The sequence below is a fragment of the Capricornis sumatraensis genome, chromosome 16 (genome assembly GCF_032405125.1).
Source record: "Capricornis sumatraensis isolate serow.1 chromosome 16, serow.2, whole genome shotgun sequence".
NCBI classification, from domain to species: Eukaryota; Metazoa; Chordata; class Mammalia; order Artiodactyla; family Bovidae; genus Capricornis; species Capricornis sumatraensis.
The window spans coordinates 7,835,193-7,905,188 of record NC_091084.1 but is presented as its reverse complement, the minus strand read 5'-3'; the positions used below and the strand labels follow the sequence as shown (position 1 = coordinate 7,905,188).

General features: G+C 39.3%; 2 protein-coding genes across 2 annotated transcripts; both read right to left on the bottom strand.

Moving 5' to 3' along the window:
• Window positions 1–20,317: 20,317 nt before the first annotated feature.
• On the bottom strand, window positions 20,318–26,313 carry LOC138092342 (stromelysin-1-like). Its single transcript, XM_068988119.1, has 10 exons — window positions 26,209–26,313; window positions 25,200–25,444; window positions 24,954–25,102; window positions 24,684–24,809; window positions 24,099–24,263; window positions 23,769–23,913; window positions 22,748–22,881; window positions 22,167–22,326; window positions 21,342–21,445; window positions 20,318–20,425 (listed from the first exon to the last, which is right to left on the bottom strand). The coding sequence occupies exons 1-10, from the start codon at window positions 26,311–26,313 to the stop codon at window positions 20,325–20,327; spliced, it is 1,434 nt and encodes a 477-aa protein (XP_068844220.1). The 3' UTR covers window positions 20,318–20,324.
• Window positions 26,314–37,273: 10,960 nt separating this feature from the next.
• Window positions 37,274–46,108, bottom strand: MMP12 (matrix metallopeptidase 12). Its single transcript, XM_068988395.1, has 10 exons — window positions 46,004–46,108; window positions 45,304–45,551; window positions 44,586–44,734; window positions 44,152–44,277; window positions 41,153–41,314; window positions 40,521–40,644; window positions 39,567–39,700; window positions 39,042–39,201; window positions 38,253–38,356; window positions 37,274–37,374 (listed from the first exon to the last, which is right to left on the bottom strand). The coding sequence occupies exons 1-10, from the start codon at window positions 46,106–46,108 to the stop codon at window positions 37,274–37,276; spliced, it is 1,413 nt and encodes a 470-aa protein (XP_068844496.1).
• Between the last annotated feature and the right edge of the window lie 23,888 nt (window positions 46,109–69,996).

The window sequence follows — 69,996 nt, the reverse complement described above, 5'->3', positions numbered from 1 at the left end:
GATTATCAAATGACCTAGTAAATGAATAAAAGAATGAATAAATACTGTGTGTGTGTTCAGTTGCTCAGCTGTGTCTGACTCTTTATCACCTCATGGATTGTAGCCGCGCCAGGCTTCTCTGTCCCTGGGATTTTCCAGGCAAGAATACTCGAGTGGGTTGCTATTTCCTTCTCCAGAGGATCTTTCTGACCCAGGATCTGACCCAGGTCTCTTGAATCTCCATAATTGTTACGTGGATTCTTTACCACTGTGCCACTGGGGAAGCCCAAATAAATACTAAATGACACAAATAAAAGGGCTTGTTCTGTGTTAGGTGGTTTGTGGCTCAGTTGTCTGCTAAAAGTCTCATATCCATGGTTAGATTTTTATTTATTTCACTCTCCTAAGATTAAAATTATTTAAGGCATCATAGGCAAACCTGGACATATCCATTGAGTGGAGATTTTGAATAAACCACTGCACATTAAGTTTTGGTGACTTGAATGTCATGCTATAATAATTTATTCACTGATTATTTTGAGCATTTTAGTTTGTTTGCCAGTAATAGTTCTCCATCTAAATATTTTGTTAGGAACTCTGGAAAATGCCTATCATGAGCATATCCTTGAGAGTGGCCTACAGATTTTTGCAGCTGTAGTTCTCCCCTAAGGAAGTTCAAATCAAGGGCCCTGCAGGGAATAAGTGCTGCTTGTACCATGGCTCAGCCCAGATGTGTTGGCACCATTCTCACCCAGCCCTCTGGTCTGTGATATGTGGGACATGTGAGGGAGGTCAGGACACCCCTAGGAGATTTTGATGAAGAGGCAATGCCCAGACTGTGACTTGCTTGCTTGTTTGGGAGTCTCTGAGGAATGTATTCTGCTGCCTTCAGAACTTTTTTCCTTTTTTTTTTGAAGTACAGTGTTCACTAAACCCACTAGCTTTTATCCAGCTCTTTTTCATTTCTCTCAACTACTCAGGCCCCCACTATAATTCATTTCAATGATAGCTGGTTTTCAGAGTCAGTCAACACTTATAAGCATTGAGCAAGAGAAACAGCATTTAATGTTCAGTGAGCCCTCAGTAGCTTTAACATACACGGCTATTTTATCTTTACAATAATCCTGTGGAATAATTAGGACAGATATTATTATTTCTACCACATAGATTAAGAAACTGTGGCAACTTTCATGACTAAGTCTCTAGCTCAGGTTGTCCCATTAGCAAGTGGTAGAGACAGAATCTTTGTGTCTTTTTTTTTTTTTTTTTTAAGTATAGCTAATTTACAATGTGTTAGTTTCTGGCATACAACAAAGTGATTCAGTCATACATATATATATGTGAATTCTTTTGTAGATGTTTTAATGATGGCTATTCGGACCAGTGTGAGGTGATACCTCATTGTAGTTTTAATTTGCATTTCTCTAAAAATCAGCACATTGAACATCTTTTCATGTGTCTATTGGCCATTTATATGTCTTCTTTGGGAAATGTCTATTTAGAGCTGCATATTTTTTATTGAGTTGTTTGGTTTTTTTGTTATTGAGTTGTATGAGCTGTTTGTATAATTTGGAAATGAAGTCCTTGTCAACTGCGTCATTTTCAAATATTTCTCCCAGTCCATCAGTTGTCTTTTCGTTTTGTTTTATGCTTCCTTTTGCTGTGCAAAAGCTTGCAAGTCTCACTTGTTTACTTTTGCTATTATCAATTTTTCTACTGTCTTGGGAGACTCACATAAAACATTGCTATGATTTTTGTCAGCGAATGTTTCACCTATGTTCTCTTCTAGGAATTTTATCATGTCTTGTCTTAAAGATTAGCATTATTTTGAGTTTATTTTTGTGTATAATGTGAAGGAGCGTTTTAGCTTCATTGATTTACATGTGGCTGTCCAACTTTCCTAACACCACTTGCCGAAGAGACTGTCTTTTCTCCATTTTTGGTTCCTTTGTTCAAGATGAATTGACCATAGGTATGTGGGTTTATTCCTAGGCTCTCTATTCTGTTCCATTGATCCATATGTCTGTTTTTGTGTCAGTACCATGCTTTTTTGATTACTATAGCTTTGTAAAAATTGTCAGAAGTCTGGGAGGTATGTTTCCAGCTTTGCTCTTTTTCCTCAGGATTTCCTTGGCAGTTCTGGAGAAGGAATCTTGATATTAGGTCTTTGGTTACAAAACTTAGGTACAAATACTAGATTGTTATGGTAAAATAACTGGAACATAGCATGCAAATGGTGTATAATTAATTTTATGAATAAAAGCCTTCAGTGACTGACATAATCTACCAAAGCAAATACAAACCAACTGTAGTACTGAAGACCTCCCATGTTTAAAAATGACTTCCAAGCTTCACTTCCCACTCTTCCAAACAAATTACATTATTTCCCAAATGTACCTTGCACTTTGTTCCCCTACCTTGTCATACTTTTTATTCCCCTCTATTTCTACTTAATATTCTATCTATTCTTCAAAGTCCAGTCTAAATGTTATTTTATTCAAAGTTTTCTCTTTCCTTCCTCTGTGAGATAGGTCTACTCTGAAGTTCCATAAAACATTACACTTGCTTAAATCACTTTTCACGTTTGCCTCACCTTGACTTCACTCTGGTGAAGGGCTGGTGTTTTACCTGTGTTTATGTCCCTGATCGTTTTCCAGGAATACTGGATTTGTACAAATTTGCTTGATATAGAAAATCTTAAGATTTTCTTAAAATTCTTAAGATTAGAAAATGTTGCATGTTAACACTTTTTAAAGTGTTTCTTCTTTCAGAAGGAATTCTTTCAATTGGCGATCCTAAAAGGAATCAGAGTCACTAAGAATTAAATTACTTAAATCCAAGGAATCATAGTGAACTCCCCAAAATTATCAATATAATTATCATGTCACTGTTGTATATGTGGACAAATACACATTAGTTAACTATTTCCCTGGACTTTGTATAAAAAATTGAATGCATATGGAAAACATACTCCATTTACTTAATAGGTATGATATACAAGGCAAGATTTTAGTTTTTTGAATTATGAGTTTTAACCTGGATTTTTCATTCTCCTCTTTTGCTTTCTTCAAGAGGCTCTTCAGTTCCTCTTTGCTTTCTGCAGTAAGGGTGGTGTCATCTGCATATCTGAAGTTATTGCTATTTCTCCCAGCAATCCTGATTCCAGTTTGTGCTTCATCCAGCCTGGAATTTTGCATGATATACTCCGTTTATAAGTTATATAAGCAGGGTGATACTATACAGCCTTGACATACTCCTTTCCCAGCTGGAACCAGTCTGTTGTTCCATGTCTGATTCTGTTACTTCTAGACTTGCAAACAGATTTCTCAGAAGGTAGGTAAGGTGGTCTGGTATTCCCATCTCTTTAAGAATTTCCCACAGTTTGTTGTGATTCACACAGTCAAAGGCTTTGGCATAGTCAGTAAAGCAAAAGTAGATGTTTTTCTGGAACTCTCTTGCTTTTTTGATGATCCAATGGATATTGGCAATTTGATCTCTGGTTCCTCTGCCTTTCCTAAATCTAGCTTGAACATCTGGAAGTCTTTGGTTCATGTACTGTTGAGGCCTCACTTGGAGAATTTTGAGCATTACTTTGCTAGCATGTGAGATGAGTGCAATTTTGTGGTAGTCTGAGCATTCTTTGGCATTGCCTTTCTTTGGGATTGGAATGAAAACTGACCTTTTCCAGTCCTCTGGCCACTGCTGAATTTTCCAAATTTGCTGGCATATTGAGTGCAGCAATTTAGCAGCATCATCTTTTAGGATTCGAAATAGTTCAACTGGAATTCCATCACCTCCAGTAGCTTTGTTCTTAGTGATGTCCGCTTAACTAAGGCCCTCTTGACTTTGCACTCCAGGACGTCTGGAGTAATGTCTAGGTGAGTAATCTCACCATCATGGTTATCTGGGTCATTAAGATCTTTTTTGTATAGCTCTTCTGTGTATTCTTGCCACCTTTTCTTAATATCTTCTGCTTCTGTTAGGTCCATACCATTTCTGTCTTTTATTGAGCCCATTTTTGCATGAAATATTCCCTTGGTATCTCTAATTTTCCTGAAGAGGTCTCTAGTCTCTCCCATTCTGTTGTTTTCCTCTATTTCTTTGTATTAATCACTGAGGAAGACTTTCTTATCTCTCCTTGCTGTTCTTTGGAACTCTGCATTCAAATGGGTATATCTTTCTTTTTCTCCTTTTCCTTCAGCTCCTCTTCTTTTCTCAGCTATTTGTAACACCCCCTCAGGCAACCATTTTGCCTTGTTGCATTTCTTTTTCTTGGGTTGGTCTTGACCACTGTCTCCTCTACAATGTCATAAACCTCCATCCATAGTTCTTCAGGAACTCTGTCTATCAGATCTAATCCCTTGAATCTGTTGTACCTCCACTGTATAATCATAGGGATTTGATTTAGGTCATATCCGAATGGTCTAGTGGTTTCCCCTACTTTCCAATATAAGTATGAATTTGGCAATAAGGAGCTCATGATCTGAGCCACAGTCAGCTCCCGGTCTTGTTTTTGCTAACTCTGTAGAGCTTCTCCATCTTCAGCTACAAAGAATATAATCAATCTGATTTTGGTATTGACCCTTTGGTGATGTCCGTGTGTAGAGTCATCTCTTGTGTTGTTGGTAGAGGGTGTTTGCTATGAACAGTATGTTCTCTTGGCAAAACTCTGTTAGCCTTTGCCCTGCTTCGTTTTGTACTTCAAGGCCAAATTTTCCTGTTACCCCAGGTATCTCTTGATTTCTTATTTTTGCATTTCAGTCCCCTGTGATGAAAAGGACATCTTTTGGGGAGGTGTTAGTTCTAGAAGATCTTGGAGGTCCTCATAGAAAAAAAGCTAAAATCATGGCACCCAGTCCCATCACTTCATGGCAAGTAGATGGGGAAACAATGGAAACGGTGACAGAGTCTATTTTGGGGGCTCCAAAATCACTGCAGATGATGACTGCAGCCATGAAATTAGAAGACTCTTACTCCTTGGAATAAAAGCTATGACCAACCTAGACAGCATATTAAACAGCAGAGACATTAACTTTGCCAACAAAGGTCCATCTAGTCAAAGCTATTGTTTTTCTAGTAGATATGTATGGATGTGAGAGTTGGACCATAAAGAAAGCTGAGCACCAAAGAATTGATGCTTTTGAATTGTGGTGTTGGAGAATACGCTTGAGAGTCCCTTGAACTGCAAGGAGATCAAACCAGTTATTCCTAAAGGTAATCAGTCCTGAATATTCCTTGGAAGGACTGATGCTAAAGCTGAAACTCCAATACTCTGGGCATGTGATGCAAAGAACTGACTCATTGAAAAAGACCCTGATGCTGGGAAAGATTGAAGGGAGGAAGAGAAGGGGACAAGAGAGGATGCGATGGTTGGATGGCATCACCGGCTCAATGTACATGACTTTTGAAGCTCCAGAGTTGGTGATGGACAGGAAAGATTGGTGTGCTGCAGTTCATGGGGTCACAAAAAAGTCAGATACGACTGGGATGACTGAACTGACCTGACACAAGGCATTGGGCTACATGCTTGGAATTGCAAAAAACAGTCAGACATCAATTTTGCTCTGGGGGTTAATTCTCTCATGAATTAGATGCAATGTGATATTGTATACATTACTATTTTTCTCAAGAAGCTGTTAAAATCTTAGGTGTAATTTACAATATACCAATGAACATTTATGTAGGCACATGTCTTCAAAATTTTTTATGGAAGATAGAAAAAATAAGAATCAAAATACAAGTGTGTACTTTCCAGTCCATTTATCCAGAAATCTATTAATGGCTGAAACAAATTATATCAAAGTCTCCTTTTGCTTCTCATATAAGTGTGCCTCTTTTAGCTTCAGTACTTTTTAGTACTGGCAACAGATGTGGTCGTGTTGGCATTAGGAACTTCCATTGGCCTTGTTGGAAAGGAAGTGGAGAGGGAAATAAGGGAGCTGTGTGGTTGGATAGTCGGCTGGAGTATCTTTCAATAAGCCCTTCGTGGAGGGTCTTCTGCTGGGCCCTGGGAGCTGATGGAAATGAAGGGCTCTCAAACCATTTATACACCAATATTCATATATGTATTAGTTATTATTCTTTTTCTTTCTTTCTCTCTTTCTTTCTTCCTGCTTTTTTTTCTTTCTCTCTTCCTTCATCTACTAAATAAATCATATACAATTAGAATATTTTCTGGCACAGAAAGTGCTAAGGAAGAGTTAGCTTTATTGTCTTTATTATTATTTGTCTCTACCAATTAAATTCAACATAAAGTATTTGTGTTCCTTTTTCTGACTTACTTGTATAATAGGCTCCAGTTTCATCCACTTTTTTGGAACTGATTCAAATGCATCCCTTTCTCTAGCTGAGTAATATTCCATTGTGTATATGTTCCATAACTTCCTTATCCATTCATCTCTTGATGGATATCTAGGTTGCTTCCATGTCCTAGCTATTGTAAATAGTGCTGCAATGAACATTGGGGTACATGTGTAAAGTACAGAGATAGGCACAGCCATAGCCTGTCAATTCCAATCAGATTCTGTGGGAGGCCTGGGCCTGGCACAACCCACTAGAGTGGGTTACCATTTCCTCTTCCAGAGGATCTTCCTGATCCAGGGATTGAACCCTCATCTGTTACATCACCTGCATTGGCAGGCGGGATCTTTACCACTAGCACCACCTGGGAAGCTTCTATAGTCCAATACATACATAAACAAATATACTTAACACAGTCCCTACAAAAGAATATGAACATATATTTCTATAGACAGTATATGTCATGAGATAGTATATTCAGATGTAAAATTGCATTTTCTATTCTATAGTTTCCCCTGATCTTGCCAAGGATTCTGTGTTCCCTGACCTTAGATGTGCCTTCAGGACTACAATCAAACACTACTTGATTGAAGGCAGTACCTCTTTCTAAACTTGGGAAAACCGAAGATCATTTGAGAAGGCTATGTCAGTTGTCTTCAACTAAGAGGGAGAGGGAAAAGGTTTGAGGGAAGCATAAGAGAAAGGAGCAATTTCTTTAAACTGGAAAATGGGACATTTGGGCAGTTCCCATCAGGAATAAAGATCCACACTCCATTTCCCACTCCTTGGAAGCTGCTGGGGTGGCCAGGAGGTGGACCTCCTGAGTCTGGATCCTTTAGAGCTGGAGACTTCCATGGTGTAGGGGAGCAAAAATTGAAACTCAGTCATTATCTTCTCCAAGGCACCAGGAGGTGGCAGAGTGGAGATTTAAGCCCAGAGCTGTCTAGAAGCCAATGCATATTCTGTTAGAAATATTTGAGATTTATGCACTAGACAGTGGTTTTCTAATTGTAGTGAGTGAGGATAGTTACCTTACATATGGGGAGGAAATTTTCTTTCAAGTGTCTTGCAAAGGGTGTGGCAGGAAAAGCTCAGAATTTTGAACCAAATGACATAGGTTTGAATCATAGCTGAGCAATCTTTGATGTTGTCAACTGCAAAAAGGAAATAATAATGCCTAGCCCATTTGTTTACCATATAATTGAACTGATATGTACCTTTTAAATTGAAGGATTACATATTAAAATTTTCACTTCCTGCCCTTGAAGACTGTCCCTGTGATTGGGTATTACGTAATAATACAAGATAAATACTAGGGGCTCATAGACATGAAACTCATTTTCTGGATTCAGAAATAAATCCAGATTCATTTTCTGGACAAGTATTTTCTTGAAATAAAAAGGTAAACTTGTCCCTAGATTATTAACCAAAATTACATATGTCCCTAAAAATTTGATGCACTTTTACTGCTTGATACTCTAGAAAGCTTGATTGCAAACATAGAGTTACTAGATGTACCCAGAAACAATATAGAACCAAAACAGCGTTCAGACTTTTGTGTAAGGAAGATTTGGATTAAAAACTCCATTAGAGTTTTGCAACAATTTAGACCACTAAGCTTAGGGATGTTAACCTCTATGGTATTTCATTTTCTCACATATAAAATGAAAATAGTGATATTAAGATATGCCACAGCAATGTGTAGGATAGTGAAGTCCTCAAAGGCACGATGTACCATGCTGTCATAATAGCTGCTCAATAAGTATTAATTCCTCTTAGACTAGAAAGACACTCCAAATCACTTACCTTAACCCTGTTACATTGAGATGATGAAATCATGCCCCCAAATTTCATTTGCTTTAATTCATTGGAAGCAAAGCTATCAGAACTATTAGAACTATGAGTCCTGACAATGTATCTATAGATAAATATTGATAGTAAATAATTACCTATAACATAAATTAAATACAAGTATTGAAGGAAGTCTTATTATGCAATGAGGGAATTTAACTTTTGGTTAAATGCACCATGTAAGCCAGCACAGTGAGTTACCTCTTTTATTATTTTTGGAAACTTGCTCAGGAAGCAGCCGTGTTATAAGGGATCACATCATCATCATCATCACCTTCAGTGCCATAAGCTAATTGTGATTCGAAGAGTAAATGTCAAGGTGGAAAATTTCTTAGTGGTTTAAGTCATGGCCAGGAAGTCAGGTATCATAAATACTCATCTTTAGTTTTGTCTTAGGAAAGTGAAACAGCTTCCTCTTAATCGTGCTGAGGAGCTCTTGCTGATAGAGGTGGTTATACTAAGAATCAGCTGTTACTCTGTGACCTGACCTTACCAGGACCAAACCCCGGAGTGAAATTTTCCCCAAAACCATCCTTTTTTTGCTAATGACCATCGGATTAAGGGCCTCCTTGGTGGCTCAGACAGTAAAGAATCTGCCTGCAATACGGGTGAGCCAGGTTTGATCCCTGGGTTGGGAAGATCCCCTGGAGAAGGGCATGGCAACCCACCCCAGTATTCTTGTCTGGAGAAGTCCATGGGCTGAGGAGCCTAGCAGGCTACAGTCCATGGGGTCACAAAGAGTTGGACACAACTAAGCAACTAACACTTTCAAGGATTAAATGACTTAAGTGAATCTTCAAGTACCTCTCTTTCAGTAAAACCTGGGAAGGCCAGGTTTGTTTGTTCTTTTAATTTCTCTATATTCTTTGCTTCTTTGCATCAGGTGGCCAAAATATTGGAGCTTTAGTTTCAGTCCTTTCATGAATATTCAGGACTGATTTCCTTTAGAATTGACTGGTTTGATCTTCTTGCAGTCCAAGGAACTCTCAAGAGTCTTCTCCAGCACCACAGTTGGAATACTTTGGCCACCTGATAGGAAGAGACAACTCACTGGAAGAGACCTTGATACTGGAAAGGATTGAGGGTAAAAGGAAAAGAGGGAAGCGAGGATGGCATGGTTGAATAGCATCACTGACTCAATGGACATGAATTTAAGCAAACTCCAGGAAACAGTGGAGGAAAGAGGGGCCAAGCATGCTACAGTCCATGGGGTTGCAAAGAGTCAGACACGACTTAGCAACTAAACAGTAACAACATTCTTTGCTTTTTTCTGAAGAACTTTTAATCAAATTCAGATATGCTTAAGAAATTTTCTTTGTGTGCAAGAAGTAATGCTCATTAGCTGAGTAAATTAGTAGTTTAATTTATTGTTTATAGCCTATTTCTTTTTTTTTAATTTTTATTTTTACTTTATTTTACTTTACAATACTGTATTGGTTTTGCCATACATTGACATGAATCCACCACGCTGACTATTTCTGAAATAGATTTATTGCTGAATTATTCACTAACTGAGTTAATTCATATACTTTGGAGAGCACTTCCTCGGTTGTGACATTTATTAAATAACATGTAGTGGATTTTTTTTTTAATTTAATGTTCTTAATTATATAATTGGGCTTCCCTGGTGGCTCAGCTGTTGAGTACTTAATACTCATCTCTCTATAATTTAGTTCAGAAAAAAAAATTCTTCTCTTTAGTCCCCAGCTATGACATGTCCCCTCATATCATCACCCTTCCACATGGTTTTGATCCAGATCCCTTCCTAGTCACACTTGACCTGACAGGCTCCTGCTGGCTCTTCACATCCAGAAGTAAGAATTGCTTTTCAAGAGCAAGTCAGCTGAGAGAATGTTATGTGTGTTTTCCTCGGGAACCATACCTGTGGTGGATACATGTTGATGTATGGCAAAACCAATACAATATTGTAAAGTAATTAACCTCCAATTAAAATAAATAAATTTATATTTAAAAAAAGAAATTGATGGACATCTAGGTTGCTTCCATGTCATGGCTATTATAAACAGTGCTGCGATGAACATTGGGGTACACGTGTCTCTTTCAATTCTGGTTTCCTCGGTGTGTATGCCCAGCAGTGGGATTGCTGGGTCATAAGGCAGTTCTATTTCCAGTTTTTAAAGAATCTTCACACTGTTCTCCATAGTGGAGAACTAGTTTGCATTCCCACCAACAGTGTAAGAGGGTTCCCTTTTCTCCACATCCTCTCCAGCATTTATTGCTTGTAGAATTTTGGATGGCAGCCATTCTGACTGGTGTGAAATGGTACCTCATTGTGGTCTTGATTTGCATTTCTCCGATAATGAGAGATGTTGAGCATCTTTTCATTTGTTTGTTAGCCATCCGTATGTCTTCTTTGCAGAAATGTCTATTTAGTTCTTTGGCCCATTTTTTGATTGGGTCATTTATTTTTCTGGAATTGAGCTGCATGAGTTGCTTGTATATTTTTGAGATTAGTTGTTTGTCAGTTGCTTCATTTGCTATTATTTTCTCCCATTCTGAAGGCTGTTTTTTCACCTTGCTTATAGTTTCCTTTGTTGTGCAGAAGCTTTTAATTTTAATTAGATCCAATTTGTTTATTTTTACTTTTATTTCCAGTATTCTGGGAGGTGGATCATAGAGGATCCTGCTGTGATTTATGTTGGAGAGTATTTTGCCTATGTTATCCTCTATGAGTTTTATAGTTTCTGGTCTTACATTTAGATCTTTAATCCATTTTGAGTTTATTTTTGTGAATGGTGTTAGAAAGTGTTCTAGTTTCATTGTTTCACAAGTGGTTGACCAGTTTTCCCAGCACCACTTGTTAAAGAGATTGTCTTTAATCCATTGTATATCCTTGCCTCCTTTGTTGAAGATAAGGTGTCCATAGGTGTGTGGATTTATCTCTAGGCTTTCTATTTTGTTCCATTGATCTATATTTCTGTCTTTGTGCCAGTACCATACTGTCTTGACTGTGGCTTTGTAGTAGAGCCTGAAGTCAGGCAGATTGATTCCTCCAGTTCCATTCTTCTTTCTCAAGGTTGCTTTGGCTATTCGAGGTTTTTTGTATTTCCATACAAATTGTGAAATTATTTGTTCTAGCTCTGTGAAAAATACCACTGGTAGCTTGATAGGGATTGCATTGAATCTGTAGATTGCTTTGGGTAGTATACTCATTTTCACTATATTGATTCTTCCAATCCATGAACATGGTATATTTCTCCATCTATTAGTGTCCTCTTTTGATTTCTTTCACTGGTGTTTTATAGTTTTATATATATAGGTCTTTAGTTTCTTTAAGTAGATATGTTTTTATTGTTGTGAAATGTAGGGTTTAAAAACCCTCAATCCTCTGTTTATCATTACTCATGACATTTCTAATGTGATATAAACTACATCTAAGAGACTCATTCTTTGTCCAAATAGTCTGCAAAATGTAATTTGAAAAATGTTTTTCACATAGTGTTCTCCAGAATTAAATATGATTAGATTTTGGATCAAACTCTGTTTTGGAATACCCCAAGCTTCCACCTATTGGGATGGATACTTGTGAACATGGTTGCTGAGTGAAAGAGTGAATTTAGTCAGAACCATTCAATGTAAACTTTGTGTAAAACATTCTTAGTATGTCTTAACCTTGGTTCTTCTTAAAACACACATACACACAATCCCAGTTTGACTCCTAAGGCAAGTCAGATGGGTCTGGAGTACAGACGGAGGTTTCATAGTGCTGGGCATGTTATTCCTTCTTGTATTGTTATTTTTTAGGTCTAAATTCAAATATGTTTATCCCAGTTTTCAAAAAAAAAAAAAAGAAAGAAAGAAAGAAAGAAACTGAATTCAAATGACATGAATTTTAAAGACTCAAAGGAATCATATAGAAGCCAATAGCAAGAAGTGGTTTGAAGGGATGTGTTGGGCAGGGAGTTGCATCCCTCCAGCTCCTCCACCGGATTCCTCAACAGTCTCTATCCCACTTCCCATCACTCAGAACCCTGCCATTACTGTTAGCACTCAGTAGGGCAGAGCAAGGAATGGATACAATTCAGCCAAGTGGATGATTAATTTCCAGACACATTTTCATAATCTGAATATGAATTCAGACTATAAGGGCTTCTGGCAACAGCTATTTACTTTTTTTAAAAATTTTATTTTCAGTAAGGAAGCCTAGACTGTAATATATCCCTCTCCTTGTAGAATTTAGATGACAAGGAGTAACCGACAGCTTCAGACACCTTACTTTTCAACCCAAGCCCCTAAAACTTTGCTGTCAGGGAGGCCCTGGCTTGAGTTTTCAGGAGACAATTCAACACAGATAGCAGATGAACCGGCTGCCCTTTCTTCGCTTTTCGTAAACTGCTGGTTGTGCCTCGACATGGCATTTTCCTCTGCCCTGCTGGGACCCCACAGCAAATCTCACATATGCTTTGAAAGCCTGTGGCTCGCCAATCCACTCCCAACTTATGTCTAAGCCAGGAATCATTTCATTGGAGGATGATTACAGTCGATTTATAATAAGGAAATGGAAGAATCTCATGGAATCCAATCTCAGGACGGCCTTCCTGAGAAATGGGACAGTTACAGGCTCTGTCTCCATCTCCCTCTCTCAGTCTCTCTCCCCCTCGTGTTCTCAGCTTTAGCCTGGAGGTTTGCTGTTCTTTTCTCTTTCTGTAGATCAGTTTTGCTTCAAGGAGGATGCTCCCCCATGAGAAAATTCTGTGCAGGACTTTGACACACCATGGTCCTGATTCGGGTTCCAACCCTAGGTGATCTTATAGATTCTGTCCACAGTATGATCTGACTGTGTATTATAGGTCGTTTCTAACTCTGGGAGAGAGCACCTCATTGGCTCTATCTTATTCCTTCTGTAATCCAATCAGATTTTTGCATGACTGTGGGATTGCCGGTACAAGCATGGTTGTTTAGCCCAACCACACCTACTGGGACCTTAGGAGGATATGTCCAGAGAAAGGAAATGAACTGGGAAGATATCCACAATATGCCAGACAGTGGGTAAAGCAAACATAAGAGCTGAAGTTAAAGACGGGAGGGGACAGAGAGCTTGGCATGGAGAGGAGACCTCAAGTAGTTCAGTGGCTGGAGTGTAGCATTAGGGTGGGCCATAATGGGAGCTGTCATAAAGACGCAAACAGGGCTGAAATTATGAAGTACTTTGATACCATGCTAAGGGGTTGAAGGAGATAAAGAGCCAAGATCCCTCCCCTTCAGATCTTGACACATGTTATGCCTTCTGTCTGGTGGGGATATCCTCCTTCCTTCCCTTCATTCACTAAGTGTTTGCCCTGTGGGTTTCAGCTTAAATGCATCTCCTCTGAAATTCTTCCCTGATGTCTCCAAACTGGGTTAGTTGCTGTGTGTGTCCCCAGCTCTTTGGGCTTGGCCTGAGCAGTGCTTATATTCCAATCTGTTTCCTGGTTGCCCATTCTGTCTCTTCCACTAGAATATGAACAGGAATCTTATCTCAGTGTATCTTCATTCCTGGCACAGGGCCTGGCAATCTCAGACACGCAGTCTGTTTAAGGAATGAATTCATCAGGGCATGAATGGGATAGAGATAAGTCAGACCACAGCAGCACCCATTTCCTGCTTGAAGGGGAAGCTTGGTTTTGCATCTCAGGTAGACTAACTGGCCCTTCCTTGGTCCCTAGACTAGGAAGAATGAAGGCTCTCCTACAGGTTCTCTGGGCTCAGCCCTGGGGCTCTGGATGAAAATTCTCTCCAGATGCCTCCTGGTTTGCTATCCACTTCCTATGTGACCAATCTATATTCCTTTCCTTGTGTGATTCCATATTTCATCACCTTAATCCTTTGCCCTCTCCACTCGCTCCTCCCTGATTTCCTCCCTTGACCTGCTGAAACACCCCTCCTCACTCATCATCTGCTCATCCTTGGATCACCCAGGAGGATTCACACATTCTTGCCACAAACTGTCCATGCCAACAGCATATCCTACCCTCCTCTCTCTGTCAGACAAACTTATATAAAAATAACAATTCACACCTGGACTCTCACAAGTAGCAAAAAAGAGACAATATATAATGGTAGATTATGATAAACTTGCTACCCTGCTTTGTTTCATAAATGACTCTGATGCTTCAAGTCAGTACCATCAAAGAGTGGTGGAATATAAATTTATTGTTCATGTGTTCTTTAACTCAATATTGGGATGCCCCAGGGATTTTTCTTTCTTTCTTTTCTTTTTCTTTTCTTTTTTTTTTTTTTGAGGCCACTTCTCTTCTATATTCTTACTCCACTGTTAAGCTCAACCAATTACAGGACTTTAAAACCATCTATGTGGGACTTCCCTGGTGGTCCAGTGGTTAAGAATCTGCCTGCCAGTGCAAAGATACAAGCTCAGTCACTGGCCTGGGAAGATTCCATGAGCTGCAGGGCATCTAAGCCCCTGTGCTACAACCACTGAAGCCCACACACTTGAGAGTCCACGCACCATCACAAGAGGCGCCTCCACAAGGAGAAGGCCACACACCACAACTGGGGAATAGCCCTCACCCGCCTCAACTAGAGAAAGCCCATGTGCAGCACCAAAGACCCAGCACTGCAAAAACATTAATTGATTTTTTAATTAAAAATTTTAATTTAAAAATAAGTAAAACAGAGAAATTTTAATAAAAAAATGAAACCATCTATGTGCTGATGACTCCCAAATTTACATTTCCAATCCATAGCTTTTCCTTAAACTCCAGACTCATAAATCCAGCATCACTGTATGGATGTAAGATAAACATCGCAAATACACAACAAGCCCTAAACTAAACTTATGGTCTTTCCACCACAGCCTGCTCACGCCTCAAGTGAGGGCCACTCAACAGCTTTGCCCTAAAAGACTCGAGGTCCTCCAAACTCTTCTCTTTTTCCTACACTTTACAGCCTCTCATTTTCACACCCTAAATCCTGTTGATTCTATTTGCAGATACATCTCAAATAACTTCTACCCACTACTACGGTTCCCACCTGGTTGGAATCACCATCCTCACTTGATTAAAATAGTACAATTGCCTCCTAACAGGTCTCTATGCTTCTACCTATTTTCCCGTTTGATCTATTAATAATCTAACAGAGTATCCAGAGACTCTTCTGACCTATTCTCTCTTATGGTTCTTCCATTTCACCCAAAAACCAAAGTTTTAAACTGACCCATCTGACCCCACAGGACTTGCTCCTGCCTCAGCCCGCATCTCTCTGCCTTTCTCTTCTAGGACTCACACCCCCTCCAACTTCACTGCCGTCAGCAGCCCCCTTGCTGTTCCTTGAACACTGAGCATGGGGGACTCGGGCCTGTATCTCGTTCCAACATATGATGTAGTGTATTTATAGTTCTTAATTGTAGTTTCTTGTCCAACTCTCTCATGAATGTAAGTTTTAAGAAGACAAAATCTTCACCTCTTTTGTTCACTGATTTATTCAAATGTATCCAAGCTTTTAACACTGTGCTTAGTATACGGTGAGCATTTAGTAACTATTGCCCAAAGAGGGAATGAATAAGAAAAGGAAGAAATGAATGTCTCCTATCCTGTCTGCCCTTTATGTTTATTTCCATATCAGCGGTATCATCCCCAAATTGTGACCTCCGAAAGTGTTGGAAGCACTTCTCTCCTTTCTTAGCAGAATTTTGACCTAGATTTCTGCCAACTGTAGTCTTGCGGTTGTGACTCTCCTCCCAAGTTTTTACTTGCTCATGAGGATGTAATTTGAATCTGATTAATCACAAAACTGACATGGACTGAAAGCACTGAGAAAAAGACGTTTTCATTTGCTACAGAGTCAAATGGTAACATGTTAGGACTTCACAGAAAATGAAATTCAAAGCAATTATGTTAATAATTAATGTGCAGAAACATTTAAAAATTAAATTGTCATTTTCAGAATGTCAGGGAAATTGATGTTCTGTAACAGATCTATATAAAATATTTTCATGCCTTTGAAAATGTATCTGTGGTCTCATGTGTCACCCGGCTTGTCCCAGGAGTGTGAGAGTCCTCTACAATGCTCTTTTATGAATCACCCATGTCCTTTCCTTTAGTATCAGATTTTGCAGTGATTTTTTAAAACCACTAATCTATAATTAAGATTAATCTATGACTCTCTTAAGGTAGCCAAATGCCTCATCATCTAATTAGTGACATGTGTGTATGGATGAGTGAGATTCCCACTGTCCCTTTTTACTATCCAGCAAAATCCTAATTGACAAGTCATTAAATATTCTTGAATTATGAATGAACTATTTATTTTAAAAAGCCGTATTCCTGTACACTTAGATGCACGTAAAATATTCTGTTACCTGAGTTAACACTCCGTATTTAAATGGAAAAATATATGAAGCAGCACTTGGAGAAATTACTTGAGTTACAAACCTTTGACTTTTGAAAGTCTGTATTACACATCCATGCCTAGGTCACTCCAACCTCCCCTTTTGATTCAGCTAGCTATAAAGAGCCAGTTCCTTTCTTTATCTCTTTTCCAGCTCTTGACTTATTACCTCTGTCAGTCTTTCCTTTGCTTCATCTCTTTTGTTTTTCATCACATGTAGGCAATGGCACCCCACTCCAGTACTCTTGCCTGGAGAACCCCATGGATGGAGGAGTCTGGTAGGCTACAGTCCATGGGGTCACTAAGAGTCGGATACAACTGAGCGACTTCACTTTGACTTTTCACTTTCATGCATTGGAGAAGGAAATGGCAACCCACTCCAGTGTTCTTGCCTGGAGAATCCCAGGGATGGGGGAATCTGGTGGGCTGCTGTCTATGGGGTCGCACAGAGTTGGACATGACTGACGCGACTTAGCAGCAGCAGCAGCATAGTCAGTTCATGTCAATACAAAGAATAGGAAGCAGCAGAGTGGATCATATGTAAGTTTGGTGTCAGACAAGATGGATTACATCTCTAGTTCAGCCATTTATTATCAGCATGACCTTGAGGATATGGCCTGTCGTCTCTAAGCAGCAATCTTTAGATTTGTAAAACTGATGTAATAATCTCTACCTCCCAAATAAGAGTTAAGTGAGGTGATGTATGTAAAGTATTTGTTTCTGCATTAAAACAGGACAAATAATATATGTCAGACTTTCAGTTGGACTAGTTAATGTCTGAGAGCAGCTTTTTTTTTTTTTTGCATGCCAATCAAATAATAGGAATAATAGTAAAATATTTAAAATCACCTACTAATACACTGAATACTGAAAACAGTATATTGATGCCTACAATTTTATTTGATTTATTTACTATTTTTTCCCAATGCTACAATGAATATCCTTGAATACACTTGCATATCTGATGAAAAGCTTAACCTTCAAAGTCTAAGCAGAGATGGAGGGGTAGGGAAACTATTGTTTAGGTTCTCCACCACGTGAGTCATTTGGATACTCATGAAAACCACAAATTACACATTACTGAATTGTCATTTAACGTAATGGTTTTATTTACTTAAAATATATATATATATATTTATTTTATATTTAAATTTTATTTCTTTGATGCATACATTTATTTAATCACTAATTTAATGACCAATAGGAAACTGAATAAATAAATCACATATTTCTCTCACAGAATGTAGTTATGAAAAAGTGAAGCAAATTCTGCATATACTGATGTGGAATGGTTGCCAGGCTATAGTAAGTGAAAACAGCAAATGGCAGAGCAGTGTGAGTTTATATGCTACCATTTTAACTTAGGGTTTCTCTGGTGACTCAAATGGTAAAGAATCTGCCTGCAATACAGGAGACCTAGGTTGGGATGATCCCCTGGAGAAGGGAATTGTTCCCCAATACAGTATTCTTGCCTGGAGAAGCCCATGGGCAGAGGAGCCTGGCAGACTATGGTCCATGGGTTAGCAAAGAGTCGGATACAACTGGGCGGCTAACACACACACACTTTAACTTATAAAGATAATATTATTGCTTGTATATGTATAAAATAGTTCTGAAAGGATTCCTAAAATTCTAGTTTGTTACTTCTGAAAAAAGGAACTAGATAGTGATGATAAATGTGTGAGCAAAATTAATTTTTCATTGCATGTTTTTTACCTTTCAAATTCATGCTGTGGATGCATAATATCTATCAAAAAATAAACCAAATAAATTTAGTTAATTTTTAAAATAAAGACATGTTCAATCCTTGGCAAAATATTGTCATTTATTAAGATTACATCATAAAAATCTTTCATTTGATATCTCTTGCACTATAAGACTAGTCAAATGCTGAAAAATCCCACATATTTATATCTTCTCTTTTTTAAAAAGAAAATTTAGGTATAATTGACATACAGCATTGTATTAGTTTTAGGTGTACAACATAATGATTTGGTATGTGACTACAATGCAAAATGTTCACCACAGTAAGTTTAGTTAACATTTATCACCAAACATAATCACTGTATCTTCTTTTTTGAGTTCTAAGCTGATTTATTTCATGTTATCACTTGTGAATCTCTCAGACATTTCAAAAATTAGCAAAACTGATCAATTCTTCCTATTGCCCTTTCCTCACAAAATTGCCTCTTTCCGGTAAGCTCAACAAAGCTACCCAGGAGTTATTCTGGCCACTTATGTCTGTTAAATAAACTCCATATCTAAGCCATCATAGAGTTCTGTTGCCAATCATATATATATGCCCATCTGATTTGCCCCTGCGACCACTTTAGTCCAAACCATCTTCTAAGCTAGCTTTCATTGTCTTCCTTCAAAACCTTCTCCAATGCCATTCTTCTAAAACTTCTAAAACCACCCAGCTCAAAGGAGTTCCTCCTGTTATTCTGTCAAAGAAGCCTAATTTTTCATTTATAACTCTTACTAAAATTACAGTTGCATATCCGTGTTTGTCACTCTTTGCATATAGTCTTTCTTGCTGGATTATAATATCAGTGAGGCAGGAGCAGTGTCCATTTCCTAAGGCTCCCATGCCCACAGCCTAGCTGCTGCTGCTGCTGCTGCTAAGTCGCTTCAGTCGTGTCCGACTCTGTGCGACCCCATAGACGGCACCCCAACAGGCTCCCCTGTCCCTGGGATTCTCCAGGCAAGAACACTGGAGTGGGTTGCCATTTCCTTCTCCAATGCATGAAAGGAAAAATGAAAGTGAAGTCGCTCAGTCATGTCCAACTCGTAACGACCCCATGGACTGCAGCCCACCAGGCTCCTCCGTCCATGGGATTTGCCAGGCAAAAGTACTGGAGTGAGGTGCCATTGCCTTCTCCGCACAACCTAGCACAATACCTGAAACATGGAATACTACTAATAAATTATTCATTAAGTTAATAAGTTATAGCATGAATGAGCTCTTACTGTGTAGCCAATACTGTGCTACACGTATTACTTAGGAGTGGCAAACCTGTTTTAGGACAAGCATTTGCCCATGGGGGCTTACATAGGCATGGACAGATAAAAAATGAGTAAAGGAGGGCATTTTCATCTGTGAATAGAGGCAATCTGAGCACAGTTATTTACTTGGGCAGGGAAAGGAACTCCATTGATGGAATATATAAGTAAAAGGAGAAGATAAAGAACAGGTTTATTTTCCCACCAGAAAAAAATGAGGTGTGTGAACTAGGTGATTTGTTTTAATTATAGGATTCTGCTTCACAACTTTTTTCAGAGCCTGCCCTGTATGGTGACAACTTCCTTGATCTTTCTCCTTAGGTGTGTCAGGAACACATATGATGCCTGGTTGGTGGAAATAGCATCCCTTTGGTAAGGCACCTGGGGAGGGGAAATAGCAGATTGTTTCCAGTTCTGATTGAGCCCATTTTGAGATCCCAGCCATGGAGACCCTGATCCTGTACCTCCATGTTGACTGATCAGTCCACAACACACCCAAGATTGTGAGGAAAGTGCATTCATTGAAACAAACAACACGATAAAGTAACTGACAGACTCTCTTTATTAAATAATAAGTAAATAGTCTATATACAGTCACTTGCTTGTTGCACAAGTGCTAACCCTGTTCCCATGGGAGGCTAATGCACGTGACCAGAGTACAAATGCACAGCCCATTTGAATGCCCTGTGATACGTAAGGCTAGTGGGCAAGACACACAGCTCACACTCTCAGTCTCCGTCACTGCACACCCAGGAGAACACGAACCATTTCAGTTCATGGAGACTTAGGTGAAGAGTTATCAGCTTAACTTAAAATGCCCATGTTATGCCTTCTAAACATCTCTCCTAACAGTTCAACCAGCTGTTACTCTTCAACACATGTGTCACTTTCTTTGCATTTGGGTCAAATTCAAACTGCGAAGATCCGCTGAAGAAATAGTAAAACCCTGCAAATGCAGATGGGAAATAATGAGATATTTTTCTTCAAGTAAATAAATTTGGCAACACACAGAACTCAGAATAACAAATACTTAAAAGTAGAAAGTGTTTGTAGAGATTTACTATGTGCCAGGAACTATGGTAAGCATTTTGCATGACTTTTATTTTCATTTCTTTCTGTAAAAGTCCTATGAGGCACATATATCTAACTCCATTTTACAGATGAGGAAGTTGAAAATTTAAATGCCTGCCCAAGATCACTTAACAAGGAAAAGATGTGAACAGCACCCCACTCCAGCTCTGTCTGACAGCAGAACCAGGCTCTGGGTTATTAGGTTATTCCGCTTGAAATCAGATAAAATTCTCTGCATCTTCAGAAACTGTGTATCTTTACACTTTTCCTTCTGAATACTCCTCCTCCCCGTTGCTGACAAAGAAGCCTGATTCTCTGGCCTCAGAGAATCTCAGGGACTCTTTCAGAACCAGATGGTCCTTTCTGACTCTGCCATCCTGGTGCTCAGGTTACCTTTCAATAGAGATCATCTATTCCTCCACCCACCTATAACTAAGTGGGGGAGAAAATCCTTTTTTTTTTTTTTTAACTTTAGGCTCATGGAAAGTTAAATATTGGCAGCTGACTGACTACTCAGGAAAGACAGAGAAATTCTCCATGGGAATTAGCGGTGGGATGGAGAAGACAGCTGGCCAGTGTTGAACTTGGCCACACCACTTGAGGGGTTTTTTATACAGCTTATTATATGAAGTACTCTACAATTGATATGAAATTTGTAAGCTGAAATTTAGGGTTGGGAGGAGGAACCTGGTTAAAGAAAACCGTTATCAAATTCTACAGCTTTCCTCTTTCTTCTGGTACTGTAGAATGTTTCAAGTGCCCCACTGGCAACAAAAGGAGTATCCTCTTACCAAATACTTCAAAAACAGCATCCACCTCTGGTTCAACCCCTGGAAAATCTTCCACTATTTGCTTGGGAAAACCTGGCTCCATGGATTGTCTCTTCTCATCAAATCTGCACCAAGTAAGAGAAACAAAGCTCAGCATTGCACAGAGGCCGTGTTATCAAAATCGGCAAAAAATGTGGAATTCTAATCAATTTTCCAAGATTTGCAAATAAATGTCAGGCATGTTTAACGCTACAGAAATGTGTGATTTTAATGGTACTGCAAACTAGGCTCTTAAAATTGTATCTCTACCAGAAAGAGAGGCAACATCTTGATCTAGCAGATGCTGTTTGCTACCATATTTCTTAGGTCTGGAGAGAAAGAATCTTAATCATCCTTCTATCACAAAGATATGAACACAGAGTGAATCCAATCATTCATTTCAAATACAAATTTCAAGTTTTCTATCATATTTGGTTCATATATGTTGTCTCTGGGGCTTCCCAGATGGCTCAGCAGTGAAGAATCCTCCTGCCAACATACGAGACACATATTCAATCCCTGGGTCAGGAAGATCCCTTGGAGGAGGAAATGGCAACCCACTCCAGTATTCCTGCCTGGGAAATCATGGACAGAGGGGCCTGGCGGGTTACAGTCCATGGGGTCGCAAAGGGTTGAGCATGACTGGGGGACTGAGCACAGACACAGGGACTCCCCCACAGCTGTCTAGAGCCCCACCGTTCTTCCTGTGGGGGACAAAGGTCTAAGAGGAAGATAGGCAACTTCCTTAGAGGAAGAAAATAATTTCCCTAACTAGGATCATATAAAGTTATTACAAACAAATATTACCTCCAGTATTTGTCCTCTGCAAAGAAGTACGTTTTCTTCTTTTCCTTGTCAGAAAAGGCTGCATCTATTTTCCTTACTGTTGAAGGAAGGCCCAGGGTATGGATGCCTCTTGGGTAACCTGCTTGCATCTCATTGCCTCTGATGGCCCAGAACTGATTTCCTGTATTTATGAGAAAAAAAACCACAATCACACTGAATCTAAAACAATTGAGTCTTTGGTTTTGGAAATACTTCTTAGCACCTTTGATTTTCATAGTAGAAGAAGAAGCCAGAATTTTAGATTTAGCAGCCCCAAATAGACATTAAACAAAAACTTGTAGGTTGAATGAATGAACACAGATGGAATGAACACAGCTGTAAATTCCAAATGAGGGAATTTACAACTGGGATATTTCTATTCTTGTGTTCATTTCATCATCTACAAAATATAAATAAAATAATGCCAGTCTCCATTACAGCTTTGTTACCTTTAAGCAATAAACCAGACAAAATTTGTTGTAGAAAAATATTAAAGTCTTAATCAATTTTTTGGTGAGAGGCTTTATTTCAACAAATTAAAGAAATTATTACATAATAATTACCTTTAAAAATGAAAACCGTGTCTTTGCTAGTAACTTCATATGCGGCATCTATGCCTGAAGGAAGAGATGGCCAGAATGAAGAGATCAAATGAAATTCAGGTTCGAGTGTCCTGAAAGATTTCCGCCAAAAATGTCTGAAATACATGCAAAAAGAAATGAAAATTGAAAAAAGTCTTCCACCTTTTAGCATATTTTCCTCACTCTCCTTCCTCACCCATTTTCCTCCATTCCCACATCCTCTAGGATCAATGACAGACAGAAATCAGGTATGTTGCCATTAAGGAAAAATCTTTCCTTTTTCCCCCCCAGAAGACTGCACTGGACCTGTTGGCATAGGATTCAGAATAATGTCTCTGTGAAAGGGCAGCTATCCTATAATGCAAATTAATCAACTGACTGTAAGTTTTAAACACCCACAATTCATACAAAATAGTATATATATTACATCATCATTTATATTTTCAAAAAGAAAGGCAGATGTGTATATGTACATGTAAGTATATTTTTATACAGTCACGGAATAATTCTGGAAGGATATTTAAGCATTCATCACTATGGATGGAGATAGGGAGAACTGAGAAACTGAATCAGTGATGTGATGATGACTTCTTTTAACTTTCTTCCCACTTGTGCGGTTTTACCATGTGCATATTTATCCAGCAGTGAGTAAATTAATTGATTAAATGTAATAGTCTCCTGGTATCATTTTTAAAGGAAGTAAAGATAAAATTCAGATTCTAAAGTTTTACTTGTGACTTTTCAAAAGTAACCATGACTCAATAATATTTGGGAGTGATAGTTACAGGATAAAAATAAAATCATCCTAAGTCTTTGAAAATGAACTTGACAGTTTTAGGAAAATATGAAAAGTGGAGCGTCAGAATAATTTCAAGTCTCAGAGCAAAATTGTTTTGTTTTAAATACTTAAAAATCTCTATTAAGTTTCTATTTGTTTTCCTCTCTAAGCATTGTATTGATACATCGAAAGAATAGATAGGAATATAAAGTTTTCTGGACTGACCTGCCTTTAAAGAACAGGATTTCTCCCCTCAGTGTGCTGATTGCATCGAAGGACAAGGCAGGATCACACGCAGCTGGGGTCCCGGGTTCGGGAGGCACAGATTCCGTGGGCACCACGGGGTCATTAGGGGAAACTGGGGGAGACCCTAAAGGGGACAGAGGTGAGGATGCAAACATCAGCAGGAAATGATGCTTCTGTCACTGTATATGCTTCCCACACGTTCTCAAAGTGCCTCGAGTAAAATTATAAATGTTTTATGCAGCATTTGGAAGCTTTCCTGAAGACCATCATTGCAAAGCTCCCACGTCTAATTTTTCCAGCATCACTCACCGTACAGGAACTGAATGCCGTTGATATCATCCTGAGAAAGGCGGAACCGAGCGAGGTCTGTGAGGGGGTCGTAGACTGGGTACATCAAAGCTTCACGTTCGGTTGAGTGTTGGAGACCCAGGGAATGGCCAAATTCATGGGCAGCAACAAGGAATAAATTGATTCCTATTTAAGAAATCATAGATAACAGTTACTTTTTCCTTAAATACATGTACATTATACAGGTCAGCTGTGCATTCTGTTCATTTGGTCAGCTATTATAGTCGCTTATTTCCTGGAAGCACGCAGTGCCTTTCTTGCCCCCTCTCCACCTTTTTTTTTTTTTTTTTTTTGGTTAATTGATCAACTGACTGATTACACTTAATGGAAAGCCAAGTGTTTTTCAAGGCTCATTCTTGAAATCAGTCTTTGAGACAAAGTATCTAGCCATATCCAATTATTCCCATCTCCAGTCTGCCTCTGCTGATTCTTGTCCCACTGGGAAATCTGTTACACTCCATTTCTCCAGTATTCTTAGTTATTTAGACTTCTCCAAGTTAAAATAAAAATCAACACCAAAATCATTCTGAGGGATGTGTCACTGACCTGATGTATCCTTTGTCCATTGTTCATCATCATCAAAGTGAGCATCTCCATAAAACCCTGATCCAGGTGGATAGGCGTGAGCCAAAACTTTTCCAGGTCCATCAAAAGGCAAAAAGTCCCCATGTTCTAAGAGAGGAAAAAAAAAAAATATTGGATGATCAATAATTAAGATCTCTTTGGAATCTTTTCTAATGAAACAACATTACATAAAATTTTGTGTGGGTTTCCCCCCAACCCTTGTTCTGTTTTTGTTTTTGTTTTTGTTTTTACCTCTAACTGCAAATATGATCATTATGTCAGCTTCTCCTTCATAGATCCTGGAGAATGTAAGTGGAGTCACCTCCTCCCAGACCATCAGAGCTTTTTCAATGGCAGAATCAACAACATCTCTGGGTAAATCCTTTGTGTAATTCACAATTCTGTATGAAAAAAAGTAACAATAAAGGTACTATTTTCTCCTGTGATAGTAATTTATAAAATCTCAATAGCATGTCAAAATCTCTTTGGACCCATTACCTGTAGGTAAGGTGAGTTTTCCTCCACTTGGGCATACCAGGAAAGGTGCTGAAGGAACCGACATCAGGAATCCCACATCGGGGCTTGCGTATCACCTCCAGAGTGTCAGAGTCCAACTTTCCTGTCACCTCCAACCCCAGAAACTTCTGCATCTCTTGAATCTTTTTGACTACTGGACTACTGTCCTTTCTTCTAACAAACTGTTTCGTATCCTTTGCAAGGTTGTAGTAGTTTTCTAGATATTGCTAATGGAAAATAAGTATAGTTTTAGGTCATCTTATGATTTTTAGTGGTTTACAGTAAATTTGTGCAGTTGCTCACTTAATCTATTTGAAATAGTCTTCTAGCCTACTGAAATAAAAGTCAATGTCATGTTTAATTCTTCAATTACAGACTCTTCTTCACTTTTGCTTTATCTTTGTAACAGAATAATCTCTGCAGCTTATTTTACTACCAGAGCAATGAAAATCGCCATGAACTGGAAAATCAAGGTAAGTACCTAGGGAACTTAAAGGAGACAAACTAAACAATCGAACTTCCTTGTGTGTATTTGTCTATTTCAGCTACATTTATTCAATTTTCCACTTTATACTGCTCATAAGGAGTTGGCTTCAGAAAAAAACTTAGAAAAATCTCTGTGTCTAAACATGACAGCAGCAATAAAAATATCCAGCTAACATTATATTGGATTAAAATACCTACAGAAGTTTCAAGATAAGACACATTTCATACACTCTCTGCTTGTTATTCACGTATCTTAAACACTGCTGCTACTAAGGTGGTTTTGATCTTAGTACCTAATATCTCTGGCTTTTGTTCCTTCCAGTATAAAAGGAGAAGCCCAGATGAGTGATACTGAGACCCTTTCCATGTGCAACACTGTATAACTCTGCGTTTGCACTTCATACATTGTCAGTTCCAACAATTCAGTGCAAGCTTTATAAACAGAAAGCAGAGCTAGTTTCCCCACCGGGCCATCAGGGATGTGAGGACCACCCCCCTTAATTACCTGAACAAGCTCCATGCTGTCTTCCTTGTCCCTTGCAGCCCTGTCCAGTGGATAGGCTGAGCACACTGCCACACATAGCGACAGCAGAATTGGAAGGTTTCTCATTTCCACTGACTTTTCTCAGCTTGATGTGGTCTTAATGGCTTGCTCTCTGTCTATCTTCTACTATGTCCACGGTCTACAGTCCGATTTTTATAAGGTGACAGTGTTTGTTTAGATCACACGCAGCTTGACTCATGATTGCTTTCTTTCAAATGGCAACAGGACCATTTCCAAAAATTCTGAACCCAAAGTAGGATGATACAACCTACTTTACTAATTTCTCCCAACATTTCCAATTTTGCAAGTCAAAAGAGTGATTAATCTCCAGGAAATGCTTCCTGTCTTGGTAAGAAGAAAACTGGGGCACTTTTTTTTTTAAATTCTGGAAAAAATGACTGGAATTTACTAGACAGTTTACATTTGTGGGATTGAGAGAAGAAGTAAGTTGACCTGGTAAAAAGTCAGAATTCTGTAGAACTTTTAAATGCAGTTTTAAGAAAAATGTATTTAAAATCAAATGTGATAAGAGATAAGTGAATGCGAAGCTGAATATATATAGCCACAGTCTTTACTGTTAAATTCTGTAAAAACAGAAGAAATATACTCTAGAATAAAATTGAAAGGGAAATTCACTTTTTGAGCTTTTGATCTGAAATACCTAAATCTGATGCAAAATTGATTTAAAAGCAGGCGGTTAGTCCAGGTAGGACTCTATCTGATAACTTTCCACTTTTGCCTTCCTATTTATCATGCTTCTCCATGACTAATTAGACAGGATAGCACATGATCCTTGCTACCTCCAACTTATATAGTCATTCTTCTAGCTATTCACTTGTTTCTCAAGTGCCACAGTTTTAAATGTTTCAGAATAAACAAATTAAGATTGCAAATTTGAAGATAACATTTAAAGGAGAAATATAGAAAAAAGTGACCAAAGTAGCTGGGAAGGATGAAAGAAGGAAATAAAGAGTATAATTTACTAGAGGAGATGATTGCTGCACAACTAATTTTATAAGAAGTAAAGAAATTGTATGGGAATTGTGAAGGAAAGAAATTTTCTTGAGAGAAAGCCTAGGATAAAGTCACAAATAAGTGAAGACTGAAATAGTTTGGATATAGAGGAACATCCAGGAACAGGATAAACAACCATACAAACTCAAGAAAATTTAGTGTCTCTATGAAAAAATGGCAAAGGTTTGACTTGTTATTGAAGTAAAAAGTGTATGAACATGAGTAGTGAAAAATGAAAAATAAAGTTGTGGGAAGATAGGTTGGAGCTTCTTTGTGGAATGCCATTAGTGACTAAGATGTTTGTTTTATTTAGTTTATTTCAGATGTTTACTTGATTTTGTTATTGATGGAAATCCATGTTCTACAAAATATTTTCAATTAAATTTTTTATATTTCAATGAAATTTTGTATTTTTACTATATAAAATTTAAAATTCATAAAAATGTAGAGGAAATTAAATTATTTATGGTCAAGCTACTAGGAGAAAAAATACGATTAGCACTTGGCAGTACTTTCTTCTGATTTTTGATAATTGTGTATTCCATTTTATATCATGCTCATTCATGGACAATTTATAAAATTTTATCTATTTTTTCTATGAATTTGAATGTCATCAGCCAAAAGGAAGTACTAGTAAGGCGAAGTATTTCTTCTTCACTGTGTAAAAATAAAACATGTTGCTTCAGGTTTTTTTAAATGTACATTTTCCATAGTTGAAATCAGATCATATGTATTATTTTTCATGTCTAATTTCCATAGAAACATTCAAACATATTGGTTGAAAGGTGAACTAGAGGAAAAAAGGAAGTTGGGAACAGATAATATCTGCAAGTGGGGTGACTATCTTTTTCATTTATAAAAGCCTAATGACTCAGATCACTCAACAAGAGTAATAAATGTGTTGAAATCCATGATTCAAATTCCTTGGCAATGACAATGACTTTTATGTGGCTCCAGGCAACTTGATTTTAGAGAAGGAAGGACAGCATTTTGTAATATGCTTGGTGTAACAATTTGACTGTGTACACACACACACACACAATTTGGGGGGGGGGTACTCCAATAGGACGTGTATTTAATCTGATTATAGGATACAAAATATTGCTTGTGAAGCACTTTTTCTCCTATGATGATTAGAGTAGAAGCAGAAGGGAGATAGGTGTGAAAAGGTGCATGGTCCAAGCATAACCCCATACTGCCAAATCTACCTTTCAGCTAGAAAACTGAAAACAAACTGAGAAACAAGAACTCTGTTAAATGTTTTAAAGCTGGACCTATGCATTCTGAAATTGTCCGTTTGGGGTCAATTGGCAATTGTATGTCTTTATGTAATTTTCCAAGGTGGTTCAGGAGAAATTTAATAATTCTAGCAAGTTTGAGCATCTCTTTTGGTAACTTGTCCTATGGGAGGTATCTTGGATGGGTATGAAAATCTAAGGTCACAATTTCTTGTCTCTCATCCAAAATCAACATGCCTCCAATAGAGATGTGGTTTCAGTGTTTTCTAGTTCATTGGAAAATAAATGTTCTGGTCCCTGATCAGACATTTGAGGAGAAGAAATATCTTTCCAGTTCTTTAAAATGACTGCAAGTTCCTGAAGTTTTATAAGATAAACATAGATAAGCCTCCAAATCTTTTTTTCTAATATAGCTTCTCTGACCCTATAAATAGTGGAAAAGTATGTTTTAAAGCAATTTTGTTTTCAATGTTATAACTTTTCCCCTTTCATTTTATGTGCCATACATAGTACATGCTCATTGCAGCACTATTCACAGTAGCCATGACATGGAAACAATCTAATTGTCCAATGACAGATGAACAGATAAAGATGTGGCATGCACATACAATGGAATATTACTTAGCCTTAAAGAGGAATGAAGTTGAGTCATTTGTAGAGATATGGATGGACCTAGTCTGTCATACAGAGTAATGTAAGTCAGAAAGAGAAAAGTAAATATTACATATTAATGTATATATATGAAGTCTAGAAAGATGGCTTAGATGAACCTATGTCCAGGGCAGGAATAGAGACATAGACATAGAAAATGGACATATGGGAGTGGGGGCCTGGGGAGTGTGGGGCAAACTGGGAGATTAGGATTGACGTATATACACTACCGTAATGTGTGAAATAGACAGCTAGTGGGAACCTGCTGTAAAACACAGGAAGCTCAGCCCAGTACTCTGTGATGTGATAGGGTGGTAGTTGGGAGGTCTCAGAGGGAGGGAATATACATAAATATGTAGTTGATTCACTTCACTGTACAGCAGAAAGTAACGCAACATTGTAAAGCAATTATGAAGTCAAGTGAAGTGATAGTTGCTGAGTCATGTCTAAATCTTTGAGAGCCCCCTGCCAGGCTCCTCCATCCATGGGATTCTCCAGGCCAGAATACTGGAGTGGGTAGCCTTTCCCTTCTCCAGGGGATCTTCCCATCCAGGGATCGAATATGGGTCTCCTGCATTGCAGGCAGATTCTGTACCAACTGAGCTATCAAGGAAGATCTTAGTTTGTTGAGATCCACAAAGCACCTTGGTGGTATTTTGACTGAGGCCAGTTGTCTTCTTAGACTGAAAATTATCCGATGTAATGTTTCTGCCAGATAAATGAGAACCCTGCTTCTAGATTTATCTGGTAGTAGTGACGAGCTGGACTAGCAGGAGAAGAAGGTAAAACTGACTGGCTTATAGGGGCTATTACAATCTAAGTGAGCCACAAGGAGAACCAGAGGACTGCAGATGTAAGTCCCATATAAGGAAAGAGATGGTACAGATAGAAAAGAGACAGGAAGGATAAAAATAATAATAAGAAGAAGGCATCAGTTCCATTCAGTCACTCTGTCGTGTTCGACTCTTTGCGACCCCATGGACTGCAGCACTCTAGGCCTCCCTGTCCATCACCAACTCCCAGAGTTTACTCAAACTCACGTCCATCAAGTCGTTGATGCCATCCAACCATCTCATCCTCTGTCGTCCCTTTCTCCTCCCACCTTCAATCTTTCCCAGCATCAGGGTCTTTTCAAATGAGTCAGTTCTTCGCATCAGGTGGCCAAAGTATTGGAGTTTCAGTTTCAGAATCAGTCCTTCCAATGAACATTCAGGACTGATTTCCTTTAGGATGGACTCGTTGGATCTCCTTGCAGTCCAAAGGACACTCAAGAGTCTTCTCCAACACCACAGTTCAAAAGCATCGATTCTTTGGTGCTCAGCTTTCTTTATAGTCCAGCTCTCACATCCATACATGACTACTGGAAGAACCATAGCTTTGACTAGATGGACCTTTGTTGGCAAAGTAATGTCTCTGCTTTTTAATATACTGTCAAGGTTGGTCATAACTTTTCTTCCAATGAGCAAGTGTCTTTTAATTTCAAGGCTGCAGTCATCATCTGCAGTGATTTTGGAGCCCAAGAAAATAAAATCTCTAACTGTTTCTATTGTTTCCCCATCTATTTGCCATGAAGTGATGGGACCAGATGTCACGATCTTCGTTTTTTGAATGTTGAGTTTTAAGCCAACTTTTTCACTCTCCTTTTTCACTTTCATTAAGAGGCTCTTTAGTTCTTCTTCACTTTCTGCCATAAGGGTGGTGTCATCTGTGTACCTGAGATCACTGATATTTCTCCTGGCAATCTTGATTCCAGCTTGTGCTTCATCCAGCCCAGCATTTTGCATAATGTACTCTGCCTATAAGTTAAATAAGCAGAGTGACAATATACAGCCTTGACATATTCCTTTCTTTCCCAATTTGGAACCAGTCCATTGTTCCATGTCCAGTTCTAACTGTTGTTTCTTGACCTGCATATAGAATTCTCAGGAGGCAGGTAAGGTGGTCCGGTATCCCCATCTCTTGAAGAATGTTCCATTATTGAAGAAGGTATGGCATGCCATTAATCTTGTAAAATGGGAAGAACTGAGACTAACTAGTATATAGTTAAGGGCTTCCCTGGTGGCTCAGATGCTAAAGAATCTGCCTGCAATGCGGGAGACTCAGGTTTGATCCCTGGATTGAGGAGATTCCCCTGGAGAGGAAAATGGCAAGTCACTCCAGTACTCTTGCTTGGAGAATTCCATGGATGGAGGAGTCTGGCAGGCTACAGTCCATGGGGTTGCAAAGAGTCGGACAGAATTGAATGACTATCACTTTCACTTTTCACAGTTAAGATTGATTCATAGTTCCTTTCTTTGTGACTTGACAGGTCTGTGCCTAGTATGGAAAAAAGCAAGGATTTAATGAGACCAAGCAATGTCTATTTATTCAGCGCTTGCTATAGAGGAAAGTCAGCCACTGAAATTCATGTTTTGGCAGACAAACTCAAAGCAGACAGACACATGGAAAACATTATGGTGGGAGAAAGGAAGTTTTCATATGTATCCTGATTGGAAACTGTTGATATGGGGACACTGTAGCTGGGCTAACTAGAAGTGGGCATGCTGTGCTATTGGTTAGGAGGTACATATTTGAATTTTTCTGATTGATCCAAGTTGGAAATAAGACAAAAATGAGAGAGTCTGTCAGTTTCTCAGCAAATGTTGGACATTTTGGATTGTCACAAAAGCTACCTTTTAGCCTCCTAGATTGTCACTGGAGATATAAATCTAGCTTCCTGCACTTACAAGCTGCTTTCCTGGTTTGTTTATTGCACATAAAGGGATTGGTTTCCTGGGCAGACTGCTACAGATAATGGGTCAAAGTTCTGTTTTCATGTATAGTTTAATCATCGTCTGTCTGTCTGTTCAGTCTCTCACTGAAAAAGTTGTCTCTGCTCTGTGCCGTAGGCACCTCTGTAAAAGAAGAAGGTTTGGAGTATTTACACTCAGCTGAATTACTTCTTTAGTTATCCATATATTATTTACTTAAATTCTGGAATTTATAAGTGTTATATTCCAGGGCTTAGGTCAGCTATCTGTAACCAGTAACACTCATTGCCCTGACAAAGCCATGTAATGATCCTGGGCAATGCTTTGCCATGGTTAAGACAACTCATCTTCTTATGAGTCATGATTTGTAAATGTTGACACAGTTTTGGATAGGTCACATTATGTAAGAAGGGCAGAATGAAACTGTATTGTGGTAGTAGCTGAAGTAGAGTTGGCTATGTACCAAAGCATGGCTAACTCACATAAGCCCTACAGAGCTGGTGGTAGGGTACCAGCTTACTCTCCATTAAAATTATACCATTAGAAGAAAGAAATAAAGATTCTGAACTTTCATTATTTTATATGCTTTTAGGTAATTAAAGCCTATTACTTTTCTTGGAGTGTGTAATACAGTCTTCACTTAAAAAAAAAAAAAAAAGATATGGTCTTGTTCCTTTGATTGGAAGATTTTCCTCTGCCCTCTCATTTTGCCTAATTTTTTGTGTTGTATTTGTATTAGGTATGTCAGTTGCATTTCCAGATCTTGGAAAAGCGGCATCATGAGGCTCAACAACATACTCTGCTCTGGATACCAAAGCTACGAGCTATAGAAATGCCCCTTTCTCTTGTGGTTGCGCCAGCTACTGTGGGCACACTGGAAGGCAGGGCTGGCACAGATGGCTGCTAGGTCTTGTCTTGTGCAGTGAGTGTGGGCCTGCTGGAAGGTGGGGTCATGTCTCTTCGGGGCTAGCTGCACAGGCTGGGTCTGCGGGCCCTCTGGGCTAGTGTCAGCTCACTGGTAGGGAGGGGTAGAATAGACATTTTTATTTCTATTTTAAGAATGAAGAAAAAAGGGCAGAGAGAAAGTAAACAAGTTGGTGTCACAGAGCCAGTAAGTGCATATTGCAATTCTGAGAATTGTTTCACCCAAACTTAAGCTCTTTCTGCTTTGCCACTTTGATTCTATTGACTGATAATCTTTCAACTAAGAAGGAGCATGATCTGATACTAGTTGGGTCAATAATTAGGGGCAAGATAAAATAGTTAAGAAATTATTAATAGCATTAAGAATCTTACTCCCAGGTTCTGTTATTTTTTGGAGCAGTCAGATTGACAAGAAAATATCTTGAGGGAGATGTGAATATAAATGAAGTTTGAGGTTTGAGAAATTTTTCCACTTTTTCTCTAAATTCATGACCTGGAACAAAATGTTCCCATTTTATAAATGCATAAAGTATTATTTTCAAAGAAAGGAAAGATTGTGAAATATGTTTTGAGCCACAAAGGTACTGAATTGTGTGTTTATGGTCAGAACTTTAGAGATGGTTTTTTTGATGAACACTTATGAATTCATGGCTAGCAAGATTTTCAATGGTAATTTTCTGGAATTGGAATATTGACCACCTTTGGTGAGGAAGAAGACTTAGGATTTTGGAATCTCAGCAAAATATATTCATTGCTCGCAGACATTTGTCCTAAGTGGGCAGCAGAAGTGGAAGATAATTGACAGGAAAGCCTGGACTTAGAAAGAGGAGAGGGCAGTCAGAAGGTCAGAAATTCATGAAAGGCACCTCCAAATTGAAGACCACCAGACATATGCTTGGAAAAGAGACATATCCAGGTTTCAGTTTTCAAGAATATGAACATTTGAGAAAGAAAAATTTTGGAAAGTGTCAAGTCCAGGCTAAGATGATGTTAAAAACAAATGAAATGCAGAGATTGAATTTAATTTGAAGGCACGACAAACTGTTGTCTCTATTTGTTTTATAGGTTTGATTGAACACAGTTGCAACATTTCTGCTACCTAATGTGTATGTGAATTTGAACAAACGTTTTAACTTTTCTGAACTTCATTTTTTCATCCGTGAGATCAAGGTACTGATACATAGCTTGTAACGTGGGTATAAAAATTCAGTTCAGTTCAGTTGCTCAGTCGTGTCCAACTCTTTCCAACCCCATGGACAATAACATGCCAGGCTTCCCTGTCCTTCACCAGCTCCGGGAGTTTACTCAAACTCATGTCCATCAAGTCAGTGATGCCATCCAACCATCTCATCCTCTGTTGTCCCCTTCTCTTCCTGCCTTCAAATTTTCCCAGCATCAGGGTATTTCCCAATGAGTCAGTTCTTCCCATCAGGTGGCCAAAGAACTGAAGTTTCAGCTTTAGCATCAGTCCTTCCAGTGAACATTCAGGACTGATCTCCCTTAGGATAGACTGGTTGGATCTCCTTGCAGCCCAAGGGACTCTCAAGAGTCTTCTCCAACACCACAGTTCAAAAGAATCAGCTTTCTTTATAGTTCAACTCTCACATTCATACATGACTACTGAAAAAACCATAGCTTTAACCAGGTGGACCTTTGTTGGCAAAGTAATGTCTTTGCTTTTTAATGTGCTGGCTAGGTTGGTTGTAACTTTCCTTCCAAGGAGCAAGCGTCTTTTAACTGCATGGCTGCAGTCACCATCTGCAGTGATTTTGGAACCCCCCCAAATAAAAGTCTTTCACTGTTTCCACTGTTTCCCCATCTGTTTCCCATGAAATAATGGGACCAGATGCCATGATCTTAGTTTTCTGAATGTTAAGTTTTAAGCCAACTTTTCCACTCTCCTTTTTCACTTTCATCAAGAGGTTCTTTAGTTCTCTTTCTTCCATAAGGGTGGTGTTATCTGCATATCTGAGGTTACTGATATTTCTCCTGGCAATCCTGATTCCAACTTGTGCTTCATCCAGCTGGAAATTTTGCATGATGTATTCTGCATAGAATTAAATAATCAGGGTGACAATATACAGCCTTGTCCTTTCTTTCCCAACTTGTAATCAGTCTGTTGTTCCATGTCCAGTTCTACCTGTTGCTTCTTGACCTAAATACAGATTTCTCAGGAGGCAGGTATGGTGGTCTGGTATTCCCATCTCCTTAAGAATTTTCCACAGTTTGTTGTGATCCACACAGTCAAAGGCTTTGGCATACTCAATAAAGCAGAAGTAGATGTTTTTCTGGAACTGTCTTGTTTTTTGATGATCCAGTGGATGTTGGCAATTTGATCTCTGATTCCTCTGCCTTTTCTAAATCCAGCTTGAATATTTGGAAGTTCACGATTCACATTCTGTTGAAGCCTAGCTTGGAGAATTTGGGGCATTACTTTGCTAAGGTGTGAAATGAGTACCGTTTTGCAGTGGTTTGAACATTCTTTGGCCTTTCCTTTCTTTGGGATTGGAATGAAAAAAGATCCTTTCCAGTCCTATGGCCACTGCTGACTTTTCCAAATGGGCTGGCATATTGAGTGCAGCACTTTAACAGCATAATTTTTTTAGGATTTGAAATAGCTCAGCTGGAATTCCATTATCTCCTCTAGCTTTGTTCATAGTGATGCTTCCTAAGGCCCACCTGACTTCACACTCCAAGGTATCTGGCTCTTGATGAGTGATCACACCATCGTGGTTCTCTGGGTCATGATGATCCTTTTTGTATAGTTCTGTGTATTCTTGCCACCTCTTCTTAATATCTTCTGCTTCTGTTAGATCCATACCATTTGTCCTTTATTGAGCCCATCTTTGCTTGAAATGTTCCCTTAGTATCTCTAATTTTCTTGAAGAAATCTCTAGTCTTTCCCATTCTATTGTTTTCCTCTATTTCTTTGCATTGAAAGAAGGCTTTCTTATCTCTCCTTGCTATTCTTTGGAACTCTGCTTTCAAATAGGTATATCTCTCCTTTTCTCCTTTGCCTTTAGCTTCTCTTCTTTTCTCAGCTATTTGTAAGATCCCCTGAGTTGTAATAGGCTTGATCATTTCTTAGATCTTGAGTATATCAATGAGCAATGGTGTGAAAATACATAGAAAACTATGAGCATTCCACAAACCCAAAAGTTGTTAGTGAGAATTTTAATAAATATGCAATCCAGAGAGAGAGAGAGAATGTGTGTTAAGAGAAACCCAACATGACTGTGATGAAAAGTTTACTAAAGTGGGAAGTTCCCATTTCATTCCTTTCTCTCTCCAGGCTTGCAGTCATGCACTGCAGGTGCTCCTTGGTGTTGTTTGTAGTCTGGAGAATGCTGTCTAGATTTGAGACCAAGGATTCAGGTGGCTTTAGGCAAGTGACCAAAACGAATATAACTTTTTCCTGTTTCTGGTTGCCTTTTTTATTCAATAGTGAAAGTGAAAAGAAAGAAAGTGAAAGTGAAATTGCTCAGTCCTGTCCGACTCTTTGCCACCCTGTGGACTGTAGCCAACCAGCTCCTCTGTCCATGGGATTCTTCAGGCAAGAGTACTGGAGTGGGTTGCCATTTCCTTCTCCAGGGGATCCACCCAATCCAGGGATCGAACTCAGGTCTCCCACATTGTAGGCAGATGCTTTACTGTCTGAGCCACTAGGGAAGTCCAACTATTATTTAATAGTAGGTCCAAAATTATTTTCAAAACACATATCCTGTTTTTCAAGAAAAAAATTCTTAAAAACCAAATACTTTCTTTCAAGTTTTTATTTGAGTAGTACATATATTATAAAAGATAACAGAAAAATCAACACAGACAATGGAACAAAATTATATTATCACCATAATTATATGATTTATTTATATATTACTTTCATTAATTGTCATTAAAAAAATTCTAAGTATAGTCTGCTTTTGTGGTTGCCGTTCAGTCACCAAGTTGTATCCAACTCTTTGCAACACCATGGACTGCAGCACACCAGGCTTCCCTGTCATTCACATCTCCCAGAGTTTGCCCAATACGTGTCTATTGAATCACTGAGGCCATCCAACTATCTCATCCTCTGTTGCCCTCTTCTCCTTCTGCCTTTAGCTCCAAATAATTAAAATAACACCCTTGCTGAAATATACAGTGGTTACAGAGACTAATCATTTCTTGACTTAGTTAAGCCAAAGAAATAATTAAAATTGGTCAGTTCAAGGATATTAGGAACCAAGATATTCTTTTGGCCTTTGAAGGCATCTCTGACAATGAGCATTTTCAAAATCAAAGAATCTTATATATATTATATAATCACTTACTTATATAGTCATTTATCTATGGTCCATAGATTTTACCTTATGATAACATATCTCCATATCATGGTACTGGGCACATAGCAAGTATGTAATAAATACTTTTTAAACTGAAGTGAACTGGCAAACACCAGTAATTATATCACTACTAACAACCTAGCACAGTACTGCTTTTCAGACTTTCAATGACACGTTGAGCTAGGACATGATATTTACGTAGTTTAGATCCTTGGAAGAAATAGTAATGTCCTAAAAAAGGGAAAAAAAAGAAATATTTTAATTTTCTAATTGCATTCTTTAATAAAAAAAGATAACCTAGATTAAATAAGGTCAGATTCAAGATTATAAAGTTGGATTTCTTAGTTAGATATCCTGCCCCCAGATATCTACCTATTACTAGTCTTTTCACCATAAATATCTTCATTATCTTTAATGAGAAGGTTGTTTGGTCTTTAAGACTGACTCTTAAAAATGCAAATGTTTTTGAAAATTCACACTCCAGGTGGAGAATTCAGAGTGGAAGAGAGGAGAGTGAACTCAGGTAGGGTACATAGAAGTGTTGATGGGGAAAGTAAATAAAACATAGGGATAGAAATACAACCCAAAATATCTTGACCCAAAGATATCTTGCTTAGCCTGACCTTGCTGGAAGACATTCATAAACACAAATTCAAATAAATTCAAGCTTCTTTCATCCCACCCTGAGACTCAGTCCATGAGAACCCATGAAGGGTGGAAGGGACTGAAAGGAAGTTAAAGAACTCAGGACATAAAAATGTATAAAAGATTTCTGCTTGCCTTGACTGCTATCCACTCACTTACATATACAGTGCAGCTTGACGTGATGGAAATCCCAGAGACTCAGACATATAAAGGTGGCAAGAATTATCTGCTCCCTGTCTGACAGACCACCGTAGTATAAAACTATCATTGATGCCACCTCACTCTTTCTTCTGGCCCACCTATTCTTAGCCAAAAAAATTGCAGATTTTCTCTGTGGCCCTTTGGAGAACTGCAGAGTTCTTTCTCTTCCAGTTTGGAGCCCTTTTCTCTGATCTTGAAGATGCTATAATCCAGTATTTTAATAAAGGATTTCCACTCTTTTCATGGTTTCCCAATCCACTTACTATTGTAATAGAAGACTGCATCAATTTTCGGGCCAATTCCTGGGAAGTATGTAGTAATCAACTTGGGATAACCAGGGTCCATGAATTGTCTCCTCTCGTCATACCTGAGCAAAGAAATAACCAGCAGAAACTACATGAAAATATGGATTTCATGACATTAAGCTTGATATTTCATGGTTATGAATCACAAAACCTGCTTTATTCTCTTCTGAAAGAGTTTAAACTGTACCCATAGGAAAACCAAGGGCCTAAATCCTTCACAGATTAGGACTCAAACCCTAGGCTTCTTGACTTCCAATCAAGCACTCTCCCCACTCTGCCAGAATGCTTCCACCCATGCTAGAGCCTGACTCTCTAACTTCCAGTTAGTGAAGACCTGGAGCAACCTGCTGTCACTCACAGCATGGTTCCCTCATTCTGTCTCCTTGGGGTCCAACAGTTCCAGAAAGGAATCTGAAAATGCATACGCCCTACAAACTAACTGCAAATACTAGGTCTCATACATCTACCTACACCACTCTTTTTCATTTCCACTGTGATTAGTAACATGACATTTTATTTAAAGTGCTCCTTTTAAAACAGGTATTTTCATCTCCTATCATAAACCAACAGTACAGAGAAAAGAATTAGGTTGAAAACAACTGTTTCAGTGCTATATTATCTTGATCCCTCTTCCAGGAAAATCAAGAGCTTTTTAAAATTTAGATAGAAAAGGTGTCTTCTGAAAAATCCCATTCATTGACTGTTTCACAAATCTTAGGGGTCAAATCATCAACCATTAAAGCTCACCTCCAAAACTTGTTACCTACAAAGAAGTAGGTCTTATAGAAAAGTGGGTTAAAAACAGCTGCATCAATTTTTTTCACTGAGAAGGGGAAGCCCAAAGAATGTATGCTCTTGGGATAGTTTAACTGTGGTTTCAAATTGTTCATTAACCAGTACTTGTCATCTGTAAAGACAAAGAGAATGGGTGCATTGGACTCATACAGAAAGAGTAATAGAAATACTGACTCAGCACAAGTAACATCATTCTTATTTCATAGATTCAAAATATATTACTCCTATTCTTAAACATGGTTTACCTTCTATAGTTCTGTATTTTTTTTCCAAAGTATTATCATCTTATATTTTATAAAATTTTGCAATAAGCTCTACATATTACCTAAGTATATTTACCCTATTTGGGGCTATATTTCAGTGCCCCCGTTAATAAATATCTGTAGTGCCTTTTATAAAGTTCTTTAAATGTAGTACTATTTCCTTAAATTGTTCTCTTCCTTAGAAGTAGACTCAATAGCAAAACATTGGAATTACCTTTAAAAAGAAAAACGTGACTTCTGTCTGCAATTTCATAAGCAGCTTGAATGTGGGATGGTAGGTTTGGACCTAAAGAAGAAATTAAACTAATGCTGCTTTTTGGACTCTCAGCAACCTTCCACCAGAAGAACCTGACAAGAAACATTTAACACATTAAAAAATCTCTGTAGACTGAAGAACCATGAAGAGGGAAGGACCTGTGAGAGAACTTCGTGTTTCTTTCCAGTAGCTTCACATTCTATTCTATGGGCATTTGTGTAGGAGAATCACATGCAGAGGATTTTAATAACCTCCGATACTAGTAATGATCTTAACAGGTAGACTGGCATATGGAAATACATGGAGCTTGGAACCAAGGTATCTAGGTTCTAGTCTGAGCTCACAACCCAGGTGCCAGTTCTGTAACCTAAAGGAAGTCAACTCAACCTCAAGCATCTCAGTTCCATAATCTCAATAATGGGGAATATTTGTTCTATCTGTTAAATACTAATTTTCTCCACTGCCCCACCCATCCAATATCTGGTTGAATATATGTTCTAAGACAAAAACCATACGTCATCCTGGAATTCTCTTTTTTATAATCAAAAATTGAGTCTGGTACTCTGTCACAGCTTTAAGTTCAGATTTGCCCATCTTAATTTAAATCTATCAGTATGATTAAAATAGTCTGACATCCTTGCTACCTGTCTTATCTGTCCCCAACCCAGATTCTTGCCACAGATCCATTTTTTTTTACAGCTCAGTTTTCTAGTTAAAACAAATATAATCACACTGCTCTCCTGCTTCAAGATCCTCAAGATCTCTCCATTGCTTTCAGAATCAAGTCCAAGTTCCAACTCACAGATTTTATCTACTTCATTTTTTAAATCACTTTTTCACCATTCTCTCTCTCCCACACAAATATCTAAGGGATCAGCCTTTAATATTTGTTAGATATGAAAATGATCTTACCTGTCTTTAAAGAAAAAAATTTTATCTCCCACTGTAGTAACAGCATCAAAACTCATATTGGGGTCACAAGCAGCTGGGTTTGTACTGCTAGGATTTGATGGAACTTGGTGTTTTTCTGGACGTCCTGAAAGTACATTTCAAGAAGCATTAGAAAAAAAAAATGTCTTTTAGTTTCTAAGATGAAGAAACACTCTTTAAAACATTCAGTGTTCTTGATGAAAAATACTTAAAAAGCAATTTATATTTTCTATAACATATATTTCCTACAACAAATATTTTTCCCCTTCCATGTGGTTGCAACATTGTGGAGAATAAAAACCTGATCACTCTGTTCTCCTGTTCTGGTTAGATTATTTCTCCATGTGCCTTCTTCAAAAGACAATGGTATGCTGGATAGGAAGAACAGATTTCAGACCAGAAGACTCAGGTTTTGCCTCTGGCTCAGGCATTAACACACTAGGTCCCCTGGTACTCATACACAAAATGAAGATAATATCTCTGTTGCCTATACCTCACAGAATTTTCATGGGGTTCAAAGAGAAGATAAATGTTAATGTTTATACAAACGTAGATAGTATGAAATTATTCATGAGTATCTTTATTTGGCAAAATAGTGAAGAAATTCAACTCACCATAGAGAGACTGAATGCCGTGTATGTCATCAGCAGAGAGGTGAAATATCTTGTAGTCAATATTTCTGTAGCTGGGAAACATTATGGCACTCGTATCGCTGGAATGGCCAAGACCCAAGGAATGGCCAATCTCATGAACAGCAACTAGGAACAAGTTTGGGCCTAAGAGAGAACCAGTGAAATCTATTGGCATCTATAGAACAATGACACAACATCTGACACTGTGAAAAGGGAAACTTAGAAATACGTCCTCCTTCATGAGCAAGCTTTTTCTGCCTTGGTGCTGTCGACATTACAAGACAGAGCTCTCTTTGTTGGCAGGGCTGTCCTGTGCATTACAGATCTTTATAAGGCTCTCATTTTACCATTCAATTCAAGTAGCACCACTCCCCTCTAGTTCTGACAACCAAAAAAATGTTTCCACATATTTTTTTTTCTTTTCTTTTTATTGGGATATAAAGTGAAAGTGAAATTGCTCAGTCATGTCCGACTCTTTGCGACCCCATGGACTGTAGCCTGCCAGGCTTCCCCATCCATGGGATTCTCCAGGCCAGAGTACTGGAGAGGGTTGCCATTTCCTCCTCCAGGGGATCTTCCCCACCCAGGGATTGAACCCAGGTCTCCTGCACTGCAGGCAGACTCTTTACTGTCTGAGCCACCAGGGAAATAGTTGCTTTAAAATATTGTGTTAGTTTCCACAGTACAACGAAGTGAACCAGCTATATGCATACATATGTCCCCTCCCTCTGGGACCTCCTTCCCACCCCCTCATCACAGCCATCTCGGTCACGATAGAGCACCAAGCTGAGTTGCCTGTTCCATACAGCAGGTTCCCACTAACTATGTACTTTACACATGGTAGTGTTTGCCTCTGGTTAAGGGCCACTGCACTCTCAGAAAAATGAAATATGTTCCATTGTCAAAACTTCTGGAATATCTCACAGCTGTGTTCATTGCTCCTAAATAATTCTCAACTCACATGGCCTTGTTCTGCTTTTCCCCTAATCAGGCTTCACTGGATATAGGAAAGTCTTTGGTAACCTTCCTTTACGAAACTCAAATCTTAAGTCCATATTTAGGTACGGTTTTGTGAGTCACTGAGAAAAGCGCCACATTATGTCTAATCCTTATACAACCAAAAGGAAATCATTTTGTTCTCTATTTTCAGATGAGGATACAGCATCAGCAAGATTAAATGACAAATTAAGTGCCTGAGCCAAGATTCCTCCAAAGTTCTTGGCTCTAAAAATTTCTTGGATCACCCTTTTCCTAAACATGATTCCCAATGAAATCAAAGAGACTATATTTACACTTTAGACATATTTACACTACCACATTATAGTTATAACTTTTTTTTCTGTATGTCCCAGAGGCTGTACCTTTGTAAGTAAGAGACAAGGGTGTGCCCTTTCTCTCAGATTTCCTAATTCTCAGAAGATTTGAAAATTCCTGATTTTTTTTTAATCTTCGTTATAGTCTAATGCCTTCATTTTGTTCTTTCTTTCTCTATGGCAAAAGGAAGCTCAGAACTGATTTCCCAGAGTCACACACCATTTAGCTACAGAGCCTGATCTTGAAATACTCTCTAGAACCCAAGATGAGCAAAGAGTTCACACCTCTCTGAGGGATCTCAAGGAATACGGATCCTCTAAGCACTCCCTGTAACACATGGGTCCAGTAACTAATGCAGAGATGCTTTCACTTCTACCAAACAATGAAAAAGAAGACACAAAGACTAATTCTCTCCACTCTGCATAAGACTGGGAAGAGTAAACAAAACCTTTTACAATTTGGCCTAAACCTGAATTTATTTTATTCTCAATTCCTGTACTACTTTGTACAAAAGATCACTATTGGTTCTCATCTCAAAATAATGGATTTTTGTTTGTGTTCTGTTTCCTTTTAGATTGTGTATTTCTCAATGGCAAGACTGTGCCCTTTTCATTTCTGAATCTAAGCACCCCCATCACCTAACACCCTAATAGAAACTCAGTAAAGACTGTGGGAATTGTTCATTTAATTTACTTTCTTAAGTTTCTTTAGAATTTTAAAAATTCTCCAGGCTAATCAGCATGTTTCTCCTGTCAGATGAAAAGTTTACAAACCCCAAATACCTTTGGATAAAATTTGCACAAATTTAACATGTCTACTGAGGATCTGAGGCTCAGCCAGAACCTAATCATTTGTCTTTTGACAATTAAAAAAAATTTCTCTTCTCAATCAAAGGTTTCATAAGCCTTAGGCCATGTGTAAGCTAAAACCAATAGCCTTTCTGGTTAGAATCTCCAATAGGAATATTAGGAAGGCTTCCGATGTGACGCCTTGGATTTCCCAGTGGATAGTGACTTCTCCAAATAACAGGGGATGCTCGTTACCCTCCCCCACCACTGTCTGGGATGAACGATGAGTTTTATCCCTTCTGTAAGTACACACAAGGTATTAAATGATCAATGGGGCATTTTGGAATTCTTAACCCAGAACCACAGGAGACTACCTGACCACATAACCTTGTGTTTCTTTATAGAGATCTCTAAATCCTCTATAACATAATTTCATCTTTCTATGCCACCACGAATTTAGGAAATTGTCAGCATATAATGAATCATGCAAGTGATCACCCTGTTCTAGGATTGTTGGGATACACAGCATTAGTATCTGTATTTTTCCGAGTTTATGGATTGCACTGCCAAAAACTGATCCCCTAAATAATGGCTTTTTTCTTTCCATACTATGGTTCTTAAGGTTCCTGAGTGTATACTAATAAACTAGTTTATCTTCATAGATTCTTGGAAATGAACTTTAAAATAATCTAGTTCAATATACTCCATTTATAGAAGTGAAGTGGAAACAGTGTTACAATTTTATTCAGTGTCAAAATTTTAATCAGGAAAAGTTTTCCTGTCCTTATAATCCTTTCTCAGAATGTGGCCTTTGAAAAACAGGATATAACTTAGAATTTGTTAGGATTTTCTAACTCTTTGGGGGTTTGGGGAGCCTACCTTTGTGTCCTTTAGTCCAGGTTTCAGCCTCATCAAAATGTGCATCTCCTCCAAGACCAGCTCCAGGTGCAAAAGCATGGGCTAGGATTCCCCATGGGCCATCAAAAGGATAGGCGTCTCTATGTTCTTGTTTTAAAAAAAAAAGAAAAAGAAAATTAGTCTATCTACACATGTTGTGTGTGTGTGTTAGTGTATGCTCAGTCATGTCTGACTCTTTGTGGCCCCATGGACTGTAGCCTGCCAGGCTCCTCTGTCTATGGAATTTTCCAGGCAAGAATACTGGAGAGGGCTGCCATTTCCTACTCCAGGTGATCTTCCTGACCCAGGGATTGAACTTGCATTTCTCACATCTCCTGCATTGGCAAGAATATTCTTTACTACTGTGCCACCTGGGTCACGCCAAATGAGACAGATGGTGTAAGCAATTTCTCTACCTCGAAGTGCAAATTGTATCATGATGTCAGCCTCGTTTTCATGAATCTGTCTGAATTTCAGGGGGGTCACATCACTCCATACTTGAAAAGCTTTCTGGAAGGCATCATCAACATCCTCAGGCTTCAAGTCCGGGGTGTAATTGTTGATTCTTTACCAGCAGAACAAAAGAGGAAAATACATACAGTGTGTTAATTTTGTTTTATTACAATACTTCATTTCTGCTAGCATCATTCAGGAATGAATCATTACAAAAATCGGTAGTCCAGATGAGAAAAACCCACTTCATCTACAGAAATATTTATCCTTGGCACCTTACTCCTTAAACAGAATCTAACTTGATTTCTACTCATTTATGATTTACAGGCCACCATTATGAAAGATTTACATTTGTAGAGGCTTATGCCTTTTACCCCTGCTCCCAGACTTTTTCATTTATCCATCTAAATAGTCTATAAAGCTTTCTCTTGATTCTGTTTAGATCCAACTTCATTCTTCTTTTACTTATGGCTTTCCTACTCTGTTCTGGACTTGTAAGCCCAACAATTTCAATGAGGGAATGGTTTTGCCTTTTAAAAACACTATTTCAACACAGGAATAGTGTTAATAATTGAGGGATGCTTCCTGTCTACTTCCAGACTTAGAGCTGTATCTAAGTGGCTCAAGTTTCTAGAACACAGACCTAGGGGAAAGTAGAAAAATACTTGGCTATAATGTTACCTGTAGGTGATAAGACGTTTCTTCCAGACCGGCCGCCCTGGAAATAGTTGATAATTTTCAACATCCGGCACTCCACATCGAGGTCTGTGCATCATGTCCAGAGTAGATGTGTCCAGTTGCCCAGTCACTTTTAGCCCAAAGAACTTCTGCATTTCCTGAATTTTATTCTCCATGATGTTCCTGTTGACTTTCATTTTTGTCATTGGAGTTGTTTCCATCTCGAGGCCATAAAAGTTTGCCAAATATCTCTGGGAAAAAAATACATTTATTGATACATCATTTTACGTGGAAAGGTTTCTGTTGGAGCTCTATATTTATAACTCAGCTGCACACTGATGCCTTTTTAAGGCAAGGGTTTTGGCCATTTTGGAGAGTTACTTAGTTTTCCTGAATCTCTCACAATATGGATGTTATGAAACTTTTGTTTGATTTTTCTCTTGTTAATTTGTCTCATATCAATTTAATTTTTATACCAGCCAGGAGAATCTAGAAAAGTAGAGGAAAGTTTTTTCTTCCCAGACACTTTTTTCTTCCTCTTCAGCAGTAAATAAATAAAATTAAGACAACAACAAAACAATGCTAAAGTCCAATAGCTCCCTAAAACAGTTTTCAACCAGTACTTTCAGAATAAAACAGGTCAGTGAAATAAATCTTAAAGACAAAAATCAGGCTAGATAAATTCTATAGTGCCAATTCTTACTTGAGCAAATGCCACGTCATTTTCTTCAGGGCTTGGATAGTTGGTCAGTGGAGCAGTTCCAGAAGCAGTGAGCTGCAGAGCTAGTATCAACAAAAGAAGCTTCATTGTATACTTCTTCTGAGCAGCTTAACCCGATTTACCCTGTTCCTTTCCAGTACCAGTTCCTTAAATGTGTCTCTTTATATAGCCCTTAAGCCATGCTCTGTGAATACGAAATTCTTTGTGTGACTCACAGTTGATATCATCCTTTGATTTACCTCAAAAATAAATATGACCTTATTCTAGGACCAACAATGGGTCAATTAATATCTAACCCATCCATGGGTGGATTGACATCAGAGTCATTCCTCACTCAGACAATTCAGAGTACATTTCTTCAAAATAAATAAGCTCCAACTTCCATCCAGCTTATAAAATAAGCCATTATGTGAGAAATAATAAGCATCTAAAATATTAAAATAACTTAAAAATGCATTTTTAGGGAGTTCTGAACTTTCACTCTAATACTTTCCTCATATTCTTTAGAGGTGAAATAATCTTTTTTAAAAAAACTAAATTTAAGAAGTTAGATAAATAAAATCCTTTTGCTAGAATAGAATACTCTGTAAGCTGAATCTAGCTTCCTAGAGACCTGGTATAGAGATTCCACGTTTAGAAAGGAAAAGTTTATAACATCATGATGGTTTGATGTTTGTTCTCTGTATCGTACAGATTTAGATCCTGCTTCTATAACTTGAGATCTTCAGACTCCTAATCCCAGCTCCATAACTGAGGAGAGAGATGCCAGGGGCAAATTTCCTCACATCCTTCATGTTGCTAGCATGATCAACACTTCAACTTTGGGAGGTAGCAAAAGTTTGCCTCTGGAATCTCTCTATCTCCCCATCAACTCAGCCTCCTCCTTCCATGACTTAATTGTCCCATTAACACAGAATCTGCCTCTCAGTCAATAGGAAATGTTTGAAGACTGAAAGCATTTATGACTCAAGGAATAAATTCCAAAGGTAGAAGTGCAAGTAATAGGGTTGCCTCCTGATTCTATATGATGAGTATGGGGGGAGTGGAGAGTGCACTGAGAAATGGAATATTTCCTGCCTTATCAGTAGACAAGGGTGTCACAGTCATCAGTGATTGCAGCCCTACTTTGTGAGCTAGTGAGCTCTAAGGTCACTCAGGAAGAGGAAGAATAGCTGTGATCTAGCAGCCATCAGACTGCAGCCATTCCCTACAGTGAGCCCCCAGGGGCTCAGGATGTGAAAAACACAGGATCCTGGCTCAGATAGATGAGACACCTATGAGAGGAATGATTTTAATGAACACAGACTCTTGCATCTTTCCACACACAGACAAGCACTGAGTTCCATAGCTTGGTATATCTGATATTTTTTAATTAGCAATGATCTTCTGATGCTCAGACTACCTGTCCTTTGTTGCAAATCTTCTATGTAATCTGGCTCCTTCCCTTACCTCCTTGGACCAGTTCTCTCAGGATCACCTGAGATGCTGTCTCCCAGGCTTGAACTCCTAAAAATTCCCGCCAAATGAAAAGTAACTCCCAACTCTTAGGTTGTGACTACTTTTTAAGTTGACAGCACAAAATTGTGTGCTATGATTCAGTCACCGCTCTGATCCACCTTCAAGGCCTAGGGAGATGCTGGCTGCTCCCTAAGAATTCCCTGAGGCTATGGCTTCAGGTGAATGATTTCCTTCTTAAATGGGAAGCAAAGGGGGTCCTCTACACTGTATCTTGTATCTGCTTTCAAACTCTGACTTTCTCAAGCTCTGTGATCTAACCTCTGGGACGTCCTGTTTTTTGTTTTGGTCATGCCATGTGTCTTGGGGGATCCTAATTTCCCAGTTAGGGATAAAACCCAGCACCCAGCAGTATAAGGGAAGATTTCTAACCACTATGCCACCAGGGAATTCCCTCAGGCATTTCATTTGAAAGTGAGGATGACCCGGAGAGATGGTATGGGGAGGGAGGAGGGAGGGGGGTTCAAGATTGGGAACTCATGTACACCCATGGTGGATACATGTTGATGTATGGCAAAACCAATACAGTATTGTAAAGTAAATTAAAAAAAAAGAAAGTGAGGATGATAACTTGTGCTTCCTTATGCTTTTGTGATGATTAAATGAGATGATGTTTAATAAATACAATGCATATTACAGGCACTCATTAATATTCATTGTTTTCCCCTTGGCCTCAAAGGACATCATTCATTGTAAGTTTGCAGCCAGACATGGCTCTAGGATTCATGAAGAGGAAGATAACACAGAAGAATTGTAAGGTAATCTTTTCTGATACTGAATTTAACTAGAGGATTATAAGAGGAACCTGATTGTTTGGCTATAAATCAAGAACAATGGGATTTTTAGAAAATATGGGAGCATTTATTTCTCCACCAGCAGAACATTGCCCAGCATGGGCAGGGACAGTGTGTCCATGATTGTCTTCCTGGTGCCCAAACTGACCTGGAAGTTAGTAGGTGCTCAATAAACATGTGTGAGGGAATCGAGCTGGAGAAGAGTGTCTGAAGATTTGAGTAGTAAATTTCCTTCATGGGAGCAATCATTACATAAAGGATATGCTCCTAAACTTCTCTGAAAGCACACACTGGTCTCAACGACAGCAAGAAGTAATCCAGTTCTTGGAAGACTTTTGAGAAGTCAAGAAATGTAGGAGGTAAGATGTATGGTTAAAATTACCCAAGATACAAAGGAACTGAAAGAATGTCCTCACTAAAAGGTTGCTAAAAACAGAAACTCGCACCCCAATTTAATGGTCTCTGGATCTTTGCTCATCAAATGTCACAGACGGGTAATCTGTACCCCTTGGGCAGCCAGAGAATGTTGCTGCCAGTGTCATTAACTGAGAGTCTGAGGTCAAGTTGATCTGCTTTAGAAACTTGGCTTCATCATTTTATGACCTTGTGCAACCACTTCCGTCTCTTTAAGATTTAACTTCTTCTTCTGTAAAATTGGAACAACAATATTATCTATCTCAAGAGTTGTTGTAAGAATTACTTCAAATTATAGGGGAAATTTTTTAGCTTAATGCCAGATACAGAAGACTCAGTAATTTGATGCCTTCCTTGTTTTACTGTACTCTTATGTTAAGACATGTGAAAGAGACTGGTAATGAAAGGGAGATCAGCTACATACCCTGACTAATCTTCTGCGGTGTTTAGAAGGAGCTACAGTAAGATTGAGCTTCCCTGGTGGAACAGTGGTAAAGAATCTGTCTGCCAAAGCAGGAGATGCAAGAGACTCAAATTTGACACCTGAGTCTGGAAGATCCCCTGGAGGAGGAAACGGCAATCCACTCCAGTATTCTTGCTGGAAAATTCCACAGACAAACAGACCGTGGAGTACAGAGAGCTGGACACAGCACATACACACATAAGATTATGATCGAGGCACAGGCTGAAAACAGAGAGAACCAACAGAGACATGGCTTCCAGAGGACACACTGAATGAGAGACAATCAAGGAGTCTTTAGCAACGCTTCATGTGAAAAAGCACATATCCATGAAAACGTAGAAAGTGGCCAAGGTCAGAGGTCCTCACAAGGGATGACCTGCACTAAGAGCTGCACAAAACTTCCAAAAGTATCCAGAGCTTTATTACACTGTTTCCTTCTTGACATACTCCAGGACATTTCAAGGTACATTCCTGATTCAAACGCCTTCAGCTAGTTGTCATCCCTGATGATACAGAGGCAAATAAAAGCATGGTCATCAGCAAGGGACCAAGGCAGAGAAATGCTCCCAAAATATACAAGAAATATCAACAAATATACAAGAAATCTCCTTATGGGTAACTTGCTACTGCCAACACTGTAACAATGAAATAATAACACCTCAATTTAAATATATATATTTGACTGTGCCGTGGCTCAGTTGCAGCACTCAGGACCTTTGATCTTCACTGGGACATGTAGGACCTAGTTCCCTGACCAGAGATCAAACTTGGGCCCCCTGAATTGGGAACACAGAGTTTTGGCCACTGGACCACCAGGGCAGTCCCCTATATACCCTCAGTTTTTTCAGTTAAAGTCAGGTTGTCCCTTTTGCCATTGGAGGGGCCAGAAGCCCGCAGACAGTCCTGGGCATGTTGCAGGTGAACCTTGATCCCGGGGCAGTGGAATCTCTGCTTTGCTCTCTGGAGACTCCTTTCTGCACACTTCTTCCTGCCTGGGCCTGGCATTGTCCTGTTGCTAAGCTGCCTTTGCTGCCAAGGCTTCCAGGAATTGGCCCAGAGCATCTCTCAAAAGCATAATGCTTAGAGTCACCCTACTCAGTTGTGTGGACTTAGACAGGTTCACTTTTCCTTGCTTCATTTTCTTTATACGTAAAATGGGAATAGTATTGATGTTTTATAAAGAATAAATGACATAATCTGTTAAACACCCACTTTTCCATGAAAAGACCTCCATAAATCCTCATTCCTTGCCTTCTTCTTTTACCACTGTCTCTTTGTTCATCGTGCCATGTTTGGGTTAGACCAGCTAAATTTTTCCACTTTTTAGAAAAGTGAATCTAAATAATAGTGTTCAATTACAAGTGCATCTACATCCAGCAAGGAAGCATAAACAAGGCAGTGAAGAGCTCCTATTGATGGTGTAGATGGCTCACAGAGTCTTCTCTCAATTTCCAGAATCAATTGGAACTCAACCTCACATGGAACTGTGACTTGACTGTTCATAAGGCAGAGAGTGTCAGAGTAACGGGTTAGAAAACCCACTGCCTTTCAAACTAGTTCTCAGCCCCAGATTGTGTCAGTGGGTTCCTGAGCCCACGACATTCCTCCCCAGGGGGAAAGGACAGAACACTGGTGAAGAACATGGTATGTTTAGGGGGTGACGCCGATTGCCCTGGATACACCCAGAGAAGTAGAGGCAAGAAATAGGGCAGGTAAAGAGGACAGTGGTTTCTTTCCCTGTCCCTTTCCTTCCTTCAGCAAATAGCTATAATCTAAGACAAAAGTGCAGCAGGAAGCAGAGGTCCTATGTGTTCATCCCGAGGTAGATACGTGATGATGGACACGTATGTATGTATGATACATAGTTTATTTTCTGTGCCTTCCAACATAAAATCACCTCAGTTCAGTTCAGTCTCTCAGTCGTGTCTGACTCTGCAACTCCATGAACCACAGCACATGAACCTCCTTTTCCATTACCAACTCCTGGAGTTTACTCAAACTCATGTCCATTGAGTCAGTGATACCATCCAACCATTTCATCCTCTGTCATCCTCTTCTCCTCCCACCTTCAATCTTTCCCAGCATCAGGGGCATTTCCAATGAGTCAGCTCTTCACATCATGTGGCCAAAGTATTGGAGTTTCAGCTTCACCATCAGTCCTTCCAATGAATATTCAGCACTGATTTCCTTTAGGATGGACTTTGCAGTCCACAGTTATCCAAGTCTATGCCCCAACCAGTAACGCTGAAGAAGCTGAAGTTGAATGGTTTTATGAAGACCTACAAGACCTTTTAGAACTAACACAAAAAAGATGTCCTTTTCATTATAGAGGACTGGAATGCAAAAGTAGGAATTCAAGAAACACCTGGAGTAACAGGCAAATTTGGCCTAGGAATGCAGAATGAAGCAGGGCAAAGACTAATAGAGTTTTGCCAAGAAAATGCACTGGTCATAGCACACACCCTCTTCCAACAACACAAGAGAAGACTCTACACATGGACATCACCAGATGGGCAACACCAAAATCAGATTGATTATATTCTTTGCAGCCAAAGATGGAAAAGCTCTATACATTCAACAAAAACAAGACCAGGAGCTGACTGTGGCTCAGATCATGAAATCCTTATTACCAAATTCAGACTTAAATTGAAGAAAGTAGGGAAAACCGCTAGACCATTCAGGTATGACCTAAATTAAATCCCTTATGATTATACAGTGGAAGTGAGAAATAGATTTAAGAGACTAGATCTGATAGATAGAGTGCCTGATGAACTATGGACTGAGGTTCGTGACATTGTACAGGAGACAGGGATCAAGATCATCCCCATGGAAAAGAAATGCAAAAAAGCAAAATGGCTGTCTGGAAGGCCTTACAAATAGCTGTGAAAAGAAGAGAGGCAAAAAGCAAAGGAGAAAAGGAAAGATATATGCATCTGAATGCAGAGTTCTAAAGAATAGCAAGAAGAGATCAGAAAGCCTTCTTCAGCAATCAATGCAAAGAAATAGAGGAAAACAACAGAATGGGAAAGACTAGAGATATCTTCAAAAAAATTAGAGATACCAAGGGAAAATTTCATGCAAAGATGGGCTTGATAAAGGATAGAAATGGTATGGACCTAATAGAAGCAGAAGATATTAAGAAGAGGTGGCAAGAATACACAGAAGAACTGTACAAAAAAGATCTTCACAACCCAGATAATCATGATGATGTGGTCACTAATCTAGAGCTAGACATCATGGAAAGTGAAGTCAAGTGGGCCTTGAAAGCATCACTAAGAACATCAGTGGAGGTGATGGAATTTCAGTGGAGCTGCTTCAAATCCTGGAAGATGATGCTGTGAAAGTGCTGCACTCAATATGCCAGCAAATTTGGAAAACTCAGCAGTGGCCACAGGACTGGAAAAGGTCAGTTTTCATTCCAATCCCAAAGAAAGGCAATGCAAAAAAATGCTCAAACTACCACACAATTGCACTCATCTCACATGCTAGTCAAGTAATGCTCAAAATTCTCCAAGCCAGGCTTCAGCAATACATGAACTATGAACTCCCTGATGTTCAAGCTGGTTTTAGAAAAGGCAGAGGAACCAGAGATAAAATTGCCAACATCCTCTGGATCATGGAAAAAGCAAGTGAGTTCCAGAAAAATATCTATTTCTGCTTTATTGCCTATGCCAAAGCCTTTGACTGAGTGGATCACAAGAAACTGTGGAAAATTCTGAAAGAGATGGGAGTACCAGACCACCTAACCTGCCTCTTGAGAAATCTGTATGCAGGTCAGGAAGCAACAGTTAGAACTGGGCATGGAACAACAGATTGGTTCCAAATACGAAAAGGAGTACGTCATGGCTGTATATTGTCACCCTGCTTATTTAACTTCTATGCAGAGTACATCATGAGAAATGCTGGACTGGAAGAAACACAAGCTGGAATCAAGATTGCTGGGAGAAATATCAATAACCTCAGATATGCAGATGACACCACCCTTATGGCAGAAAGTGAAGAGGAGCTAAAAAGCCTCTTGATGAAAGTGAAAGAGAAGAGTGAAATAGTTGGCTTAAATCTAAACATTCAGAAAACAAAGATCATGGCATCCAGTCCCATGACTTCATGGGAAATAGATGGGGAAACAGTGGAAACAGTGTCAGACTTTATTTTTGGGGGCTCCAAAATCACTGCAGATGGTGATTGCAGCCATGAAATTAAAAGACGCTTACTCCTTGGAAGAAAAGTTATGACCAACCTAGATAGTATATTCAAAAGCAGAGACATTACTTTGCCAATAAGGTCCGTCTAGGCAAGGCTATGGTTTTTCCTGCGGTCAGGTATGGATGTGAGAGTTGGACTGTGAAGAAAGCTGAGTGCCGAAGAATTGATGCTTTTGAACTGTGGTGTTGGAGAAGACTCTTGAGAGTCCCTTGGACTGCAAGGAGATCCAACCAGTCCCTTCTGAAGGAGATCAACCCTGGGTGTTCTTTGGAAGGAATGATGCTAAAGCTGAAACTCCAGTACTTTGACCACCTCATGCAAAGAGTTGACTCATTGGAAAAGACTATGATGCTGGGAGGGATTAGGGGCAGGAAGAGAAGGGGACGACCAAGGATGAGATGGCTGGATGGCATCATGGACTCAATGGACGTGAGTCTGAGTGAACTCTGGGGGTTTGTGATGGACAGGGAGGCCTGGCGTGCTGCAATTCATGGGGTCGCAAAGAGTTGAACACAACTGAGCAACTGAACTGAACTAAACTGACCATATGCATATGTATATTTTATACATTAAAAAACAAGATGTTTTTTGTCCCCAGTGACCAATTTCCACCCACTCGGGATTGATATCACCCCTCTGAGAATATATGTCCTCTGGTGGTGTATATTCTACTTAGCTGGGTCAACAAATGACCCATGACACCAGTTCTGCCTGGTATGACTTGGCATCTCACCAGATGGTTGACAAGAAATACCATCTCCTGGCAGATACCCATAAAGCCAAGAGATCTGGATTTCAGAGGCACTCTTTAGGAAACAGAACTCATTAGACTATAAAGGTAAGCCTGCTGAACTTGGTGTCAGTGAAAAGTAGTGACATTCTCACAAACGATTGACCCAATGCATTTATGGGTTAGATCAACTCACAGAGAAAACAGACCAATGGCTAGAAAGATGAGAAAAAATCAGAGAGGATATACACAGCTCTTTTCAAGAGTGAGGCAACAGAATTTTTAAATCACTAAATTGTTTTTTCCTTTATTTATCTGCTTCCCTTAAAGCACCACTCAAGTCACTAGCCAACTGTTTCAGCCTCAACATTCATAATCCTGAGTAATTATTCACATTCTGACATCTTTCCTAGAGCCTAAATCACTAAAGTGGCTATGATTTGAGAAGGGGTTTTTCCTAAACTGGGAGTGATGGAGATTCTATAGGTTCTAGGTGCCTTGAAGACCTGGGCTGCACTTCACAGCAGCCCTCCAAGGATATGTGTTACATCTGATACAGCTGCACTAAGATTCATACAAGGTACATACAGGCTACCTAACATGGTCCTTTCTACATAGAGGGTGTGCTATATTGCTGCTATTGCTGTTATTTTTTATATATAATTTTCTGAAAGGTTTGTCTCACTTTTCCACAAAGTGTTTAAATTTTATGTTTTAGCTATCATTGTGGGTTCTCATTGAGACTGCAAAGAGCACAAAGAGATGGTATTACTAGACAATCAGTCTATAGGTGCATGTGCATGCTCAGTCATGTCCAATTCTTTATGACCCCATGGACTTGACCCCGTGGACTGTAGCCTGTCAGTCTCCTGTGTCCATGGAATTCTCCAGGCAAGAATACTGGATTGGGTTGCTGTGACCTCCTCCGCGGGATCTTTCTGACCAATGTCTCCTGCAACTCCCACATTGTAGGCAGATTATTTACCACTGAGTCACCGGGCAAGCGCATGGAACCGAGAACAGGCAACTGGCCAAGAGTACAGGTAATAACTGGATGTGTGACTGGCACCTGAGCATTCTTTGTTCGACCACGCCAGCTGTCAGGGGAGTTTGTCACATGGGTCCCAGTCCACAAGGGGTCTTTGTCCTCTCAGCCTTCTTGCTTAACTAGTGCTGGCACTATGCAGTGAAGGTCTTTGCTTTCTTAAAGTATTTTGGGGAATAAGCTTTCTGGATCTTATGGGATGCCTCTTAGGTTTGTAGTTATGATTTTGGTCTCATGCAGTAGTGAGTGATAGCTTGCAGTGAGCAGCAGCTAGAATTGAGATGTCAGTTCCCTGACTGGGAATCAAACCCTGGTCACCCGGGTGAAAACCAGAAATCCTAACCACTAGACTGCGGGGAGCCAGCAGAGTCTAACCGCTAATCCTTGTCTGTCTTGAAAAGAAAAATGGGCAGGAAGTGTAGAGGAAAGTAAAGCATTTATTAGAAAAGCAGAGTAAATGCAGAAAGACAAATGGGCAAACTCAGCACGAGTTGCACCTTTGGGAAGTTTAAATCACTTATAAGGGGGCAGTCTCCCAGGTCTTTATCTTCCCTCTGGCCAATCATCCTGCTTTGCCCCCATGGATAATTTGTCTCAGGACCTTCCCTAGGAGCTCATGCTCCCCTCAGCTGAGATAGGTTTCAGCACAAGTGCGTCTGGTGGGAAGTGACGGCAAGACACAGTCTAGCAGCCATTGCCTTTTGATCCCAGAGGAGCCTTTCTGTGCATGTGCAGTGTCTCCCTTGCCCCAAGGAGAGCATATGTGTGACCTCTTGATCCTTCACTCAGAGTTTAGCCCCTTTTTGTCTCTGCCATGACTATTATCTGAAAGTGTCCACAGGAGGTAAAGTCTGTCCACTGTTTACCCTGTTCCTGTTTTGTTTATATCTCGGAGTGTAAACTGGAGCCCACCAATCTCTTGCCTCAGATAATCCATAAAAAGCCTGATTGGTTTAAATTGATATTAAGATCCTGCTCTTTGATAACCAGATGATAGATTCTCTGAATTGGAAAAACCTCAAAATTGGTAATTTTTTAGGCAGTTCTCATCATAAACGACTATCTTATTGGTACCTATGGAAAGATCAAATTAAAAAGGTGGATACAAAAAAATATAATGGCTAATCTTGAGAAATTCCTTAAAAGTCTAATTGAATTTTTGGTCTTAGCTTCCACTCATGGGCCTTAAAGGTACTAATGAATACATTAAGTTAATTAAGAAGATAATGGGACAAAGCTGATGGGAAATCAAGGGATTCTTCCCAACAAAGTGGAAAGTTTTAAAGGTTATTAAGAAATAAGGTAAATAAAGCAAATACTCTTTCAGTATTCAGAGCTGGCACAAAAAGAATCAGAGAGGAAAGGGTCATGGGGCACTTCCCAGCAGGCTGGCAGTCTTTAAATGGCTATTAAGAAATGGGATGAATATAATAGACATTGATGGGTTTAAAATAAAGGTTTTAATATAGCACTCCCCAAGGTTAGGTAGGTCAAAATGATCCCTTATTTGTCACTGAAACATTAAAGGGCCCCAAACAAGTTCACTTTTTTTCTACTCCAATTTGGAGAAATTTTAGAAGCTGAAAGTCAAAAATTACAATGAAATTACAATTGCAATTGCTTGGAGGCAATGCTTGGGCCAATTAACCAATTAACCAAGTTAAAGATTGAATTATGGCAGAGGTTCATGACATTGTGCAGGAGGCAGTGATCAAGACCATCTCCAAGAAAAGGAAATGCCAAAAGACAAAATGTTTGTCTGAGGAGGCTTTACAGATAGCTGAGAAAAGAAGAGAGGCTAAAGGCAAAGGAGAAAAGGAAAGGTATATCCATCTGAATGCAGAGTTCCAAAGAATAGCAGAGAGAGATAAGAAATCCTTCCTCAGTGATCAATGCAAAGATATAGAGGAAAACAATGGAATGGGAAAGACTAGAGATCGCTTCAAGAAAATTAGAGATACCAAGGAAATATTTCATGCAAAGATGGGCACAATAAAGGACAGAAATTGTATGGATTTAACAGAAGTAGAAGATATTAAAAAGAGGTGGCAAGAATACACAGAAGAACTATACTAAAAGGATCTTCATGACCCAGATAACCACAATGATGTGATCACTCACTTTGAACCAGACATCCTGGAATGTTAAGTCAAGAGGGCCTTAGGAAGCATCACTACGAACAAAACTAGTGGAGGTTATGAAATTCCAGCTGAGCTATTTCAAGTCCTAGAAGGTGGTGTTATAAAAGTGCTGCACTCAATATGCCAGCAAACTTGGAAAACTCAGCAGTGGCCATAGGACTGGAAAAAGGTCAGTTTTCCTTTTAATGCCAAAGAAAAGCAATGCCAAAGAATGTTCAATCTACCACACAATTGCACTCATCTCACACACTATCAAAGGAATGCTCAAAATTCTCCAAGCCAGGTTTAAACAGTATGTAAACCGTGAACTTCCAGATGTTCAAGCTGGATTTAGAAAAGGCAGAACCAGAGGTCAAATTGCCAACATTCGTTGGATCATAGAAAAAGCAAGAGAGTTCCAGAAAAACATCTGCTTCTGCTTTACTGACTATGCCAAAGCCTTTGACTATGTAGATCACAACAAACTGCAGAAAATTCTTCAAGAGATGGGAATACCAGACCACCTGACCTGCCTCCTGAGAATTCTGTATGCAGGTCAAGAGGCAACAGTTAGAACCGGACATGGAATAGATGAGTTCCAAATTGGGAAGAGTACATCAAGGCTGTATATTGTCACCCTTCTTATTTAACTTATGTGCAGAGTATATCATGAGAAACACTGGCTGGAAGAAGCACAAGCTGGAATCAAGATTGCCAGGAGAAATATCAATAACCTTAGATATGCAGATGACACCACCCTCATGGCAGAAAGTGAAGAGGAACTGAAGAGCCTCTTGATGAAAGTGAAAGAAGAGAGTGAAAAAGCTGGCTTAAAACTCAACATTCAAAAAACTAAGATCTTGGCATCGGATTCCATCACTTCATGGCAAATAGAGAAACAGCAGAAACAGAAAAAGACTTTATTTTCTTGGTTTCCAAAATCACTGCAGATGGTGACTGCAGCCATGAAATTAAATGACGCTTCCTCCTTGGAAGAAAAGTTATGACCAATCTAGATAGCATATTAAAAAGCAGAGACGTTACTTTGCCTACAAAGGTCAAAGCTATGGTTTTTCCAGTAGTCATGTATGGATATGAGAGCTGGACCATAAAGAAGGCTGAGCACTGAAGAATTGATGCTTTTGAACTGTGGTGTTGGAGAAGACTCTTGAGAGTCCCTTGGACTGCAAAGAGATCAAACCAGTCCATCCTAAAGGAAGTCAGTCCTGAATATTCATTGGAAGGACTGATGTTGAAGCTGAAACTCCAATACTTTGGCCACCTGATGGGAAGAACTGACTTGTTGGAAAAGAGAGAGTCCTGATGCTGGGAAAGATTGAAGGCAGGAGAAGGGGACAACAAAGGATGAGATGGTTGCATGGAATCAGTGAGTTGAAGCACATGAGTTTGAGCAAGCTCCAGGAGCTGGTGATGGACAGGGAAGCCTGGCGTGCTGCAGTCCATGGGGTCGCAAAGAGTCGGACATGACTGAAAGCCTGAACTGAACTGAAAGATTGACAAAAGGGTCTGGGTCCCTTGACTTGACCTCTTCACTGGGGCCAAAGGCTTTTTACATAGGTGCTTCCCTGGTGACTTAGATGGTGGAGAGGTTTTAAGAACTCCTTGATGTAGGAACCTTGCAAGTTGTGTACCAAAATCCATTGGTGGAACTCTGACTTAAACTACAATTAAGAAAAAGTAAAAATGCAAGGTTTATTGAATTATAAAGGCAGAAATGTGTGAGCAGATTTTATGTGAAGAGGTAAGTCAGTGTTGCCTGATGTCTTGTGGGAATGGATATTATGTCTAGCTGGGAGCACTTCTACTCAGAACTGCAAGACTGGGATTTGCTGATAGGGCCCTACTAGAGGCTATGGTTAAATATATAAGAGTTGATGGAATTGATCATGACTGTAGGAAAATTGATGAATTTGAATAGGCATTATAGAAAGAGCTTACATCTCTTTTGCCTGATTGTATGGTGGGGATGGATACTGTGTCTCACCGGGGAACTTTCCCTGGCCTGATATTGTAAAGCAGGGCATGTAATCTTCCTCTTGGACAGTATTAATTGAACATGCTAAAGGAAACTATCAGTGTTGCTTGAGCCCACAGTGTGAGGTGGAAGCCAGAAGCTAATGTTAAATACAAGCAACCAGCTTTACCTTGCAGAGCTCTACAAAATCAGAAATGTAAACACAGCCCACACTGCCTGAAACTGAGTCTGGTTAGTTTGATCAACAGAACCTCAACATCTCTCCCAAAAGAAAAAAGAAAACACTAATAAAGAGGAAAAAGGGGCTTTTAAAATACAAATGCTGAAAATATTCTCTTGTCCAAATTCTAAATCAAAGTTTCCTTAAGATTGTTTGTCAAGGAGAAATATAAACCTTAAAGGTATTCTCTATAAATAATAAGACGTAAGCAATCTGAGTGAATAAACTTAATTTATTCCAATTATTACTCACACTAGTAATTTTTGTATTGCACCCGATTCATGGGAGAAGTTTGCTTTTTTTTTTTTTTTTTACTAGACAATTAAAAACTTTTTTTTTAATTTTTATTTTTACTTTATTTTACTTTACAATACTGTATTGGTTTTGCCATACATTGACACGAATCCACCACGGGTGTACATTCATGTTTGGGAGTTTTTAAGCAAGAGCTAAAAGTCTGTTTCTGTCTGAATGTGTGCATCTATTATAGATATGATAATTTTATGCCTCTGAATGGCAATGACAAAATTAACTTTTTAAAAAAACTTTAACTGGCTAAAACAACCAAGATAAAATAAAATTCTCAAAAATGTAAACTAATCCCCAAAATTTGCAAGTTCACATGATCTAGGATTAATCTTTAATAAATAAACACTTGGTTTAATTAAAATAAGCAGGTCTTTAAATTTATAAAGATTAAAGTTCAAATTTTTATTTTACCTAAAATTAAATAAGCTCATATTATCTCTGTTACAAAATTTGTCAGCAAGATAAATAGCTTGGGATGGTGACTGGCTTTGTCTAATATCTCATGAAAGTTTCATGAGTGATCTAAACATACTTGTTGGGCACAAAGGATTTATGTAGACCTCAATGGAATAGGACTTTAGAGTTTTGCTGAGTAAGGTAAGTTAAATGATGGGAATTCATTGAATGGCTAGATCATTTGCAAATGGAACATTAATTGCTAAACAAAGTTTATTTATCTATTTTTGTCTTATTACAGAAAATCTGAAGATGTTTGGGTCTTATAGTAAATATGTTTTAAACCACATTGAAGAAAATATGTACTGAGGAACTATATGTTCCTAGAAATTATGAAATATAATCCTAAATTTGCTAATAAAATATACTGGTAGAGCAAACAGTTTACAATTGTCTTTGCTTTCACTGAAAATTAAGGTTTCTAAGGGTTAAGAATTCTAATTAATGTAATTAAAACTACTAAAATTAATGAGGAAAACATTTCATATACAAGGAAATGTTTTTAAAGTGTTGATTAAAAAGATGCACAATGTGAGAGATGTGAGTTATTAGGGGCAAAATGGGGACTCAGTAGAAAAGAATCCGCCTGTAATTCAGGGGATACAGGTCCCATCCCTAGGTTCGGAAGATCCCCTGGAGGAGGTCATGGCAACCCACTCCAGTATTCTTGCCTGGAAAATCCCATGGACAGAGGAGCCTTGTGGTCAACAGCCCATAGGATCGCAAAGAGGGGGGCGCAACTGAAATGACTGAGCATGCGCTAGTGTGGACTGTAGCCCAGGAGACACCTCAGGTACCTCTGAAAGACTGCTTCAAAGAGGCAGTGGGGGAAGGCCAACACATGAGACTCTGGTGAAGGGGGAATTCAAAGCAATCGAGTGCTCATTTTACAAAGGTTTTCTGCAGCTGAGGTCATCATGAAAGGATTAGTGCATTTCTAGGCATATGAGGAAGATGAAAGGATGTGGATCATGATATCAGTTCCTAAAAATGTCTAGCTAAAGACCTGTTCCACCAGTTTCCCTGGAGCACACTCAGTCTCCACCCTGAATTGCCTTTAGGGAGTGTCAAAGGTAAGCAGCTGCAGAAGCACAGGCAGATGACAATGCCCTTGTTGCTGTTGCTTCAGTCAGTCAGTCAGTTCAGTTGCTCAGTCTTGTCCGACTCTTTGAGACCCCATGAATCGCAGCACGCCAGGCCTCCCTGTCCATCACCAACTCCCAGAGTTTACAGACTCACGTCCATCGAGTTGATGATGCCATCCAGCCATCTCATCCTCTCGTCCCCTTCTCCTCCTGCCCCCAATCCCTCCCAGCATCAGGGTCTTTTCCAGTAAGTCAACTCTTCACATGAGGTGGCCAAAGTATTGGAGTTTCAGCTTCAGCATCAGTCCTTTCAATGAACACCCAGGACCGATCTCCTTTAGGATGGACTGGTTGGACCTCCTCGCTGTCCAAGGGACTCTCAAGAGTCTTCTCCAACACCACAGTTCAAAAGCATCAGTTCTTCGGTGCTCAGCTTTCTTCACAGTCCAACTCTCACATCCATACATGCTGTTGTTTAGTCGCTGGCAAATACTCTTGGCAAGTGTCAACCTGTAGTTGACAAAGGTATAAGGAATAGAAATGCATTTTGTTAAGGGGAAAGAAAGTAATTTTGTCCTAAGGAAGTTGAGATAGAAAGAGAGAACATAGGACAAAAATCTGAATATTAAAAAAAGGATGTTATAGAAAGTTTGTGGAAAAGGAGCCCTGAGAAAAGACTTTTGTGTGTAGTTAAGACAGGCTACACTTGGAATTAATTTAATTGAGTGAATAAATTTTAATTTAATAAACTTAAATTAATAAATTAATTAAATTTAAATTAATAAATTAATTTTAATTTAATTTTAATATCAAATGTAAATTATGCAAAACTAGAATTTGATTTTCTTTCTGTTAAGAGGACAAAGTTTTCTAGAAATATTGATCTACTTTTGATAACAGATTACAAGTTTCTTTGCCTTTTAAATAGTCTGTTGTGACTTTCTATATTTGCCTTTGAAATCTTTTATTGTGATTTTGGTTAAATAAATAATTATTGTTTCACAGTGACCTATGATCCTATTTGATCAAATCTTTAAAGCCACTTTGATATCTTCAGTAAACTTTCCCAATCATGTTAATGAAGTCCTTTTGAGCTTTGATTAACTATGGAATTTTCAAAGGGTCCCTGAGAGATCTTGAAGAGAGGTATTAAACTTTATGTTGCCAAAATCTTGGCTCACTGTACACCAATGCCAAACAGAAACACAAAGACAATTATGGAGGAGAAAGAAAGAGTGGCTTTATTATTTTTCCAGCAAAGGGTGAACATAGCAGGCTAGTGCCTCAAGAACTGTGGCCCAACTCGCTGGTGAGTAGGGAAACATTAGATAGTCAGACAGGAGTGTCTCATAAGGATCAAGGCAATAACAGTCTTGTATTTTTTCTTCTGCAGTTTCCAAAGCATGGGGCTGCTGACAAGTGTGCACAGTCCTTGGTGGCCCATCTCCTAATCTTGGGAGCCTCTGCCTCAGGTGGTTTCATTGCTGCTTCTTTGATTAACAACTGTTCTGCTCTTTGGAACTCAGAGAAGGTCATGGAGGCTGGAATGGGGGACAAAAAGCCTCTGTGCCCAGGAGCCCCACAGGGTCCTGTTCAGCATCAATGCCCCCTTTCTTTGATGTTCCTCAGTCTTGAGGAGCATAGAATCCCTTCCATTTTTCTTTAAGCTGCTGCTCAGGACATTGTTCTTTTTCACACTTTCATCAGCTCCCAGTCTTCTGCTGTGAAGGGATGTGAGGGAGCTTCCAGGCAAGGAGGAGACCTTAGAACAGCAGTTAACAATCAGTTAGTTGTTAACAGTTAGCAGTCTAGTCAGTTGAAGGAGCTAAGAGTGACCTCTTGTATATAATTTCATAAGGGCTCAATCCTAGCCTGTTTCTAATGGTCACCAGTATACAGAGAGCAATTTGCAAAACCTTGTCCCATTTTAGATGAGTTTTCCAGCATAGCTTGACAAGAGTTTCTTAATAATGTCCATAAGAAGGGTTGTCACTTCCAATGCTTTTTGCATTTTGGTTAGAAAGGCCTCTATTTAACCTTGATTCAGGCTCAGCACTCTCAAAACTTTAGCTAAACACTCATGGAAAGGAGTAGGGGAATTAATCCTTGTAGATCTGCCATAACTCAGAACATTCAAGCTGGTAACAAAACAGGAATAAATGTGTCTGAAATCACATCCACAGTGGTCACCTAGTTCTACCATACTTAGTCCATTTTGACCATCCAATGCATTTTCCTCCTCTATGTTAAAGTCAGTGTCACTGTTAATGGCTTTACTGCTTTTCTAGATATGGGAAAATGCATAAATTTGGCTTCATAAAATCTTCTGAAGATATCTATCTATATGTCTATCCAGCCAGTTTTTCTCAGAGCGTAGGCTGTCTCATTCTTGATCTCCACCCTGAATTCTTTCAGGGGTGTTGAAGGTCAGTGGCTGCTGTGGCCATTGACTTAATCCTTGAAGAGGCAGATGGCAAGTGTCAATTTTTAGTTGGCAGGGCCCCTTCAGGGTAATAAATTTGACCATGGCTTGGGGGCATTTCATGACCATTTCATCCCACGGTGCTAGGAAGGCTCATTCCTAGATATCACAAAGATTTCTCTGATAGACCACTCAATATGCTACTATTACTGGACTAGGCCTCATTAACCATGCCAAAAGTCTCTGGACCACTTGTTTTACTAGCTCATGCCTCAGGAAAATATTTCCTCTTGTTTTTCCCCTTATCTAGAGTTCATCAGTTAGTTTAGTCACTCAGTCATATCCAAATCTTTGGGACTCCATAGACTGCAGCACACCAGGCTTTCCTGTCCATTATCAACTCCCAGAGCTTGCTCAAACTCATGTCCATCAACTCAGTGATGCCATCCAACCATCTCATCCTCTGTCATCTCCTTCTTCTCCTGCCGTCAATCTTTCCCATCATCAGGGTCCTTTCCAATGAGTGAGTTCTTTGCATCAGGTGGCCAAAGTATTGGAGCTTCAACTTCAGCATCAGTCCTTCCAATGAATATTCAGGAGTGACTTCCTTTAGGATGGACTGGTTGGATCTCATTGCTCTCCAAGGGACTCTCAAGAGTCTTCTCCAGCATCACAGTTCGAAAGCATCAATTCCTCAGTGCTCAGTCTTCTTTATGGTCCAACTTTTACATCCATACATGACTACTGGAAAAACCATACCTTTGACTAGATGGACCTTTGTTGGCAAAGTTTTGTCTCTGCTTTTTAATATGCTGTCTAGGTTTACCATAGCTTTTCTTCCAAGGGACAAGTATCTTTTAATTTCATGGCTGCAGTCAGCATCTGCAGTGATTTTGGAGCACAAGAAAAAAAAAGTCTGTCACTGTTTCCATTGTTTCCCCATCTATTTCCCATGAAGTGATGGAACTGGATCCCATGATCTTCATTTTTTGAATGTTGAGTTTTAAGCGAGCCTTTTCACTCTCCTCTTTCACCTTCATCAAGAGGCTCTTTAGTTCCTCTTCACGTTCTGCCATAAGGGTGGTGTCATCTGTATATCTGAGGTTGTTGATATTTTTCCCAGCAATCTTGATTCCAGCTTGTGAGTCAGCTAGCCCTGCATTTCACATGATGTACTCTGGCATAGAAGTTTAATAAGCGGAGTGACAATATATAGCCTTGATGTACTCTTCCTGATTTGGAACCAGTTTGTTGTTCCATGTCGGGATTTAACTGTTGCTTCTTGACTTGCATACAGGCTTCTAAGGAGGCAAGTAAGATGGTCTGGTATTCCCATTTCTTTTGGAATTTCCCACACTTTGTTGTGATCCACACAGTCAAAGGCTTTGGCATAGTCAATGAAGCAGAAATAGATGCTTTTCTAGAAATCCCTTGCTTTTTCTATGATCCAGCAGATGTTGGCAATTTAATCTCTGGCTCCTCTACCTTTTTAAAATACATTTTGTACCTCTGGAAGTTCTTGGTGCATGTACTGTTGAAGCCTGGCTTGAAGGATTTTGAGAATTACCTTGCTAGCATGTTAAATGAGTGCAACTGTGAGTAGTTTGAACATACTTTAGCATTGCCTTCTTTGGAATTGGAAAGAAAACTGGCATTTTCCAGGCTTGCGGCCCCTGCTGAGTTTTCCAAATTTGCTGACATACTGAGTGCAGTATTTTTCACAGCATCATCTTTTAGGATTGAAATAGCTCAGGTGGAATTCCATCACTTCAACTAGCAGACAGACATTACTATATTATAATCATTCTTAACAGTTTATCTAGTAGCTATCTCATTTGCATTTTGTATCCTTAAAAGCTTCCTTACATTGGATTGGACCACCACTCACAGGTGGGTGTGTCACTTAGCCTGCTGATCTGTTCCAAAGAGCTTATACTGAGGCTCAAGGGCTGGTCACCATCTTGGACCCAATGGCCTCTAATCACCCTGTACAGTGTCCTTAGGTTATGTCTTTCTTTGAAGTTCATGCCCTGACCCTTCCCTCCTGTTTCATTTCCCCCTTCAGAGATTTTACTCCCATCTTCTTATGGGAAGCAGAGGGGTGACAATACATCTTCTGTAATTGCTTCAAGGCTGAGTGGAAACATTGACCTGCCCGTCAAGGAGTAAATGTCTCTAGATACCTGATCTAGGGACCCAGGGGCGGGACTACTCCTTGTTTTAAGTCAATACGGACTGGAATCTCTGCATAGCCATAATTTTGATGTGAAACTGTTGTAACTCCTTTCATGCCCTTCCTATGAATCTCCTTGATAATGAAGCCCTTTTAGTAACAGCATCAGAGCACAAAAGTATCTATAAATGACAAAAGACATAAAAGGCATGGTTAAACATCTTGAATGACTGAACTGAACTAAAACATCTTATTTATGAATTTATTCATAAACCAGAATTATGAATGATTACATGTAACATACAAAATAATGATAGTTAAATATTTCTCTTTAAGACACCTTGAGAGCCCTCTAAATTATCCCAAAGTTAGCTGGAAAGCAAAAGAACTTTAACTAAAATTTGATATTTGGGAAGCTTGTCAAAAAGTTTTAAAATGCTTAGTCAAGACCCTCAGTCACTGTGAGACAATACCCATTCCTTAACCAAAGTAACCATAGATCTCAAAAGCAAATATTAATACAAATTATTTAAAGGCAAACAAACTCACACAGTCTGTTGTCAAAAGCAGCATTTCAAGAATACTTGAGGAAGAAACCATAACCAGTCTTGTTTGAGCCCATTTCTAACAAAATCCATTTACCCAACTAAAATCAATCCAGTCATAGAGAATCCTGATCATGCATAAGACATTCAGTGTCTTTTATTCCTTGTACTTGCTATTGTAATCACATATCTTACTTTGCTTAAAGTTTTGTGTATTTTTAACATTGAGTTACTTTTCTTGTTGACAAATCTGTAACAGGTGGAGTAAGGCCTTATTTGACCTCTAGTTCTTGCCTGGAGAATCCCAGGGACAGGGGAGCCTAGTGGGCTGCCGTCTATGGGGTTGCACAGAGTCGGACACGACTGAAGCAACTTAGCTTAGCAGCAACCTAGGTACAACAGAAATATTATAGTTACCATTGATAACTCTAAAGACATTGTCTATATTAATCAAGCCAACAAGCTTAAGCCACTTTCAATAGCAGATATCAATTCAGTACTGAATATTTCTGAGATCACGGGTCCTAAAATTTATCTTGGCCAATTTTCTATATATTTAGATTTAACTTGTAAGCACTTACTTTCAAGTCAATTAAGATAGTTCATTTACTAGTTAACTTTTACCTTAACACTGAACCAGAAATCTCAGTTTTTGCTGCTTGAATTCAAAAAGCTCTTGACCACTCTCCACTCCCCTACCACCCTGAGGGCCTGGACACAAGGGAGAGAGAGAAACCCCTGCCAAAGGAAGACAAATACAAATTGCTTTTCATGGGAACACAATTGAAGTTCTCTTGGTATTGTAAAAATACTCTGGGAGAGATATAGCTGGGAGTGACATAGCTGGGAGAGAAATACCCATTGCTTTTCATGGGAGCATATTTGAAGATCTGTCTTGTAAAAATACTTAGGTGAGGAGGATTCTACAAGATGAAATAAAGCTTACCCATAACAAGGCCAGTCCAAGAGTTAAGATCTCAACCAACTTCCCACCATAGGCAGAGCCTGAAGCAATAGGGAAAGGATTCTCTGGTGTTGTCACTTGTGAGCCCTGTCCTGTTATTAATATTTACCCAAGTCATTGTAAGTACAGACACACATACATCAAAAAACATACCTTAATACCAAGTATTAATTTGAAGCTGATTATTTCCCAGTTCACAAGAACCTGAAATCCATTTAGCTTAATTTCTCTTTCACTTAGAATTGTCTGATTTTTAAGTGCCTACTTTTCTTTGAGCCAATTAAATAGAGCTCATTGACAAATTTAGCAATAATATCCAAAGACAAAGACACATACTGAGACATACATACATCCAAACAGACACAAGAGATCTCATAGCTTTGTTTTCCAGACTTAGTCATGAAACAGATATCACAGTATAAAACAATAGTTGATAAATAACAATTGGAATAAGAACAAATTTAAAGGCTTCTTTCATGTGTGTTTCCCACCCCACCTCAGTTTCAGGAATTAGAGATGGTCTAGATATGTGTCCCTGAGAGCTGTGGTCTCAAGGTACAAGGAGGGAAAAATATATTCTCCTAGTAGGACAATTTGGTTAAAACAAAAAGTTTTAACTGGTGTTCTCTGGAGTCTAAAGAATATTGTGGCTACACAGTCAAAAAATCTTTTTCTGTGGTCATAGTTTCATGGCCAAAATTTAAACCAAGCAGTGCTCAAGTTGGCCCTGATAGCAAAGGCAGACTGGTCCTAACAGGGATTGTCTCTCTGGGGAGGTGAGGGTCTTAGTTAGATCAGCCCCAGACTGTTGATTATAGGAGAAGAGTCCTGGAAATAAGGGAACTTCCATTTATATTCTCATCCTGTGGCAATACAGATTTAATTGTAAGAGACACATTTTTAGGCCTTTTTATGTTTATTTTTGGCATTGGATCATAGCTATAGGTTGACCAGTCATTTAAAACTTTCCCAAAGGTGTTCCCAGATTGGGGGGGGGGGGTGGGTTGTGGTTCATTGGAGGAAATGCTTCCCATTTTAGATCAACCAGTTGGTACCATATGTCTGCACACTCAAACTAGTCTGCAGGCTCAAACAATCAAACCAAAATCTCACCATCCAGAAGTCACACTGCAAATAAAACAAATGGCAAAGAGATACCCAGATATCAAAAGCCTAATGGCATAAATGCCCCAAATGTGACTTCTCAGTCCCACTAGACCTGTGACCTTGCCCAAAGCCCGCCTTACAAATGGAGTTGCCCTTCATAGGGAGAGAACTCCCCAGATTGGAATCAAAGCTCCCCAAGTTGGAACCAAAGTTCCCCCCAAATAGGCAAGGTCAAAGAGGCCCTGGTGTGCACCCAGGAGACTCACCAGATAGCTGGTGTGTGTGTCATGGTGCGCCAAAGGCCCTCTTTCTGATCCTCCAGAAATCAAAGTCTTCCCAGAGAAGAAGTCTGGGCCAGTTTGGAGAAGGGAAAAAAAGGATATCTGGGCAAAGAAAGCCTTGGCAGCTGCTAGGACAACCTCTCCCCTCTTCTCCACAGCAGCCTCAGGTTCTGCAGCCCAAGTAGAGGACAGGGTGTTATCGGGGCACAGCCCTGCAGCTGGGGAACCCTGATGCTCTGACCTGGGAGATCCTCCAAACTTCCACTCTCCCAGAGGAAGGAGACTAGTGTGAGAGCAATCCCCAAGTGTCCGACCAAGCCAAGCAACCCTGCAGGGTCAGCTGCCCATAATCAGATCCCAGACAAGCCCCCAAACTTGTTGCCAAAATATTGGCTGTCTGTGCACCAATACCAAACAGAAAAATGGAGCCAGAGTTATGGAGGGGAAAGAAAGAGTGGCTTTATCCAGGCCAGAATACTGGAGTGGGTAGCCGTTCCCTTCTCCAGGGGATCTTCCCATCCCAGGGATCAAATCCAGGTCTCCCGCATTGCAGGCAGATTCGTTACCAGCTGAGCCACCAGGGAAGCCCATTACTTTGCCAGGCAAAGGGGAGCCACAGTAGGCTAGCACCTCAAGAACTGTGCCCCCACTCCCTGGTGAGTAGGGAAAGGTTATAGTCAGTCAGGAGTGTGTGATGAGGATCAAGGCAGTGACAGTCTTGCATTCTTTCTTCTGCAGTTTCTAGAGTGTGGGGCTGCTGACAAGATTAGGGTCTGTATAGGGTCCTAGGTGGTCCATATCCCAGTGTGGACGAGCCTCTGCCCCAGGTGGTTTCATTGCTACTTCTCCTTTGATTAACAACTCTTCTGGCCTTTGGAACTCAGAGAAGGTCATGGAGGCTGGAGTCTTGCCTACAAGGAATGGGGGACAAAAAGTCCTCTGTGCCCAGGAGTCCCACAGGGCCCTGCGCGGCATCAGTCATTTTTAAGAAATACAAGATTTGTTGTTGTGGTTCTTCTCCCTTGACTATCTAAAATAATTTAGATAAAGAGCCTGTTCCTGGAATCGAGCTGTCACCAAATATATCTGCAAACAACATGGACTCAGTGTGGTGGGGGATACTCTGGAGG

Excerpts from the sequence above, each read along its gene's own strand:
- LOC138092342 (XM_068988119.1), bottom strand. The coding sequence starts at position 26,313 with ATGAGAAACCTTCCAATTCTGCTGTCGCTATGTGTGGCAGTGTGCTCA. Across the intron at positions 25,445-26,208 it reads ACAGCATGGAGCTTGTTCAG|CAATATCTAGAAAACTACTA; the intron begins GTAATTAAGGGG and ends ATTTTCCATTAG. Across the intron at positions 22,882-23,768 it reads ATCCTGTTCTTTAAAGGCAG|ACATTTTTGGCGGAAATCTT; the intron begins GTCAGTCCAGAA and ends CATGTATTTCAG.
- MMP12 (XM_068988395.1), bottom strand. The coding sequence starts at position 46,108 with ATGAAGCTTCTTTTGTTGATACTAGCTCTGCAGCTCACTGCTTCTGGA. Across the intron at positions 45,552-46,003 it reads ATGACGTGGCATTTGCTCAA|AGATATTTGGCAAACTTTTA; the intron begins GTAAGAATTGGC and ends TTTTTTTCCCAG. Across the intron at positions 44,278-44,585 it reads GATACAATTTGCACTTCGAG|AACATAGAGACGCCTATCCT; the intron begins GTAGAGAAATTG and ends TTTTAAAACAAG.